Source organism: Balaenoptera borealis (genome assembly GCF_965194805.1).
Source record: "Balaenoptera borealis genome assembly, chromosome: 7".
Taxonomy (NCBI): domain Eukaryota; kingdom Metazoa; phylum Chordata; class Mammalia; order Artiodactyla; family Balaenopteridae; genus Balaenoptera; species Balaenoptera borealis.
Window position 1 is genome coordinate 84,177,231 of NC_138864.1, and position 69,669 is coordinate 84,246,899.

The following is a 69,669-nucleotide window of genomic DNA, read 5'->3' on the forward strand; positions in this document are numbered from 1 at the left end:
ACTAGTTAGCCTTATAACTTTGAGCCAACCATTCCTGTTCTCTGAGCCTCCTTTGCTTCCTCTGTGAAATGGGGTGCTTAACGAGTCAAGTCTGCACTTAGAATTTAGGATTCCAGATCCCTGTCCCCCTGGTCCCTTCCCGCTGTTCTGACAGTCCTCCCCTTTCTCAGCCTTATCCACTGCCGTGCCCTGTGGGGGACGGAACAGAGAGGACTTGGGACTCCTCAGCTCTGAGGAGCTCCCAGGAAGCTCTGAAGACAGGTCCCCCTTCCTTCTGTACTCCAGGTTTCTGGTGAGGCAGCTTCAAGTATTCTAGAGCTTCTGGAATACAGTTTGAAAACCATGGATCTAAATAGCCTGATGTTCATTGCCTTGGTTTCTTAGAAAATTCCAAGGGTCCGTGGGGTAGCTGAAAAGGCTCTGGAGGGTATTGGTTTATCTGATGAGGATGCTGCCTCCGGGTGAGTGGGCACGGGGCCTACTTCTGGAATGGTGCTCGCCCAGGGGAGGCCAGGCCCTGCTACCTGGAATGCCCCTGCAGCCTGCGTATGTGCGGGAGAGGGGACCTTTATGAGGCAATGGGCCTGGCCTCGTACCTTCATGGGGCTGAGCCTTCCAAAGCCTCCCTGCTGCTCACCCTGCTGTGTTTCTGGGCCTTCCAGTGGGCACTCCCTGATGCACCTGGGCCTTCTCAGAGCCTGCCTGGCTGTCTGACTCCAGCACAGATGCAGGAGGTGACCAGAGGGCCTTCAGAATCAAACTTTCCCCAGAGCTGCACAGTCTAGAACTCTGGCTCCCACTGGCTTGGGTGAGAAGTGACCCAGGGTCAGCATTTTGCTCCTCCATAGAAAGAAACCCATACTCCATAGACTGCCATTCAATGAATGCCCAGGACATTCCCCAAATATGAATTAAATGGGCAAATGCCCGTAAGGCAGCTATTTCGCATCCTTTTCATGTCCTGGAGCACATAGAAAACAAAAACGTTTGTGTACAGCTCCCAGAGGAAGTAGAAGAGGCTGCTTATGGTTACCAAGGGCTCTGAGGGACAGCACCTTGGCACGCCTCTCATGGCTTCTGGACATATGAGCATGCCACCTTGGGACGTACACAGGTAAAGCATTTAGCAGAGGGCCTACGGCAGCGGTTCTGAGCCTTGGCTACACACTACAATCCACTGGGGGGCTTTTAAAAAAATATTTTTGGCCAGGCCTCACCACAGACCAACTGTCTACTGATCTTGGTGGTGAGGCCCAGGCATGGGTACATTTTTTTTTTTCAATGAATTTATTTATTTATTTTTGGCTGCGTTGGGTCTTCGTTGCTGCGCGCGGGCTTTCTCTAGTTGTGGCGAGCGGGGGCTACTCTTTGCTGCGGTGTGCAGGCTTCTCATTGCGGTGGCTTCTCTTGTTGCAGAGAACGGGCTCTAGGGCGCACGGGCTTAGTTGCTCCGCGGCACGTGGGATCTTCCCGGACCGGGGCTCAAACCCGTGTCTCCTGAATTGGCAGGCGGATTCTTAACCACTGCGCCACCAGGGAAGCCCCCACGGGTACATTTTTACAGCTCCCCAGGGATTCTGTAGCGCAGGAGGGTTGAGAAGCCCTGGCTCAAGACACGGTGAACATTCAGCAAATGTCAGCTATTTACAATAAAAACTCCTTGGCGTCCTCGAATGTGCTGTTCTCCCTGCCTGCGCAGCTGGGCTGGTGTGGCTGGAGCGGGGTGGGGGCCAGGAGTCACGGAGGGAAGTGCTGTTCAGGAGAGAGGAATGCTGGGTAGGGCAGCCTGGCATCCATCTCCCTCAGCCACATCTCAGAAAATTGAATTAAAATCCATCTTTTTCGGCGGCTGCCTGCTTGGCTGGCTGGCTTGTGGAAGCGAGCTGAGGCAGTGAGCACCTCAGGGCAGGAAAAAGCTGTTGAGGAGATGCCCCAGCCTCCCACCCTAGGGGAAAGAAGGCAACTCAAGGGGTCCTCTGGAAGGAGACCATTCCCAGGGGTGGTCCCTCGGCCTCCCGTCTCCCTCAAGCCAGGCAGGCAGGGTGAGGAGGGGCTGGCTGTCTTGGAAGAAGAAGGAAACTCTGCTCCTGTCCTTGGGGAGGCTCAGTCTGGGGGACCAGACCTGGCATAGCTCCTGCTCAAGGAGAAGCAAGATTGTTTGGAGAGACCAAAGCCATATGCCTGGATGGGCAGAGAACGGTCTGGGGCATGAAAGCCCAGCCTGTTTCAGCATGATAGGGGTAACCCACTAGGTAGAACTACACTAAATTGGGCACATGGACACAAGCTTTAGTCCCTAGTCTGAAAAGTGTGTCCTTGGGCTAGTCCTGTGGCCCCTCCGGGCTTGGGCACTTCATTCATAGAGAAGGGGACTAGCCAGCCTTCCTGGATCCCAGCTCTGATGATGTTCATTCCTGTGCCTCATCCAGGCTGATGCTACTAGGTACGGCTGGGATTAGAAGCCGTCTACAAGGACTGCAACACCTTGGAGAAAATTAGAGAGGTGCCCTGTCCAGGACCAGCTAGAAAAAGCACCCCTTTTGGTGAACTCTGCATTCCTGGCTTGGTGGGAAGTGGGCAGAGCAGGAGCTGGATTTCCACCCCTACCTGCCCCGTGCAGGGAATGGACTGCACAGTGGGACCTGGAGCCCTGACTGACCCCTAGCTATGGTCAGCTAAGAGCCCACCCTCTGGCTAGGGACCTTGCAGCAAAGGGAGAACAGGTGAAGGGAAGGGGTGTGAGCAGAGGACGGCGGGTTCATTCCTGTCCACTGGCTGCCCAGGCAGAGAGGAAGGGGTGCCCAACCTGCTCACTGCCCACACCAAGACATACATCCGGGACACAGAACAGAGGGCAGGGGATCCAGAGCCCAGAGAGGGACCTGGAGTATGGAAAAGGGAATAAACCTGGAAATGAAGGCTGACTCAGAGCCAAGGGTCCTCATCCGGCCGCCCGACCATTGACATTCCCAGGGACAGGTGGCCTGTTGCAGGTGACTCTGATTTCCACCCTTCCTCACACTTCATGCCTCCAACGACCCGTGCCCCATGCTCCTCTCCTGACTCAGAGATTGCCGCAGCCCCTCCTTCCCCCTCACGACGTTTCACAGTTTACAGAGCACTTTCACACACAGCATCTCATTTGATCTTCAGATACCCGGGCTGGAGACAGATGAGAGTAGGCTCCCAGGGGTCATGGCAACAATCTAGAAAGGGGTGTACCCAGGACCAGAGGGAAGTCCTGTCCATCTTGTCTGTCTGACTCCAGCAAGGCACCAGGCCCTCTTCTTTCCAGAGGGGTCTCACCCTATACTGATACAGAGAAGAACTAACATTCTCCTCCTCCAGGAAGCTTTTCTGGACTGAAAGAAATGTGATCCGTGAAGACCAACAGTGTGGTATACAGAGGGGGGCAGGGTTCACTGTGTAGTAAAGAAAAATCATCAACTCACTGAGCGGACCCAGGGAACTCCTCGCATCTTTCCAGATACTTCCTTCGTTTTCGTTATGGAGTCCTGCTCCACGCTCCAGTTCTCTCCTCCTCAGCTGGACTAGAATTCCCAAGGAAAGGCTTAAGTCTCTTTCTCTTCCCTCCTCTTCCTTGAAGCTTCCTCAACAAGATGGCCACACCCAAAACTCAGGCCCACAGGGAAGCTGAACAATGACTTGAATAAGGAAAGACAGAGCCTGGTTGCAGAACTGTGGATGGGGGTATGGAGGGAGCCTTGGGATGCTGACACCTGGGGTAGTGACCAGAAGCTGTGAGCAGGGGCAGGTGGGAGCAATGAGTTGGCTGGTGGGAGAGGGTAACTGTCCTCTGTTGGGCTTTGGCTCCACCACCAACTGGCTACATTGCTTTGACCTGTTTAGTTCCCCACATTAAGCCTCAACTTATCCATCTGTACTAGGAGGAGGCTGAGTGGTACTACAATAACAGTAGCAATAGGTATTAATTCATTAGTGAGGAAATAAAATCAGTGAAAACCTACTTTGGGATGTGTGTACCATTCTTGTTTAATGCTGTTGTTACGAGGTGGGGGGTAGGTACTATGATTCCCATGTACAGGGAAGAAGTTGAGGTTCAGAGATGCCCAGTCCCCTGCCCCAGCTCACAGAGCTAGCCCTGGCACAGCAGGGACTGAAGCCAGGCAGTCTGACTCCAGAGCACTGTCATCTTAAGTTGCTGTAGGCCGCCCCGGTAAGGCCCCCACCTCCCTTTTCTGGCCATAGAGGCGTTTTCTAGGGGATCACATTTGAAGACATCCAGGCAGGTATCCTGGAGCTAGCTGACTTTCCCAGGCCAGGGCTGTGTGGGCAAAGAAAATCCCAAGGGGAGTCTGGGACTTGCCCTGTGAGGAAGGCTTCCTGGAGGAGGAGGAGCTGGCTCACACAGGGAATCAGGAGGACGTGGGAGGGAGAAGGCAGAGGGTTTCTCGCTCTGGGTACCTTGGGAGGGTTGAAAGGAGGGCGGTAAGCGAAGGCCCGACGCTGAGCCCCGGAAGCCGAACTACAGAGGGGAATTGTTGCCTCCTCATCCTCCCCGCCAGGTCTCTGCGCCGAAGCTCCTGCTCCCATGTGCGGCGGGCAGGGTCCCGCTCCCCTTCATCCCCGGCCTAACCCCTCCCCCGGGCGCCCATTGGCCTGTACCCCACCCCCAGCCTGAGAAGTGCGCGGGGGAAGGCGGTGGTCGGCCGCCTCCCTCCTGCCCCCGGCCTGCCTTCGCGGCGGAGGCGGCGCCTCTCCCGCAGCGCAGACCCAGCTGGGCGGGCGCGCCGCGCAGGGCGGGCGAGGGCAGGCGGGGGGCGCAGCGCTTGGGCCCCGGGCGGCGACTGACGGCGGCAGCGGCGGCTCCAGGCGAGCGCGGTCCCCGCGTGCGCACAAGCTCACTCTGCCGCGCAGGGACCCACGGATACCGGCAGCCGGCGGACACACGGACGCGGAGACCCGGGCTCGGCGCGCGCTGCTGAGCGCACACGCTCTCCGTCCTCGGGCGGCTCGGGGCGCGGACTCGCCGCTGCGCGCCCTCCGCGCGGAGTCTGCCCCGGGCCGACCCGCAGCCCGCGGCCCCGCGGCGAGGCCCCGCTGTGAGCAGGTAAGGGCCGCCCCGCAGCCCCTGCCCCTCTAAGCCCTGTCCGCCCTCCCCCGACTCCAGAACCTTCGCCCCTTGGGGACCACGGAGCCCCTCCTCCAGCTCGGCTGTCTCCGCAAGCAGCGTCCTTCACCGACGGAGAGCGGGCCAGGGCCAGAGCGGGGCCAACCTCCCGAAACCTAAATGTAGCTGTCTCCCGCCGCTGCTCCCATCCTGCGCGACTGTCTGATACCCTCCCTTTCGCCGCCCCCCCCCCCACGCCCTCCCAATATCTGGGATCATGCTCAGGGGCGACCGATCTTTGCAGCTCGCAGGGGGTGGGGTCAGCTAGCTACCTCGTGCCCCTCTCCGTGCCAGAGGGAGGACCAGGGGCAGGGAAGGCACTGCGGCCGGAGGGACCCACAGGGACCTGTCTCCCTACTCCCAGGGCAGACGGACGCGGCTAGGCGAAGCTGGAGGGTCCCCAGGGGGCTGGGTACCGCAGTCCTCACGGGATTTGAGGGGTGGGCAAGCGATGTGCTGTGTAGAGGGTGGAGTATGGGCCGGCGGAGAATGTCCCCCTGTAGTGACACCTTCGGGATTGTTCAAAAGCGTCGTCTCTCGGTTTCCCGCGGCGCAGAGAGGTGGGGGTCCGGATGCCTGGGCTTCTGCGGTCCCGCGAGGAAACGCCCCACGGGGGCGTGTGGGAGAAACGCGTTGGCCTCCCCTGGCTGAAGCGGGCTCGCCTGAGATGAGACCTCTGCCCGCTGCCTTAAAGGTACAGGCTCGTGCTCGTGGGAGGCTAGGGCCCACATCCTGGGCAGGCAGGACCTTTGCAGTTTGGGTGGGGGGTGGTCCGAAGGGGCCAGGGTGCCAATGGATGGAGCTAGACGCTCAGGGGAGAGCCCAGCCAGGAGCTGATTGTATTTCACGTGGAGCTGGGAGTGGAAGCTCACCCTGGCCCGTGCTCAGAGCCCCTTTGAAAGCTGCTGGGGGAAGGATGGAGGACCCCTGCTAAATTCTCCAGATGATTTCTATGCTTTTAGTGCAGGTGCTTGTCTCCTTTATCCGCTCCCCCCGCCTTCCCACACACACCAAAAGAAAATACACAGCATTTGGCTTTTCTAGTGAGCAGCACTGCTTGGGGGGCGGCTGGGGGATGGGAGGGGGCTACACAGTCTGTGGAGGGCACCCTGCCTTGGGACCCTCTTGGGCAGAGGCAGACAAGCATTGTGAAGGTCAGGCTAGAGGCTTTGAGAGGCTGTGGGCTTCTGAAGGGGATACAAAACTATGTGTGGGCCTTGGTTGGGGGGCAGCAGCACTCAGATTTTCTCAGGGGCCCAGTCTGAGTTGGTGCTGGGTGCAGGTTGGGTTGGCAGAACCCCCAGTCCCCAGATGAATCTGGGGCTCCTGCTCTCCACTGACTTTGGGGAGGGCAAGCAGAGGTGCCAGTCTGGACACAAGTCAAAATTTGAGTATATGAATTAGAGATAGAACACACTGGGGCAGGCCCTGTCCAGATCTTTCAAACAATTCATCAACAAGTGTGTGTGGGGTGACCAGGGAGGCGAACCCGGTGCCTTCCCTCCCCTGTGGTGGGTAGTTCATCCATGATTCTGTGTCTGGGACAAGACCGTATGATTCTGTTTGCCCCTATGTGCAGTGAGAAGGGCTATCTCTGGGGAGCTTCTTGAAGGACTCTTTCCTACATTCTAAGAACTAATCAGGCTAAAAGATTCATTAAGGTCCTGTTTTGTGTAAGGTTCAGGCTGGCAGGGCGTTGATTGGAGAAACACTTTGGAATACATCCTTTTTCGTGCGGCCACCCCTCTTTGCCATGCTCCTACTTTGGGACACTTCCTCAATTTGTGTTGAATGAACAAAACAAAACAAAATGGGTGTTTAGAGATCAGTATCTACACCTAAGAGGGTAGGAAAGACAAGAGCTAAGGCCATGAGGTGGCTTTCTTCCTGGGGATGTGGCCTCAGGTTCAGTGTCCCAGGTCTCTGGCCTCTTAGGGGTGAAGATTTCATTGACCCAGGGCTGGCAGTGTTAAGCAGAGGACACCTTGTGCTGTCTGCCAGAGGGCAGAACCAAGGTGTGCCAAGCACAGAGCACGAGCTCAGCTCAGTGCCAGGAAGGCCTTGCTTCCCCAAGAGCTACCCAGTGTGGAGCCGACGCTTGGGGTGACAGTGGGTTTCCTGTCTGGGGAGGTATGTGAGCAGAGGTCCCACGCCCCAGGCAGGTGGGACTAGAGGCCCTGGAAGCCTCGGCCACCTCTGAATGGAGGAATCTACAAGTCCAGGGTCTGACTGGTCTGGGCCTAGTGGTCCAGCTGCCTGGCAACATGCAGGCTGGAAACTCTTCAGCTGCGGCGTGTTTGTACTGAGCCCTGGATGCCGTCAGAGGCACATGGTGACAGCCACCTCCACAGTGACACACAGAGAGGGAGTGACACACTGCCGGGGTGGCATAAAGGTTTCCCATGACACCTGCCAGAGAGCTGGGGCAAACATACAACAGCAGAGCACGACATACATACGGACAATGGGACACACCCTCTCACACAGATCTCGACACACCTGGGGACTCAGACGTCTGCCCAACGAAGATCGCAAAGTCTTCCTTAATGAGCGTCCAGATGCACGTTGCATTGAGTGGAGAAAGCGTGTGTGTGTTGTTGCGTGAGGGTGGAACGAGGGTGGGTAGGCTTTTTCTGTAAAGGGCCAGATAGTAAATATTTTAGGCTTTGCTGACCATACACTAGGTTGCAACTGCTTCATCCTGCTGTCGTAACGTAAAAGCAGCCATAGATGATACTTATGCAAATGAGCAGGGCTATGTTCTGATCAACTTTATTTATGGACACAAATTTGAATTTCATACAATTTTCCTGTGTCATGAAGTATGAGCCTTTTAATTTTTTCCTGACCATTTGAAAATTAAAAAACATTTTTGGCTCACTGGCTGTACAAAAATAGGTGACAGGCCAGATCTGACCTGCTGGAAGGGTTTGTGAACCCCTGGGCTGTAGGTTAGCGAAGAGAAGTGGTTTAAGAGGTGGAAGAAGGGAGGGGCTTAGTCCTGGGGGCCCAAGCCGCCCTAAGGGGGGCCTTGGATGCTTCCCTTCACCCTGCCTGGAGCTCAGGGTGCCCATCTATTTAATGCCTGGCCTCAGCATCCTACCTTAGACAGGACTCTGCTGTGTTCATGTGATAAATCTCCTGCACTAAGGACACCCGGAGACAACATTCATGCCTGAAAATGAAAGGACATCGTGTCACTGAGCTCACCAAACAGGTCCTGAGCCCCCATTCCCATTCACTCTCTTTGGCCAGGGGCATGCCCATCTCCACCAGTAGGAAAACCTCAGGGAAACCTGGACATGCCCCTTGTTCCCAGACAGGCTTCAAACTCACGAAGAGAAGGACGAGACCTGAAACAGACCAGGCAGGAGTAAGGGGCTCCTCATCTAGGGCTGGTAGTTCTTAGAGGAGGGTGAGGCCAGTGGAGGTGGGTGCAGCTGGGGTGGGCTTCCTGGAGGTGGTGGTAGGAGGTTGGATTGGCCTTGTGGAATATCTTGACGTTCTCATCCCAGCTCCAGGCATTGCCTTAGCTGTCACCTTTCCCTCGTGAAAAATGGGCATCAGAGAAGGGTGGTTGAGACAAAAAAATAAACATACAGTTCCTTTGCGGGCACTTCCGATGTCCCAGTTTCTGATTTAAGGTCGTGTGGTGAGTCGGGTCCTGCCTTTGGTTTCTTCCTATCCCTCCTGTCTGTACTCTTCTGACACTTCTTTCCTGCCATTTCCCCGGAGGGGTGGGCCAGGGAGACTTTCTTTTCCCACTTGCCCAAGCCTCTGGATTCTGTCCCCCACTTTCCATTCCAGCTGCCCTTCCCTGCCCAGGCCCCCATCACCTCTACCCTGAATCCAGGATAGGTTTTCTGCCTGCGCTTTTCTCGTTCCACTCAGCTCACCAGCCTTCTGAGGAATACTCCCTAAATGGGAAGCTTAGCACTTCACTGCCCTGCTTAACACTCCTCAGTGCCCCCAGCCCTCTCCCATGGAACTAGGCTGCAGTGTCCCTGGCATCCGCAGACTAGCACCAGCCTTCCACCCTCTCGTCCACCCCCAACTCCTGGTATCTTGCTGGGTCCCTCGACACCCCGCATTCACCTTCCTAAACCCGTCCACCTGGCACTCCTCAGGGTTTGAGGGTCCCCACCGCATGCTCTACCTGTGCCAGGTGCCAGGGCACCTGCCAGTCAGAGCTGGCCCACCCTTCCAGGGACTCACAGCTACTCTGGAGGGACTGCTGGCTAGCAGGGGTCAGCGCAGGTGGCAGTGCTCTCCATCCCACCTTGCTCCAGCCTCACCCCCGGCCTGGGAGGTGCTCAGTAAACTATCCACAAGCCAGAGCCTGCTTCCTGTGCCCTCCCTCCCGCCCTCTCCCCACACACCTCCCACCGCCTTCCATCACTTCCCGTCCCTCCTTTCCCCTTTCTGGTATCTTCTGTTTCCTCCTTCCCATTCTTCTCCCCTCATCCTCTTTCAGGCCCTGGGGGGCAGTCCCAGGCAGAGGACTCCCAGGACCCTTCCAGCACAGGAGATGTGCCTGAACTAGCCAGTGTGGAAGGGCTTTGCACCGTGACCTTGGGAAGGGCTCTGGGTCTCTTTGGGCCTCAAACCCTCACCTGTGAAATGGGATATTACTACCTGTGTGCATGTGTGCCCAGCCTTTTCCTACCCTGAGCCCAGGTTCCCTATGTGTAAAATGCAGGGCCTGGGTGGAATCATCGTAGGCCTTCCAGGGACCTGGCTTCTGTCACCTGCTGTGCACAGGACTCCGGGGACCAGGCTTTGAAAGGGGAACATTTGAACATCAAAGAGGAATGTCAGCGTTAATGATTAATCTGTTGATTGCCAGAACACCCCTCACTCCGGCATTGGACACTGACCTTTATCAGCTCTGACCTTATTGAGGAGGAAAGAGGTTCTTGTTTCCCAGAAAGAAGTCAGGTTCCCTCCCTTTGAGGGGTGAGTTGGAGGGGCAGTGTTTCATCTTTCAGGCTTCCCTCTCTGGTCCTCTGTACTAGGCGGGCGAGGAGGAAGTGGGAGGTGGGTGCTGCTCAGGTTTCGTTAATAAAGGGAGCGTGTGTAGAGCAAGGGAGGTGAACGATCCACCTTGCCTGGGTCATCTTCGGTATGGTGTCCAGGCTTGGCACTGCCCCACGGTGGAGAGGGATGCTGAGCGGCCAGAGGAGTCCAATAGGAGAAGCCTCAGCTCCATGAGGGCAGAAGAGGGACCCAGGGCTGTGTGGCCCCATGGAGAGGAGGAGTGAGATGCTGCGCTCCCACTGTGGGGGGCTCCCAGGAGGCAAAGGAGCCTGTGCTGCTCACGGCTGGCCTGGGAGGGTGCAGCAGAGAGACATCAAAGCTTCCCCTGAGGGCCCTGCACTAGCTGCTGGAGAGGGGTGAGCGCCCCAGCCCAGGAGCTGGACCACCCTCAGCTGGGGGGCTGCAGAAAGGGTCCTGCAGGGTGTGGGGCAGTGTGGGAGGTGGCTGCAGGGTCTCCGAGTCCCCTCCCACTCCACGCGGAAAGTCAGAGCCCGGTGAGTCACCGCCGGCTCCGGTGTGCTGACTGATGACGCCGTCTTCCTGCGTGCCTGGCGCAGTGGCTCGCCGGAGGACACAGCTGCTCTTTCTGTTCCCGCCCCAGGCCAGTCGCTGGGCTTATGGGGCCTGAGGAGGGCAGGTCCTCCCAAGTCTGTAAGGGGGACACGTGCGTTCCCGCCAGGCAGGGCTCCAGGACTGTCTCCTGTGTGACCTTGGGAAGTGTCTCCCCCACCCCCCCAGCCTCAGTTTCCCCACAGGAAACTCAGTACTGTGGGGGAGGTGACCTTTAAAGTCCATTTCAGGTCTGAAATGCTGTGTCTATAATTCACTGTTCTTAAGGAGGGTGCTTCAGATGTAGGAGTGTGGGCGGAGGGGTAGCAGAGGGCCTGGCCAGTCCCCAGGGATGTGAGGGGGTACTAATAGGGTACCAATGGACTCTGAGCTGGTCTTCCTTTTACCAGTAACAGAGAGTGGCAGGGGCATAGGGGTGGAGTGCGCAAGTTTTGGAGCCAGGCTGCTTCGGTTCACTTCCCAGCCCTACCGCATGCTTGCTGTGTGTCCTTGGGGAAGTTGCTTAGCCTTTCTGTGCCTCAGTCGCCTCAGCTCTAGAATGAGGATAATGCTAGGAACGACTGCCTGGGTTTGGGGCAGGTGAAATGAGTTAATGCATACTGATTGTTTGGAAGACTGCCTGGCATGTACCAAGTGGTTAATAAATGTTAGCCATTAGCAAATAAAAGTGCAGCAGGCCTGATGTTCCTATTTTGAATATGACGGAGGGCTTATGGTGGTGGAGGTGTCAGCAGGAAGGTGGAAAAACCTGAACACAAAGTGGTAAGATAATAATAATAGTTAACACATGTATAGCCCTTATTGGGAGCCAGGCTATGCTCCTCTCTCCATAGTTTACTTATATCAATTGGTTGATGCCTCCCAGGAACATCTATGAAGTAGGTATTACTGTTATTCCATTTTCACATATAATTGAATTGAGGCACAGAAAAGTTAAGTGGCTTCCCTGAGGTCTTTAAGCTTAAAACCCTAGCAAAATGGTTCACGAGTCCACCACACTAAATGCCAGGAGGTAGTTTAATTGTCCTCAGATTAGTTGCACAAGCCAGTTTATCCCAGCAGAGCCTGGACCCAAGAGAGAGCACCTGGGAATATCAGTGACCAGGTCATCCAGAGCCACACGCGTGGCTGGGCTGAAAGAGCCCAGCATCCATCCTCAGGGAGGGGAGAGCCCAACCCCAGGCTGCAGTGGCCAGGCCTGGCCCTTAGGAGGGTCACTGGCAGCTTGGGGGAGTCCAGAGGAGAGAGGCAGCTGGGACAGGGCGCAGGGGACAGGGCTGGGAGTGGCTGACCCAGGGGACACATCTCCTGGGACAGAGGAGCCAGGCATGTGGTCCAGAGGAGCATGAGGTTTGGGACAGGTGGCCTCAGACCGTAAGCTCTGAGCATTGTCCCGCAGGGGCTGTGCCCAGTGGCCTCGGGGCGGGGGTCAGGGGAGAAGAGCTGGGGGCTGAGATCACCATCCTGGAGAGGCTGCAGGAGGTCGTCCCTGAGGTTTCCAGCTGAGGTCGGGAGTGGGAAGGTCAAGACCTGGGAGCTCCCAGCTTCCCTCTTTCCACCTCTTGGCTAGTGAGTGTCTGTGTCCTGTCGGGGAGAGGGTGGACTGTAGTTGGGGAAGGTGAACAAGAGGGGGCAAAAGTGGGAATCAGGAACCCGGGTCTAGTGCCAGAGGAGGCCTCGTGTTGAGAGTACCCCAACCCCTCCACCCTGGGGCACTGGGCTGGGGGCACACTGCTCTCCTGGTTCACCGCGTTGTCTGAGCAGCCTGGTGACAAAGCAGAGAGCGAGGGGATGGTTAGGCGGGGACCTCTGCTTGCTCCAGCTTGTTTTTAATCCACTTCAGGGATAAGCATCCTGCAAGTCTGGGCTGTGTGTGTGTGTGTGTGTGTGTGTGTGTGTGTGTGTGTGTGTGTGTGTGTGTGTGAGAAAGAGAGAGAGCGCGCCAGTCCTCAAAACACAAACTCCTTCTCTGCTTGCCCGCTGCCACCCGCTTGTCCTCCAGAGCACCCCCAGCTGGGCAAGCCACTAGCTCTTCCAGGCCAGCCCTCTTGGTCCTAATAAGTTAAGGTTAAAATGGAGGCTTTATAATCCTATCTATACATGAGAATCACCTGAAGAGCTTAAACAACACTGATACCCGGGCCCCAGCCCAAGGCATTCCGACTTAGTTGGGCAGGGGTATTTTTTATTATTATTAATTAATTAATTAATTTATTTATTTATGGCTGTGTTGGGTCTTCGTTTCTGTGCGCAGGCTTTCTCTAGTTGCGGCGAGCGGGGGCCCCTCTTCATCGCGGTGCGCGGGCCTCTCTCTTGTTGCGGAGCACAGGCTCCAGACGCGCAGGCTCAGTAGTTGTGGCTCACGGGCCTAGTTGCTCCGCAGCATGTGGGATCTTCCCAGACCAGGGCTCGAACCCGTGTCCCCTGCATTGGCAGGCAGACTCTCAACCACTGCGCCACCAGGGAAGCCCTGGCAGGGGTATTTTTAAACAGTCCTCGGTGGTTTTGCTGAGCAGCCCATGTTGAGGACTGTGTTATTAAGAGGTCAGAGCTCACCTTGCGTCCCGGGTCAGGGCTCGGGGGAGGAGGCCGTGAGTCTCCACTTGTGGGGACCCAGTCCTGAAGGAAGGGGGTAGTGCTCTTGCCATCTCAGGGGGCCCTGAGCACTCTTCCCTCTTCCCAGGCCTCTTCCTCCAGGAAGCTTGCTTTGTGTCCCAGGGTAGAGTTCTCTCCCAAGAGATGTGTTTCTGGTGGCACGTTGCTGGGAGTACAAGGGCGACGGCCTCCAGGAAGGAGCGCCGTGTGTCCACCTGGAGACACAGGCCATGCACCCATCTCCCTCCTCTGGCTTTGTCTGGGCCCGGCTGGCTGTGAGGCAGGCCGAGGAGGGAGCTGACATGGTGAGCCCCCTTCCTCTCGGCTAAGAAGGCTGAGACCCGCAGAAGCAAAGGTGTTGACTGTGGCCAAGTGCTGAGGCCAGAACCCAGGCCCAGGCCACAGGCTGTGGCTGCTTTCGCCCCTGCCAGGAGGGTTGAGGGAGGTGCTGGGGGCACCCAGGATTGTCCTGGGTGGAAGCCTCCCTGGCCCCAGACCCCACCAGGCCTTGGCTTGACATTGTCCTATGTGCGGGAGAGTCAATCCAGGTCTCGGAGGCCTTCTGCCTTAGTAGCTTCTCTAGGCCCTCAGTCTGTAGCATCTGCTGAGAAGCTGTGGGCCCGGCCTTCCTCTCTTCCAACCGGGTGGGTAGGGAGCACCAGCTCTCTGCAGACAGGGCCTTGGCCTCCCCAGGGATAGTGGGGATGGGCAACCCCCCTGCGGACCACTGGTGTCACATCATGCCAGAGGCAGCCTGTGGCCACCAGGTGTATGGAAGGTCCTGGGAGTGGGTACAGAGGCTGAAGCCTGTGCTTGGGGTGCCCGGGGGTGCTGAGGCCACTGCTTCCCCAGCCTGCCCAGCCCTTCCTGACCCCTGGGGGAGAGGCTGGGCCAGCATCCCCATGGCCCCCCTGGGCTTCTCAGAGCATCTCTTGGGGATACCAAAGCGTCCCTCAGTATTTCCAAGTGGGCGCCAAAAAGGCAGAACAGTGGGTAGATAAAATGGACCCCCTTTTCCTTGAACCTTCCTGCAGCTGGTTTTCTTTCTCCTTTTCGGGTGCTCGTTTGTCACCAGATTGAGCTTGGAGAGGCCAAGGAGAGAGGGAGGGAGGCGTGGGAGGCAGCCACTGGGGGCACAAAGGGCCCCAGGGTACTGGCTGCTCTGCCCATTGATGGGGGGTGTGTAAGGACTCATGGTTGGGATGCAGCCCCCATGGGCCTCTTAAACCAGGCACCTGTGGGTTAGTGGTGGCCCTGACATGGGCCTAACTCAATCTTTTTAATAATAATTTAATAGTAACAAAAAATTTTAATTACTGTATAGTATTTCATTGTATGGCTACGCAGGGGCCTATTAACAGTGCCTGCATGATGGATGGTTGGCTGCCGCATTTTTTGCTGTTGATGCTATTTTAAATGATGTTGCAGTGAATATCCTTGCATATGCTTCTTTCTGTGTAAGCACAAATATCTCTCTAGGATAGATACCCAGATGCAGAATTGCTGGCTTGCAAGGAATATGTGTTAACGATCAGTTTTAGAAGCAGACCGGACTCTTCCTCTGGGCATGTGCTGGGGCTCCCTCAGGCTCCTCACTCGACTGCCCGTGCCCTTTCTGGTCCTTAGTAGCGACTCGGGCCTCAGAGCCACAGGAGCTCTGGGGGGAAGGTCCTCGAGGTCCGGGCACATCCTCCTCAGTAGTCTTTTTGTCTGTTGCATTGGTGAAGGCTTTATCCTGGAGGCCAAGTGGGCTGAGGCAGGGTGAAAGTAGGCTATGTTTGTTGGGGACCAGGCTCGGCTGCTGGAACAAAGCGGCCCTGTATGAGTGAGTGAGTTAGAGAGAAGGGCACGTAGCAGCCTGAAGCTAGGTAGGCTGTCAGGCTGGCGGGCTGGCTCAGCGCCGCGGGTGCACTCAGTCATCCTGGCTCCTTTTGGTGTGTCGCTCCCCACCTCTCGGTGTTGTCCTGGCTGCTCTGTCCAACCTGGGTCCGGCATCGGGGAGGGGGAAAGAGCAGCAGGGGTGAAAACGTGATGCCTTAGGGACAGGTGGTGCATAGGTGGCACGTGTCACTATCACCCACGTTCCATAGGTGGGAAATTCATCATATGCCCACACCTGAGAGCAAGAGGGACCTGGAAATGTCCTCTCCAGGTAGGCACACATGTGCCAGCTAAAACTCTCTTCCTGTGGAGGGAGATTTGGGGACACAGTCACCTGCTGCAGAGGAGAAAGCCATTCAGACCATTCTTGTAGTCCGACGGCACCCGACCCAGCGTGTTCCCTGCTGTATCACCAGTGTCTGGTAGTGAGTAGGCACTCGGCAGATGCTTGTGGGATAGAAGAATAAAGAACAGCACAAAGGCATGGAGGGGGGTTACCCTTGGAGGCTTTGCTGCAGGTAGGGGTGGGGGGCTGTCGCCGCCCCTCTTATGCCGCTGGACCCGCAGGATTCATGCCTTTCCTTTCTTTCTAGCCTGTAGATACCTGGGGCTGAGCAGCAGCTGCTGTGAGTGAGAGGCGGGCAGCACTGGCCTGAGCCTCCTTCTGGGCTGAGAAACATCATGGCCAGCGTCGTACAGGCCTCCCTGGCTGCCCTCCTGCTGCTGCCTATGGTAAGGGCCCAGGACCCTCCCCTCCATGACCGGCTGGAGCCCCAGGCTCACCTGAGCTCCCACCCCAGATAACCTGTGTCTTTTGTGTGCTATCAGCCAAGCTCAATTCCCATGGCTGGTATCTCTGCCAGCACCCTCCTGGACCATCTGGCGCTTTTGTGTGAACTAAAAAGGGTGTCCCTTCCTCAAGACCCTGTACCGATTTGACCAGAAATTGTTACATAATTTACAAATCTATTATGATAGTAACATATGCAGCAGCCTTTAGAGTTGTGCAGTACACAACCTGCTCAACTGTATGCAGGGGCCCTCGTCAAGGCCGCGGAAGGCTCTTGTGATCCTGGTCCCCAGCTCACTAGTCTCTGGCAGGTTACAGCTCAGAAGGCTGCTCTCTGCTCATGTCTCTGAGCAAGAGGGATGGGGTGCAGGGTGCCCAGGCATTGGCCCCTGCCCCTCAACCTGGGAATTCTGGCCAGCATGGATGCAGCTGTCTTCAGAGCCCTGGGTGCCGGTCCTGCCTCTGCCCTGCCTTACTGTGTGACCACAGACAAGCTCATCCCTTTCCGTGCACATCTGTGAACAGTCAGAGCTAGACTGGATCCCTGAGCACTGCTCTCGGCAGCTCGCGATGCCTTGTGCCTGCCTCCACACTCGCCAGCATCCCCTTATGGAACCATCCCTGCCCTGGAGTTTTGAGTTGAAGTGACAACATTAGGATGCAGCTGTCCTGATAGCATCCGTGGGCTTTGAAGTTACTTGGTCCTACACTTAAATCCAGTATCTGCCACTAACCAGCCGTGTGACCTTGGGCAGGAGTTTCTAAACTTCTCTGAGCCTCAGTTTCCTCCTTTGTCACATGGGGCAGGAGTAGATGAGAGTGGCTACTAAGCCCCACGGAATGCTACCACTGTCCTTCACCTGCAGCTCCCGGGCCCCCAGAGGAGAGAGAGGATGAGCTCTCTCAGCCCCTCCTCTCTCTCACCCCCTGCTTGCTCCCCTAAAGTGCACTTGTAGCCTCGTGGTCTCTGGAGCTGGACTGCATGGGTTTGAATCCTGGCTGTACAGACTACTAAACTGTGTGACCCTGAGCAAGTTTCGTAACATCTCTGTGCTTAAGTGTCACATCTATAGAATGGGAAATGGTAAAAATAGTGCCTGCTTTGTAGTACTCTTGATATATATATGCGTGCATATGACAGAGTAATGCACTCAGTTAGTACAGTGCTCTGTGTGTGCTTGCTAATGTTATTATAAGACATGGAAACTGAGACCCAGGAAGCGGGTGGGATCTGCCCAGGTCCCACACTGAGTTGGTGAAGGGGAAGAGTCCCCATGGCATCTGTGACGAAGTGGAGGCAGGGTCCCCGCTGGCTCTGAAATCTCTCTGTCACTATCGTCTTCCTGCTTCTGTCGCTCCCCTTCCCCCGCTGCCCCTGAGGCTTAGGTAGCAGGGCTTGTAGGTGAACCTCCCTGCTCCTTCTCACCGTCTATCCCCTGTGCCTCCTGCAGGCTACCGCCATGCACTCTGACTGCATGTTCAAGAAGGAGCAAGCCATGTGCCTGGAGAAGATCCAGAGGGCCAACGAGCTGCTGGGCTTGAATGACTCCTCCCCAGGTGAGGAGGGTGGCGGGGAGGGCCACCACCCCTGGCACATCCAGGCCAGCCTTAGAAGTCATGTCCCAGCCTCTGGCCAACTTATAGAAAGTAGTGGAGGGTACAGGTCCCTGGGTCCTTCAGAAGGCCCTTTGGGGTGATGGAGCCCTGGCTGTGCTCTAGGCAGTGACAGTGGGGTTGCCCTCCTTGGGGATGGCCTGCCCTGGATGCCTCCCTCTGGAAGGGGCTATTCCGGGTGACTGGACGTGGCCGCCTTCACTCCCATGGGAGCTGGGATAGAGCTGGTGTCTGGGCTGAGCAGTGGCTGTCAGAGAGCTCGTTAGCAGGCCGCCTGGGCCTGGTGGTGGAAGGGACACAGCTGTTGCTGGTGGCCGAGCTAGAGAGCACCTGGTCCCCCCAGAGCATGAGGTGTGGGATCATTCCCGTCTCTTTGGCTCACTCCATCAGAAGGCAGAGAACAAGGCAGCAGGAACCCCAGTCCTGTGCGTGTCTGGTGCTGCTATTCTCCTGGGGCTGCTACCAGCATGGGGGGCCGGATGCTGCTTCCTTGTGCTGGATGGTATCACGCACTGCAGGACATTTAGTGGCCTTAGCTCTCCCATTAGATACCCCTAACACCCCCTGATCGCAATGACAGTCCCAAAAGCCTCACTTTTCTAGATGTCCCAAGGGAGTGGCATGGCCCCGGCTGAGAACCAGTTGTTCTGTGTAACCCCTTTCCTCCTAACTCCCCTGCTGTGCAGATGGGACGCTGAGGCCCATAGAGCAAGGGTACCCTCAGCTTCCTGACTCCAGCAGGGCCAGGGAGAGGGTCTGTGCGGGAAGTTGGGGATTTGGGGGTAGGGGGCGTCACTGGAGGACTCGCCAGATTCTCTCATGCCTCAGTCACTGGAGCTGGGGTTCTCCACCCACCCTAGAGGGGTCCACTTTTCCCCCCGATCCTCCCCATTTACAGGGAGCTCTTCTGAGCACCATCTGTTTAAATGCTTGATTAGTCTGCAGCCCAGTTAAATGCAGTCGTCCGGGGCTCCCTAGCCAGTCAGCTCAGCAGGCATTAACTGGTAATGGAGTCACTCCCAGCCATGCTGGCCTTTCCCTCCAGGTGAGCTCTTGCTCAGCTCTAACTGAGGCCAAAAGTGGATTTGAGGCCTCACCAGCCAGGGAAACCGAGGCAGGGGGCCTAGATGGGTGCACAATTGCAGGAGACTCAAAGAATATCTTGTCCAGGCCTCTTGTGTAGGGGATGGGAATGTGGAGCCTGGAGGGCAGTGACTCTTTAGAAGCATGGGAAGGGGGAGTATCAGGCTCAGGTGGGCCTGGAACCCAGGTGCCCTCCCTCCCAACCCGGGGCCATTGTTCCTGCTTCGCAGGTCTCAGATATACTTGGGATCGAGTAGTAGGAAGCGTCTGTAGGGATGGGTTGAGGTGGGATGTGGGGCCGGGACTGGGCCAGCAGGCATGCAGGCGAATTGCACCTGTGGAGCCCTGGGCAGGGAGAGGACAAGACCCCCCCGCCTTCCCCCACAGGGGCATCCAGGCGGAGGTGTGAGCATGAGTGAGGCAGATGGAAAGATGGATACCACCCCAGGAGGGGCAGACCAGTGCTGCCGGGAGGGGCTCTCACCCCCAGGCATGCTCAGGAGAGGACGATGAAAGGAATTCTCTGTGGGGAAGGATTCATGGAGAAGGTGGCATTTACATCAGGTCCTTGGTCCTCAGACCTGGCCGTACGTCAGAGTCACCAGGGAGCTTTGAGGAAAATGTACCCAGGACACAGTCCAAACCACTTAAACCAGAACCTCACTCCACTGTAGTCACCGTGATTTTTAGAGGCTCCCCAGGCGATTCTGACGAGAAACTAGGCTAAGAACCCCTGAGTTAGGCCCTAGGGAGGAGGAGGCACTTGATGGCAGGTGAGACCTGAGGGATGGATGACTGGGGAGAATGTTCTGGGCTGAGGGAACCACAGCAGCAAGAGGCGGGTGGGGGAGGGGAGTGAGTCCGCCCCTAGGTCTGGAACCCTGCATTGGAGTCGGTGGGGATGGGCTAGAGGGACGCGTGGTTGAGGGCCCGGGAGCAGGGATCTGTGTGTTGCACGTCTGCCGCCACTGGAGTCGGAGGTCGGAGGGGACGGCAGTGGTAGCTTCCCCTGAGCTGCCATCCCTCCAGCTTTCCCCAGGACCCGGCCTGGACCTCCCTCTTCTAGCCCTGCCTCGGGGGCCCTGTGAGTCCGGTCACCCCCAAACCTGAACCTGGTCAAAGGACCCTAAGCCCGTGGAAGAATTTCAGTGACCCATCCACCTGCTCATTCATTGGCTCACTTATCCCCTCACGCTCTCCTGCACTCATTCAACTCACATGATGAGCTGGGATCTTAGGTGTCCAGCCCGAGCGGAGTGAGGGCAAAGCCAGGGGCGGGGCCTGCAGAGCTTCTGGGAGAACTTAAAGAGGCTGATGGCCAGGCCCTCCCCACACCAGCGTGATTGGCATTTGGACAGGGGGACTTGTTGAGAGCACGTGTTAAAAGCCTCCCGACGATTCTAAAGTGTATCCAAGTTTGAGAGCCACTGGGTTGGCCAGAGAATAGCCTCCACCAGGGTGCTTATGTCAACTTGGGCCAGAGAGCAGCCCCCAGCGTCCAGGCAAACCCGGCTGGGAGCCAAGAGTCCAATCTGACTATAAGCAAGGATCAGCATTATGGTATTAATATCTGTGCTTGGGGTGAAATGAGAGAGGCCAGCCCTCCTGCTGTACCCCTTCTCTGCGCCTCCCCTGCCCGTTCTGTCCCAAGCACATGCACCATGCACAGAACGCTGGCCAGGGGTCAGCCGATGTCCCGGAAACACACTTGAAAAAGAAAATCTGTCAGCTTGTTCCAGTGACTGTGAGTGTGTATTCACAACAATGCTTGGATATATATTTTTATGTATTTATATATATATATATATATATATATATATATATATATTACTTGTATGTCCCCATGATCTTTTAAATCCCATAAAGTGAGTGCATTGGAATGAAGACACTGATCTGTTAGAGGGGAGGCGTGTCTGTGGCATGTACGTGTGGTTGGGGGGGATGGTGAGAGGTTCCCAGGAGGGCACGTGCATCCCCTCAAATCCATATCCCTCACTGATCCTGGGACCTCCACCGCAAAGAGAACGTGGGACCGTAATGCGTATAGGGGCCTTCAGAATGGAAGCCGAGGGACAGAGGTGTGCTCAGCAGGCAGCAGAAGGGGGTAGAAAATATAGGTAAGATAGTGGAGGGTGAAAGCAAGCTTTCTGACTGGGTGGTTTTGTCCACAGCGTCCCTGGCGGGTTTTAAAGATGTTTATTGGGACCGTTGTTGAGGTGATATATTTAGTGGTTTTTGTCCCTCATTCCAAACTCCTGAATGCTAAACAGAACTTGAGACAGCACCAAGTCCGGCTGTATCATGTGACACACGGAGAGGCTGAGGCCAGAGTTGGGTGTCGCTGGCCAAGTCACACCGAGGGCCAGAGCCAGTTCTGGGACAGGACCCAGGTCTGCTGTCCCAGCCAGGGAGGGCCCTCTGTGCTGCAGTGCTCTTGTGCCCAGAGAGAAGCAGAAAGGACTCCTGTGCGTGGGAACCAGCGCGTCCTCTCTGGAGCGTCCCCAGACCCACACAGGGCACAGGCACTGCCTGCTGGGCTGGCCGCTTTGTTCTCTCGGCTCAGCCCGGCCAGCCTGCCTGCCCAGGGTGAGTCCTGCCAGCACGTCCTCTTTGTGGGACTGCGGGCTTGCATCAGTCTGGAGGCCTTCCCTGCATCTAAGTGGGCTGGTCAGGTGTGGTCCTCCTTGGGGGTCCCACGCCCCATACTCTGGAGAAGATGGAAGAGGGAGGCCTGAAGGAGCCTTGGCAGGGGCAGGAGGGAAGTGGCTTGGAGGAGGGACAAGAAAGCCTGCTCATTGCTATTCTGACCCAGCCTCTGAGGCCTGTCCAGGCTGCAGAGTGTGTATCCTAGCCCCCAGCTCCACCCTCACCAGAAGAGAGGCCTGGAGGAGGGCGGGGGAACCACTGCAAGGCTGGGCCCAGGCTCCCCATCCTCAGAGCACGATCAGCTTCTTGTCTGTGCCTCCCAGCTGCTCTGAGAACGAACAGACCCCCAGTGTGGGGAGGGGGCGGGGTCTGTAGGGACCCTCCCTCTGTGGAACTCGCTCCCCAAATCTGACAAAGGGTTCTGTTTCTGTCCAAACCTGTTTTCCTTTGGTCCGTAGTTCTCAGGCTTAAGCCTGTATCAGAACCTCCTGGAAGGCTTGTTAAAACCCAGATTACTGGGCCCAGCCCCAGTTTCTGACTCAGTGGGTTTGATGGGGCCCGAGTGTCTGTATCTCTGGCAAGCTCCCGGTGGCGCCCCTGCTCTGCGGTCCGCACTTTGAGAACCACTGACTTGCAGAGGGGAGGGCTGCATCTCTAGTCCTTCCTCCCCTCCCCCAGCACGGAATTCACAGCTGGTCCTCATTTTATGGACCAGAAACATTGGCTGTAAAGTAGATTTCAGTAAATCGTATCATTTTTTACCCGTGAATCGCATGCCGAAATGAGGGGCTTGTTCTAACAATACCCAGGCATCTTCAGGCAGCTTCTCAAAGAGAGGACTGCGCCTTTGTTTGAGTCCCCTTGGCGCCCCTGGTCTCATGAGTTTTGAACACTGTGTGGAACTGGACAGAATCATCACCATGACAACCCGAGATTAGCTCCTTATTTTGTTCCAGTCGGGGCTAATGGCTCTTGCGTTCTCTCTCCATTCAACCTGCGCAAGTGGTCTTTTCCCCTCCTGCTGTCACAAGGCACTGCCTCTCCTTGGCTGCTTTGTGTGTCAGCATCTTAGTGGGAGCAGCCCCCGGAGAGTGTGCCCAGCATTTTCCCCCCGAGCGGGAATCCCCCGGTGCCTGAATTCCTCCCGTCAAGTCCCATAGAGGCTTTCGGCGGGACAGACTGAGCCAGGAGGGCACAGGCAGGCTTCGTGTAGAATTGGGGCACAAGGGGGGTAGATCGGAAGGGTGCTTGGGGTGTCAGAGTGGAGAGTTCTCCCAGGGAAGAGGGCCGGTTCTTATCTCCTCTGCACGGGGAAGAAGAGGACAGGAACTTTCTCGACCCCGCAGCCGTGTCTGATGCACTTGACCACCTCCTCCTTGAAGCAGGCTTTCCTGCTGCTGTGTCACCAACGTCTTCTGGTTTTCCTTGTATTTCTGGCCACCCCTCCTGAGTCTTCTTCTTTGCCGGCTCCTCTTCTGAGTGGTGGCATCTCTTCTGTTGGGGCCAGGGCCTAGTCTCTTTTCTTTTTTTCTTCTCAAATCTACGCCCTCTCACTGGACATATCATCCGGGTCCACGGCCCTACAGAGCCTCCCTGTGCCGACCACTTCCCGTTCTCTTCTTCCAGTTCCAACTTCCCCGCTGAACGCCAGAAATTTGTCTAACTGCCTATTTGAAATCTAGCTTCACTTGGCGCTTCGCATCATCTCAAGCTAAACATACCCCAGATGACACTCTTGAGTTCCAGCTTGCCGATTCCCTCCGCCACTTGCTTCTCATCCAGCCCTCCCCACTGTGGCGAGTGGCTCAGCTAGCCAGCCATCTAGACACTCAAACCCAGGTGCCATCCTTGGCCCCTCTCTCCCGTTCCGTCCATCAGTCACGGTAGCCTAGACCATGCTGCGGTAACAAATGAACCTTAACACCTCAGAGACTTAGCACCGTAACATTTCTTGCTTGCACACGTCACCAGCCAGCGTGGTCAGCAGAGGTGGGAGGTGGAGTTCGACTCTGCCCGGTCCTTCAGAGATCCAGGCTCCTTTCATCTCGCAACACTGCCACCCTGGATATGCGGCCTCCAGGGATGCTGCAGAGAGGGGAGAGAGAGAGAGAAAGGGTATGGAGTCTGTGAGGGATGTTCTTGAGACCTGTTCGTCACTTCCCCCCACTTCCCATGGGTGAGCACTCACTCACAACGCTCCCTGGCACACTCACCGGCTGGGTCCAGCCAGTGTGTCACCAAGTCCTGTCAGTCCTGCCTACAGACTCTCCTATGCAGAACTCCTTTCTACCTTGGCTGCCATGGCTCCTAATCGAGCCCCACCACCCTCCTCTGGACTGCTGCCATATCCTGACAGACATGTCTCCATGTTTGCTTTCCTGCTCTTGAAATACATTACCTTCCCACACAGCTGAATCAGATCACGTGACTGCGTCTTCAAACCCATCTGTGGGAGGCAGAATAATGCCCCCACCAAAGATGCCCACGTCCTAATCCCCAAAGCCTGTGAATGTGTTGCCTTAACATGACAAAAGGGACTTGGCAGGTATAATTAAGTTAAGATGGAGTAAGTAGCCTGGATTATTCAGGTGGATCCAGTGTAGTTACAAGCGTCCTTATGGGTGACAGGAGGCAGCAGGAGGGTAAGAGGAGAGAGCTTTGAGGATGCTATGTTACTGGCTTGGAAGATGGGGAGAGTGGCCGCAGGTCAAGGGATGTGGGTGGCCTCCTGAACCTGGAAAAGACAAGGAAACAGATTCTCCTCTAGAGCCTCCAGAAGGAAAGCTGACAACTTGACTTTGGCCCAGTGAGACTTCTGACCTCCAGAACTGTAAGATAAGAAATTGTGTCATTTTAAGCCACCAAGTTTGCTTTGTTATAGCAGCAACAGGAAAGTAATACAACATCCAAGGTCTTCTCAGCATTTGGCATTAAATCCAAACTCATTCCCATGACCACAGGCTATAAGCCCTGTGCGGGCACAGACCAGGGGGGTTTATTCACCCCAGTTTTGCTCTTCGGTGTCTGACTTGTAACAGGCACTTAATATTTCTTGAATAAATGAGTGAAGAAGAGGGAAGGGAAGGGGAAAGAGAAGACACAAAAAAGGTAAAAGGAGAAGGGGGGCGGGGGAGAAAAGGCATCTTGAAATCTTCTGGCCTCAACAGAACTAAGCTTTGTTGGGACTGGAGTCTGGAGCAGATGGGGAAAGAGAAACTGGATGTGTTTTGTGGGCGTGGAAGGAAAATGAGTTGCTGTCCTTAGTTAGAAAAACCCAAGGCGCTCTCAGGAGCCCAAATCCCATCCTCATCTCCCTGGAAAACGTTCCTGGGAGGATTCAGCTCCAAGGCTCCTGAGGCCAGAGCAGACCCCATCAAGAACAGGAGAGGAGACAGACCCCACCTCTCTTCCTGTGTGGGTCAGGCCAGGAGGTGATAACTACAGGAGAAGTGTGCACAGGGCATCCTGGGAAGCCCCGAGATGGTGACCTGCGTCTCCTCTGACCCCAGTGATGCAGGCCAGAGAGGTGTGTGGATGGCTGAAAGCTCCCGATGGGGTCGGGGACATTGTCCCATAAAGCAAAACTGTTTCACAGCATTTCTGACACCAAATGTGTGGCTTTTCCATACCAAGCAATTCTCCAGTTTTCTCCGGATACCCACTGGATGTCCCTACAAGTCAATTCAAATCTGACACTAACTACCTGGAGTTAGCACAGACCCAGCAGGTTAAGGGTCAGCTTCAGGAGACTGCTCCCCCATTTCAGATGCCAATTGCAAGTCGTGGGTCCGCAGGTTACCCACACTTCAGTGTGTCTTAGCTACAAATCAGGAGTTCCCATGGCCTCCTCCTCAGGCTCCTTAATTTGCCATAATGGCTCACAGAACTCGGGAACACATTCACCAGTTTACTATAAAAGATGTTATAAAGGATATAAATGACCAGCCAGATGAAGAGGTACATAGGGTGAGGTCCAGAAGGATCCCAAGTGCGGGAGCTTCTGTCTTTGTGGAGTTTGGAGTGTGCCACCTTCCTGGCACATGGATGTGTTCACCAACACAGAGGCTCTCCAGATCCCATTGTTTAGGGGTATATGGATGTTCCATTATGTAGGCATGATTGATTAAATCATTGGCCATTGGTGATTAACTCGATTTCCCGCCCCTCTCCCCTCCCCTAAGGTTGAGAGGTGGGGCTGAAAATTCCAATTCACTAATCACATAGTTGGTTCCTCTAGGGATCAGCCCCAATCCTCCAAGAGTCATTTCATTAGTATACTCTCAGATATGGCTGAAAGGGGCTTATGAGTAACAAAAGATACTCCTCTGACACCATCACCCAGGATGTTACCAGGGTTTTAGGAGCTCTGTGCCAGGAATCCGGGATGAAGGCCAAATGCATAATTCTTATTATATCACAATATCATAGTCTCCTAAACCCAGACACTGGGATTGGGCCCTGGAGTTATGGGTTCTAGTTTCAGGCTTCATACCTGCCCTGGTGCTACAGGAATTTGCCCCTAGGATCCTTAGTCTATGGAGGGGACTCAGGCTAGGAACCAGGAGGGCTTCCAGAGTGTGGCAGGCCACAGGGCAGGGTGAGGGGACCTTGGCAGATGCCCCTTTGAGGATGTCTGCCCTGGCAGTGGGGCCAGGGAAGGCAGCCCCAGTCTCCCAGCCATCCTTCTGGGCCCCAGCATATCCTGAGTCAATCTCTTCCCGATTTGAGTTCTAATCACTGAGAGTTGGGAGTCCCCTCAGAGACACCCAGCGCTTGCTGTGCACAGAGGGAAACTGAATCAGGACAGGGGGGGATGGAGACTTACCAGAATCATGCAGTGAGCCCTTGGCAGAAGGTCTGGGACTTCCCTGGTGGTCCAGTAGTTGGGACTCTGCGCTTCCAACGCAGAGGGCACGGGTTTGATCCCCATGCGTGCCACGTGGTACGGCCAAAAATAAATAAATAAATAAACTTAAAAAGAAAGAAAACAACTCAAGTCTGTGGCTGCCCTGCAGGTGTGAAGGGGACACCCTGTCCTTTCCCTCCCCCTGCCCTCAAATGCAAACTTCTCAAATTGTTTTTTCAACCTCTGTAGCCCTGGGCCTGATGGGCCCTGGCACACTGTAGGTGCTCAGTGAATAGTTGTTAAGAGGATGGATCCCTGCCTGGCCTCCACACCTCTGACCTCCAACCTGGGAGCCCCTCCCCATTGTGCCATCCCCACCTGAGCCCTGTGTCCCTCCCTGCCCCTCGGCCCTTGTGACTCTGTTCGCTCGCTCTATAACGAGTCCTAGGCCTTAGGAACGTCAGCTGGCAGAAGCAGCTGGCCGTGCCAGGGCCTAATGTTCCACATTAAGGGAACATCTGTTGACTGGGGCTCCCAGGGCATGGGCCAGACACGGCCAAGCTCCATGACCATTCCACGGTCAACACAGGCCATGGCGGCCAAAGATGTACCGTTAGGTCTTTTTTCAAGGATACGTTGTCGTAACCAGCCACGTGCAGGTTGGAGTCCTGCTGTGATGGGTGGACAGGAGCCATCAGTGACAGACCTGGGACCCATCTCCCTTCATGTGGCCCCAGCATCCTCATCTTCTTGGTTTGTTGTCCTCAGAGCTTTCTATGATGCTTCTGTCTCCCAAACTCAGGCATTCTGGGAGCAGGATACTATAGGCTAATGTGACTGGGTGTGAATTCTAAAGTAGCCAGGTCTGAGTTCTGAGAGATAGGGTTTTCTGCACCTGGAAGCTTTGGGCGCCTTCTGGTCCAAACAGGACCGGAAAGTCAGTCATGGACCCCAACAGAGAGGTTGTGAGCTCACAAGGCCCGCCCCGGGCCCCCATCCCTGCCCAGTGCCTGCCCAGCACTTGCCCGGGCTTCCTCTGTGTCCGTCAGTGGCCCTCCACTGGCCTTTCTTCTCACCTGGTAGGGCTGTGTTTCATCTCTCTTTCTTGGGGGAATGATCCCCAGGGACACCTAATTGAAATAATGAAATTAATGGTAATAACAATGGCAAACATGCACTGAGTGAGCCCGCCACGAGCTTTACATGTATGAACTCGTTAGTCCTCCTAGCAGTCCTGTGGGGTGGGACAAGCGCTGGCTGCCCCATACATGGCAGAGAAGCCCTCCAAAGCCCTTGTTATAGACTGCTCAGCAGCATGTGGTCCCTTTTCTGAAACTCTGTACTCTGCCGTTAGACACGCCACACTGCTGCCTCCCTTCTCTGCCTTTGCCCCCCCTGTCACGATTACATCTCTGCCCGCCTGGAAAATGTGGGGTTCCATGCTCCTCTCACATCACGTCCTTTCCCTGGGTGAGCTCTCATCCCAGGGCCTCACCCATGCCTCACATGCCAGAGTGAGAAGCAAGGGCCAGGCCTTAGGAACCACGTTAAGGAGCTGAGGTGATAGGACCACTGGATGGCGCTCACTGGGGGTGGCGGCTGTGTGACCCAGCCAGATCTTCCTTTGGAAGAGCTCACGGTCACAGCTCTGTGCGGTTGAGTGAGGAGACCACTGGGGAGGCTGTAACCATGGTCCCAGTGAAAGGTGGTCAGCGCTTAGCTAGGTGGGAGTGCAAGGATGGAGAGTAGGGCGTGGATTCCACAAATATTCGGAGGTCAAACCAGCAGGACTTGGTGACCAATCGGCTATGGAGCATGAAGGAGAAGGAGACAAAGCAAGAGTGACGCCAGGGTTCTAGCTGGGGCTGAGACAGGAAATCGGGTTTTGTAGGAGATGCTGAGTTGAGTCTTGGACACGCTGTGTGTGGATTGTCTTGGGCCTTTCAAGGTGGGGATATCCAGCAGGCCCCTGGCCATGGAAGGCAGCCCCCATGTTGTGCAGGAGTCAGGGTTGGGAGTTGTCTGTGTAATTCTCTCCTGAAGTCCTTGGGCCTGGTGGTCTCCTTTAAGGGCAGTGGGGCAAGGGGCCGAGGGCAGGGCAGACACAAGCCCCTGCATGCAGTCGGGGTGGGCAGGGTGGGGCCCACTCAGTAAGGGCAGAGAGGTCAGTAAGGGCAAGAGGCCTCTCGGTGGAGAGGAGGGCCGGAGTCAGACGAGGGGGAAAGCATGAAGGGGAGGTGAGGAGGTGGTGATGGGAGTACAGAGAACTCCACAGAGAGACTGGCAAGGGCTGGAAGGAGAGCAGGCACAGGGGTCGGAGGGTCCACTGAGCCCCCCAGGTCTGAAAATCTGGTCGCCAAGCTCAACGTCTTCCTCCTTCTCACAGGCTCATGTCCAGCGAGTCACCCGTCTTGGCGATTCCTAAATAGCTCTGTTTGTCCTCGCTCTTCTCCAGCCCTCGGTGCCCGCCTGATCCGGGTGTGCCTCGCCACCACAGTGGCCTCTGAGGGGGTCCCTGCCTCCTGGCTCTCTGTGCTCCGAGCCCTTTCACAGTTCGGGGCCTTGGCTTTGCAGGCCTCTCCCCTCCTCCCCATCCCCCATCTGGCCAATTTGTGCTCCTCTTCAGGTCCCAGCTCCGTGTCATCTTCCTGCTCCAGGCCTGCCCTGAAAGGCGGTGGGCGACTTGGGGGGGAGGGCGTGGAGCGGCATCCTCGGGCCAGACGGTTCCTGCCCCTCCCCTGAGGGAGAGGGAGGGCCCACCGAGGAGGTCGATGTGAAGTGGGACCCCACCGTGATGTGGAGCCTGGGGACGTGGAAGAGCTCACGCAGGGTGATGTGTGCGTGTTACGTGTGTGTGTGTATGTGGGCGTCTGGATGCCCTCTCACCATGGTTCCCTTCCTCACAGGCTGCCCTGGGATGTGGGACAACATCACATGTTGGAAGCCTGCCCACGTGGGTGAGATGGTCCTCGTCAGTTGCCCCGAGCTCTTCCGAATCTTCAACCCAGACCAAGGTGGGTTCCCCCCGGGGGCCTCTTCAGGCCACTCTGGGTCCAGCCTGCTCCCCATATTCGGACCTCAGGCTTTTCTGAGAGACAAGCACCAGAGACATAGGGCGCCCTGCAGGCAGATACTTCCCATTCCAGAGCTCATCCGCTGGTGGGGAGATGAAATCACGGACCCTCGTGCACACAGGGACACAGAAGCACCCCTCAGACGTGGCAAGTCCACGTGGAGGTGCATCGTTGTGGCTGGGCTCTCGAACTTGGACTCCATCACTTAACCCAGCCGGGGACCTTGAGCAGGGCATTCACCCCTCTGTCCCCCATTTCCTAGTCTGTAGTCTGTCAAATGGGAATGTGGCATGGTGACCGGGGAACCAGGTGGAAGCTGCAGATGGAAGTCCCTTAGCGAGACTGGGCATGTCTTAATGGTCAGTGGTAAGTGTTAGCTGATGTTATCACCATTATCACTCACTCAGAGAGGCCTGGGTGACCGCCTCTCCGTGGGGAGGGGTCTGAGGGGAAGGGGTTCTGGGGAGTCTCCCCTTTGAATGTGAGTCTGGTGGTCTCTCCAGGCCTGTTCCTGTCTTTGGTGGAGGCCTCGTGGACTCCTAAAGAAGGTTGGAAGCTGATGAGTCCACATTGACACTGGGAGGGGCCTGGAGCCAGACTGGCCCTCTACCCCAACCCTGGGGGTGTCACCGGAAGCAGGGTGGCAAGCTGAGGGGCGCTGAGTTGGGCTGGGTGGGGAGAGATGGCGGGGCTGGGCTCCAGGCCGGTGATGTACTGAGAACCACCCGTGGACCGCTGAGCCCTGGGTTGGGGCCTTGGTTTGAGGAGGACACAGGGTGGGGCTCCTGAGGAGATAAGAGAGTCTGAGACACGTGTGTGCGGCCATGCTCGGGCCCCTTGAGACCTAGGTCTCAGCTTCGTCCTTCACCTGCGTAAGTCTTCAGCCAGTGTCCTTCCAGAAGTGGAGAGTCTCCAAGCTCCACTTCACTACAGAATCCTGCCTGCCGCTGTCCCTAATGTGTGTGTGAGAGGCAGCGGCAAAGTCTTTCACACTTGTAAGTCCAGCAACCTAGACTGTGCCTGGAGGGGAAGGAGCTTTTGCAAGAGGTGGTGGAGGGAGGTAGTGGCATTGTATCGGGGTGCCAGGGCCCCATCTCTGCCTCCCTGCCCAGGACCAGAGGAGGCAGGGTCTAGCTGCACCGCACCCCTGCCTCGCCTCCCCACAACTTCCCCTCCAGGGCGGGGCCTGTTAGCCACACCTCCCACCTCCAGAATCTCCAGCCAGCCCAGCAGGAGGGTGGCAGTTGAACTCTTCCATCCTGACAGCGTGGGGACTGGGTGTGACCCAGGGCAGGATGGGAAGTGCTGAAGCGAGAGGCACAGTATGAATGGTGGGACGTCAGGCGAGGTGGCAGCCTGCTGATTCAGCCCAGGTTCTAATTCATTCCTATAGAAACCGACTTAATCACTTCCTCCACTCACGTACTCCTTTCGTTCAGTCGTTTATTTAAAGTTGACGGAACAGCTACTCTGGGTCAGGTACCATGGCAGGACTACTTCTTTTCAACCACAAAAAAACGTAAAATGAATCAGCAGTAAAATAAAATTTTCTGAAGATAAACTTTCCTTCAGACTCTATGCCTCCCTCTGGCAATTGCACAATGAATGTGTTATTTACCCCTGCTTCTCAATGGTTCATTAAGGCAGGGCTTTTTAGCATCTCCATTCACAAAGCTGGATTAGTGAGACTTGCCTTAAATACTTAGAAAGCTGAAGGTGGTGTTTTTTCATTTTATTTCTTGGTTCCCAGGGCTGAATCTCATGCTCATTGTAATAGTTGTTGCTCTGCAGGCTATTGGAGAGACAGGAGCGTTGATCGCTCTCCTCCTTACACATGCCTCTGATATTTCTCTTTAACTGTGTCCTGTTCTCGAGGGAATCGTAGAAGTCTCCAGTGTCTGGTCCAGCCCCAGCTTGTAGTTCTTATGCCTCTGGCCACCCCCAGCAGAGCCTCTCTCCAGAGTCTGGGAGTGGGAAAGAGGAGGAAATCATCAGCAGGGCCCAGAGAGAGCAGACCTGACTTTAGCCCCCTTGCTCACCTCTGTGTTCTCTCTCTCTCTGTCTTTCTGTCTGTCTGTCTCTCTCTCTCTGTTTCAGTCTGGGAGACGGAAACCATCGGTAAGAGGAACCTTGGAGAGGACAGACTGCTGATCATCTGTCCATCTGTCCATCCGGCAGGAGCCTGGCTCTGACTGCTGGGAGTGGGTGGTGGGGGGAATGAGAGGCTCATCAGGGGCTGGGTTCATCCCACCTCCCCCCCACCCCCTCCCTCCTTGGCCATCTGGAGGTGGGGGAGACACAGGAGGATGGAAGATGGAGCTCTTGGTCTCAGGGTGCTCATGAGCTTGTTTGGGAAGTTGAGACTTGCCTGTGGAGGGGTTAGCAAACAAGCCCACCCGTGTGCATAGGCACGTGCATATGTACACATACAGGCATGATTGTGTGAGTGAGCCCACATGTGGAGTTGGAATGTATGGCAAGCTCCAGAGTAGAAGAGACCTAACCAGGTGGCATTCAGGCAGAATAACGATGATGTCGGGGAGGCTTCCTGGAGGAGGTGGCATGTCAGCTGAACCTTGAAAACAGAATTTTGAGAAGTAGAGGGGAAATTGGGGTTCACTGCTAACAGGAGATACAGGCTAAAGAAAGGGTGGAGGTGGGAATAAAGAGTCAGGAGAGAAAGAGAAAGAATGTCTGAGGAGGAAGTCTTTGGAGTTCTGGGTTCCCTTTGATGGGAGTGGTTTGTGGGCTGAGATCGAGGGTTGAGCACCAAAGAAAAAATGCAAGCCCAGGACACATATTGCTATTCTTTGCCCTTTTCTTGAAAAGACCCAGTTAATTTATTTACAAAACAGAAATAGACTCACAGACATAGAAAACAAACTTATGGTTACCAAAAGGGATAGCGGAGGCGGGGGCGGAGATAAATTAGGAGTTTGGCATTAACATATACACACTACTTTATATAAAATAGATAAACAACAAGGGCCTACAAACAAAGAGGAAAGGCCCAGTTACCCTCTTCCAGTCCTCTCCCACTCCAGAGGCCCTCCCATCCTCCCGACAGTGTCCCATTTCCACTCCCTGTGGTCCAGTGCGGAGAACTGAGTCATGGGCCACCATTAGCATCGTAGAAATACAGAGCAAATGAGATGGCATTGGAAGGTGCAGTGTGTCAGACAGGTGTGTGTGGGTGCTCTGTGTGATGCAGCCTCTTGGCCGAGATGCCACCTCCCCCCAGCCCCCATCCTTCAGGCCAGGGGCAGCCTTGGCCTTCCACGGTGCAGAGTAAGCAGTGGATAGCCCTGGCAAGCTGATGGCCAGGTGTCCCGACTCATGCTCACGCCTGTTTTGCAGGAGAGTTTGGTTTTGCTGACAGTAACTCCTTGGATCTCTCAGGTAAGGGATGAGCTGGGGTTTACCATGGGCTGGCTGGAGGGAGGGCATCTGCTAACCTGTGAACTTGGGGAACCCCTCCTTCCAGGCCGGTCTATGCCTCTCTGTGGCTGTGTGATCTTTGGCAGCTCGTTTTCCTTCTCTGATAAAGCTGTGGATTTTCTCCATGGAAATTTGCATGCAAGTGCTCAGACAGGACACTGTGCATACAATTTCAGGGAAGCACAGATCTCGGGAAAGAGCTCCTTGGTTAAGTGGTCTCTGATAGCGTTGAACTCCCATATGTAGAACAGTGGTTCTCATACTTTAAAAGTCACCTAGTGGGCTTGTTAAAGCAGATTCCTGGACCTCACTCCCAGAGTCTGATTTAGCAGGCCTGGGTGGGACCTGAGAACGTGCATTTCTAGCCAGTCTCCCAGATGATGCTGATGGGCTGGTCTGGGGAGGGCACCCACTTTGAGAACCCCTGCCCTAAGATTCTGTGCTCCTACAAAGTTGCTGGGGCAAAACAGCCTAGTGAAGTAGGTGCAGCCACTGCAGGGTGTTGACAATCTGGAGAGTACTACATCTTCCGGAGATTTCTATCAGAACAGTAGAGTGGCAGATTCATGGAATAGTTCTGAACAAAAAGGCTTATACTTTTCTGAGCCCACGCTGTATTATAAAAAGAGAAAGAAGGAAAATAAAAGAAAGGAAATGGCTTGTATCTCCAGGATACTTTTTTAAAAAAATGTTTTTCAAAGCGACTTCCCTTTCATCTTCCCACCACCCCGATGTGGGCAAAGCAGAGAGGAGACCCAGGGAAGGGAAGGGCTTGGCCAAGGCCGTGGTCCCCTAGGACGTGCAGACTTTCTGAAAGAAGCGTTCAGAGGGACTTGGAAAGAGGTTGCCAGTAGCAGCCTGAAACAGATTTGCTGGAAGAAGGAACCATTTGGCATCAAACTGTGGGACAGAAGTGAGCCCTTTTCTCCCTGGGCCTGCCAGATGTCCTTTTTGTCCTGGGTCATAAGACTCAGAATCTGAGCAGCGATGGAGACCAGTCTCCCCGCTCTGGGCAGAGCTCTCTTTATGGCAGGATAGCTCACCCTCCGCTGCTTCCCAGAGTCCCAGGAAGTGCGTTTCTGACTCCTGCCTAAAAAGAACTGGCCTTAGATCTTCCAACTCAACCAGCAGGACACGAGGTTGGAAAAGTGTAGGGGTCTCCTTTCTTGGCCTCTGCCCTTGCCCCCTTCCTGAGTGCCCCAGAGGTGGCCTTGGCCACAGAGAGGGGGGATTCTTCCAACAACATGGGTGTTGGAGCCTCTTTTATGCAGATGTCTCTTGTATACGATTTTCTGGCCCCTGAATCCTGAAAGGAAGAGCCAACCCCAGGTGTCCTAACACACCAGGTAAACTCCCAGGAAGCCAGTCTGGGAAGAGGGGTCAGTCTGGGGCCACACTCAGGGGCTGGGCTGGAGGCAGAGGTGGCTGCTGCCTTCTGCCTTCCCCCAGACATCCGTGGTTCACCTTTAGACAATCAGGAGCGGGGAAGATGAAACGAGCAATCATTAAAGGCCAAAAGGCACCCAGGCGGTGTGAAAGCCAGACTGGACTGCACTCTGCAGCCAGCAAATGACTCCTGCCCCCTCTGGTGTCCTGCAAAATGGCCTTTAAAGTCGAGCAAAAGAAAATTAAAGTGTATTAGTGACAGGAAACAGACCTCTAAACCTGAAAAGGCAGTCTTTTTTTTTTAAGCCTAAATATGTATCTTAATAAGATCTGATGCTAGGTTAATGGAGGTCTGGTCCTTGTTAATTAAGCAAGCCACGTGTCCCCTTGACATGGGATATTGCAGCTGCTGGAAGGCCCAGAGCTCCCGGTAAAGGCATCACCTAGAGCTCCAGGTATGACGAGGACTCCTGCTGCACCACCACCTGAGGTGATTCCTGGGCCAGAATCTTTGGGCCTGGAATCTGCATTTGTGATCCCAGGTCATTCTTCTGCTCACTGAAGTTTGGCAAGTGCTGACCCAGGGCAGGGGCTCAGGCCTTTCCTTAGGGAGAAGGAGGCTGGATTCGTTCTGGCTCAGTCCCCTCACCCCTTGTTTAGAGATCAGCTTGCACCTTGTCCTCCTACCCTCCTCGTCCTTTGTATAAAGGGTAAGCAATTACTACTTTCCCTTGGACAGTGGAGGATCTCATGAACCTTCAGCTGCCATGCTTCTCAGATGGGCATGTGGATTTCCAGGAATTCCCACTTAAGAAGTATTTTCGATTAAGAATTTTGGAGCCCTTTTAAATCATTTCAGTGGCTCGCTGAGTTTTTGTTCTGCTGCAGGCATGAGGGTGGTGAGCCGGAACTGCACAGAGGATGGATGGTCGGAGCCGTTCCCTCATTATTTCGATGCTTGTGGGTTTGATGAGTACGAGTCTGAGACCGGGGACCAGGTGAGTGTCTGCTCCTCACCTGGAGGTGGAGGGATGAGGCTGAGGAGGTGGGTGGAAGGGTGTGTCTACCAGAGGCCTTGACTCCTCCTGATGGACGTGCAGAAGCTCTGGTCCCCAGGCAGCATTCATGAGCACCTGCTGTGTAGCCTGCTGTATGAGAGGGCAGGACTTTCATTCGCTCATTCTGGGCTGAGAAACAACTGGTTTGCTGCTTGAGCTCCTTTGGCCCCCAGCCCGGGTCCTCCACCTCCCTAGCTACTCTTTCAGGATACACAGCCTTTCTGTGGCCCAGCCATTGAAGGGTTAATGTGGGGCCCAGCAGGGGGCCTCCTGGCTCCTCCTCCAGGATGAGGCTGGGCCCCATTCTGGCTGGTCAGTGCTCCTGCACTCTGCCAGCACTCAGCTTTTGCACAGTGCGGACCCTGCAGAGGGATGAGGTGGCTCGGGGCGGTGGGGGCTGGGGGTGTCGGGGTGGTGGAGGAACTGATGGGGGAGTGGAGGAGAGGCCATCAACAGGACAAGAGAGGAAGGAGGAGCTGGGCAGCAGGCCCTGGCCTGGGAGATCAGATGCAGTTCCGTGGGGGCCGGGGGCCGGGGGCCGGGGGCAGGCCCCATGTGGAGCCCTACGTGTCCTGTGCTCTGCTCCAGGATTATTACTACCTGTCGGTGAAGGCCCTGTACACAGTTGGCTACAGCACGTCCCTCGTCACCCTCACCACTGCCATGGTCATCCTGTGTCGTTTCCGGTGAGACCCTGGGCAGCATTCGAGCGAGCGCGGCCCACCCCAGCTCAGAGCCCTTGCTCCATCCCTCCCACCTCCCACTCCTTCCCTGGATGTCAGCTCTGGAAGTCCCTTGGAAGACATTTCCCCCACCCGTAGGATAAGAGATGGGAAACTTGATCCCAGAGAGGGCAACTGACTTGTCCAGGGCCACACAGCAAGGAAGACCCTGGGCAGGAGACCTACGTTCCTCATTTTATCTTCCTGGTCTCGATAAAGGGAGGTCACAGGAGGGAGTAGGTCACGGAGTAGTGGGGCCAGGTGGCAGGGGCCTGGGAGTGAGCGAGGGTTTAGAGTCTAGGTGGGAAGAAGGGGGTGGTCTAGGTGGAGGACCCCCTTGAGACAAAGCCGTGGAGTTGGCCCAAAGCAGACCCCGAGATGGAGGGTGGAAGGCTGTGGAGTTCCTTACTTCAAAGCCTTTTGCTTCCCTGGCCCGCTGGTGTAGGAAGCTGCACTGCACCCGAAACTTCATCCATATGAACCTCTTTGTGTCGTTCATGCTGAGGGCCATCTCCGTCTTCATCAAAGACTGGATCCTCTACGCTGAGCAGGACAGCAACCACTGCTTCATCTCCACTGTGAGTGCGCGGAGCCCTGCCAGGACTGGCCCTGCCTGCGACGCCCTGCCGTCCAGGTGTTTTCCTGCAGGTTAAGGCATCGACCCCAGTGAACACGGAAACCCAGGAATGATCATGCGGTTACTAGCAGCCAGTGAGACCCCAGCGTGGCTTTATTTCCTGTCCCTTGGCCTCTGTGTGTCCTTGGCAGAGCAGTTGAGGAGGGTTGGGTGGAAATGTCAAGTCCCACTTGACTAGGCTCAGAGAGGGGGCTGGCTTGGCCGCGGGTCGTTTAACCCAAGATGGAGCCAAGGGGCTGATCGGCTGGGGTTCCCTCCAGACCACCTCCCCAGTTCTGATACATTTGGAGGTAAGCAGAAAAGATAGGTTTTGATGCGGCAGGAGGGAAAGAACAGCCCAGAGCACAAGACCTTGACCTGAAAGGGCTCACTTGGAGGGGGATCTATGAGATTTCCGGGGGGCCAGGGGTATTCCCCTAACCTATGTGATGCCTGAAACCTTTATTTTACCAAGGAGGCTCCTGCAGGGTCCTCCTTATTCGCCTCTCCTGTGGGGACTGGGGACGGGATGGGAAAGTCGGGGAGAATGAGCCTGGGAAGAAAAGGGGGTTCCATGTTTTCTGACCTGTGCAGAGCTGCCTCCATGGCAACTTCGACTCAGACTCATAGGATGCTGCAGTTTTAAACTCTGAACCCAGGAATGCTGAGTCTTTCAGACCCACGGGGTGTTTAAGCCCGAGCATGCTTCAGCTGAAGGGCCCTCAGGATCCTGTCTGGTCCTGCTGGGCTGGATTTTCAGGGTTCGGTGGGGACTCGTGCCACCCTCCCCCTCCTCACTCTCCCTGTAGGTGGAATGCAAGGCTGTGATGGTTTTCTTCCACTACTGTGTTGTATCCAACTACTTCTGGCTCTTCATTGAGGGCCTGTACCTCTTCACCCTGCTGGTGGAGACCTTCTTCCCCGAGAGGAGATACTTCTACTGGTACATCATCATTGGCTGGGGTAGGTCACTGGCTGTCGCCCAGACAGGTTCAGGCCTCACGGCCAGGGATGTCCTTGGTCCTGCCGTCCGGGAACGTCAGGTCAGAGGAGGGAGGCACTGCCCTGCCTCGCAGCTGATGACACACTCCCGGTTCTTGGATCCTTTCTTGCTCTTCTCGTAGAAAGCCCACTGTCTGATGGAGGGGATATGCTCAAGAGTCCTCCTGAGAGGCGAGGTAGCCCAGGGTTTGGGAGAGACATGGACCCCCAGGAGACCTGGGTGTGAGGGACAGTTAGGGTCCCCAGGACTCCAGGCTTGAGAGGGAGACATGCCCCATGGGTCGGGACCCCACCTCTGAGGCATTCATTGGCCCCCAGAAGCACTAAGTCTGAGGGTGACACCGGGCCTATTGGTTTTCCAGTTATCACAGGACTCCTTTTCTTGCTCTCCAGGGACCCCAACTGTGTGTGTGTCCGTGTGGGCTGTGCTGAGGCTCTACTTCGATGACACAGGGTGAGTACATGCCTGAGAGCCAGGGCCGGAGCCCCACGTAGGCTCTTACGGATGGTTGTCAGCGGCTGTCCTGATTTCCCATTAACTGTCTCAGACAAACCATCCAATGCCGGGCATGGCTGCACCCCCAGCCCTGGGCAGTGACTGTGCCCTGACCCCACTGCGGGTGGACCCACCCAGCCACATCTCAGCCGGGACTCAGTGAGGGAATGTGCAAGGTTTCAGAGTCCTGCTCTGCTTCTGGGCCCAACTCTGAGTGGCTCTTCTCCTTTTAGGGAGGGGAGGAGGAATATCAAGGGTGAGGTCGCATCCCCCAGAGCCCTAGGTCTGAGGGGGGAACATGGCCCTTGCCCAGGAGCCCATTGGTGCCCTCACTCCTGGGCTCCAATCCCTGCCTTGACAGGGGAGCAGAGGGAAGGACCAAGGCAACTTGAACCAGGGCTGGGCTTGGGTGTGCAGCCCGCCTGAGAGCTCTCCTTCCTTCCAGAGCTGCAGGAGGGGCTGGCTGGAAGGAGACGATGGTGCCCTTCCATCCCTTCCAGCCAGCCAGGAGGAATGATGCCCCCAAGCATCGTCTCTCTTCTTTCTGTCTGTCTTGCAGCTGCTGGGATATGAATGACAACACGGCTCTGTGGTGGGTGATCAAAGCCCCTGTAGTTGGCTCCATAATGGTGAGTGTCCTTGGGACAAGAAGCAGGGAAGAAACAGAGGCCTGGGCTGAAAGGCAGGGGGGGAGGAGAAGTAAAGAGGTCGCCACACAAAGCAACCTCCCGTGGCTGTGTTATATTCTTCAAAAAGGACGCACAGGTTATTCAGCTCTTCCTCTAGTGTTGGACATTTATCTTTATCCCGTTTTCCCTCATTATGCAAGATGCTACTAGGAACGGTTCTGTGCGTAGTTTTGAAAACGTGTGAATATTTCTTTAGAATTAATCCCTAGAAGTAGAATTGCTGGGTCACAAAGGGTATTCCCATATCGTTGTCTGCACTTGTAATTTCAATCATTTAAATTTTTGCACAGCCTTGTGGGAGATAATGGTAGCTTATTGTTTTAATGTGCATTTCTCCACATTGCTAGTGCAGCAGAGCATTTGTTTCAAATATTTATTGACAATTTGTTTTTATTCTGGTTATTATCTATTCTTTGCTCATTTTTCTAGTCCAGTTGTTATCTTACTGTTCGATAGATAGTAATGCTTCATCTGTTATACATGTTGTAAGTATACTTCCAAGATTGCATAATTTTATATAGTGAAGCCGTCAGGCTTTCTCATCATGAATTCTGAGCCTTACTTCTCGTTTATGGAAGTCTTTCCCAACCTTAAGATATAAAAGTATTCTTAATTGTTTTATAACAATTTTGTAGATTGCATTATTACATGTATGCCTTTAATCCATCTGAAATTTTATTTCTCTGTCTGATCTGAAATGATATCTAACCTAATTTTTTTTCAATGGGTGGACATCCACCCTCTCAGTTCTTTTTATTGAATAGGTCCTTCTTTCTCTATTATGTAGAAATGCCAGTTTATCGTAAACACTCAATGTACTCTGCTTGTATTTAGTTCCAGACTTCCTACTCCATGTTACTAATCTATTTGGCTGTTCCTGTGGCAAGTTACTGTAAACTGGCAGCATGTTTTGATATCTGGTGTGCTCATATCCCCTTCCTTATTTTTTTCCCCTTCCAAACTTTCTCGCACATTTACTTTTTCAGATGGACTTTCAAAATTGTCGAGTTGCAAATTTGTCAAGTTGCAAAAAAAGCTGGTTGAGATTTTTATAGGAACTCCATTGAATTTATAAACAAATTTGGAGAAGTGGTTTTCTTAAAATATTGAGTCTTCCTTTCCAAGAATATGGCATGATTCTCCATTTATTCAGTCTTTCTCATAGAGTCATTTTTGACAGTTTTTTTTTAGTTGTCTTTTTAGCTTTCCCTTTATGGTGTCTTTCAGTTTGTGCTCGTCTTGTGTCTAGGAATCATTCTTTCGTTTCATTTTCTAGTGCGTGTATTTGTGCTGGGACTTAGGGAAGCTACTAGTTTTTGTGTATTTTTTTCTTTTCTTGGTTACCTTTTGAAGCTCTTTTATTGGTTCTTATCCATTTTCAGTTGGTTCTCATGGAAAATTACATGATCTATAAATGGAAATACTCTTTACTTTACATTTCCAATATTTATACTGTTTATTCCTTGGTTTCTTTGAGGATGGTGTTTGCTATAGTTTTGGGCAGTTGCCTTTACTGAATTAGGAAAGTTTCTATTCCTGGCTTGTTTTAGTGTTTATTTTTTAAAAATCAGGAATAGGTGTTGAATTTTATCAAATGTGTTTTGGAGACATTAATTGATCATTCCCTTAGTGATGGACATTTATAATATTCCAGTTTATCTTCATGATGAACAGTGTTGTGGTGGATATATTTGTGCATACCCTTGAGTTACGTGTGAATATGCTTTAGAGTAAATCCCAGGAGTGGAATTTTTGGGACAAAGGATGTATACATTTAACATTTTCATGGATATCAAATTGCCCTCCACAGGCAGAGTACGAAAGTGCTCATTTCTTATGTTTTTGTTGATGTTTCCATTACTGAACTGTTCACCAATCTTATGTGGGATAAAGGTAGTTCGTTGTTTTAATCTGTTAATGTAACAAATATTAGTAGATTTTTTTTGCATTCCTGACATAAAACCTTTATGGCTGTGATGTGTTTGTTCTTTTAATGCACTGCTAAATTCTATTTGTTAATATTTTGTTTATAGTTTTTACATTGTTCTTTGTAAGTTCTCTGGTTTTAGGTGTGTGTGTGTGCGTGCGTGTGTGTGCGCACACACACTTTCTGTCCTTGTCTAGGTTTTGTACTAGAGTTTTGTTAGCCTCATAGGTAATTTGGGAGGTTTTCTTTTTATAAGCTTTTAAATAATGAAGTAGTATGTAAATTACATTCTCCCTAAAGGTATTATGAAACTGGCCAGTAAAATTATCTGGGCTGGTGCCTTTTAATGCATACATCTTTGAGTACTTTTAAAATTTCTCCTGAGGTCATTGCTCTATTCTGATTTTCTACATCTTGATTTAATTTTATTAATTTATATTTTCCCATTTTGTTTGATTTTTTTCCTCGTGATGATTTAAAATATTCTATACATCTGTTGTCCTCTTTCTCATCCCTAAATGTGTTTAATTGCATTTTCTCCTTTTGGACTAACATATGCAGTTAACAGTATTTACTGTGCTAAATTCCGGGTACTGATTAGACACTGAGCATGCAGTAGACAGCAGGACTGACATCCTGCCCTCTGGAGGATGCTTTATCATTCTACTTGATCTGTGAAAACAAGCAGAGCAAAACCAAAAAATTTTATTTTTATCTATCAAGTCTACTTTTTTTTTTTTTCCAAAGAGATTGGAGTTTATTTATTTATTTATTTTTGGCTGTGTTGGGTCTTTGTTTCTGTACGAGCGCTTTCTCTAGTTGCGGCAAGCAGGGGCCACTCTTCATCGCGGTGCGCGGGCCTCACTATCGCGAGCGGCCTCTCTTGTTGCGGAGCACAGGCTCCAGACGCGCAGGCTCAGTAGTTGTGGCTCACGGGCCTAGTTGCTCCGCGGCATGTGGGATCTTCCCAGACCAGGGCTCGAACCTGTGTCCCCTGCATTGGCAGGCAGATTCTCAACCACTGCGCCACCAGGGAAGCCCTGTATTTCTTTAATGAATTTTTATCTTTAACTTCTTTCTTGTATAACTTAAATTTGTGGTACTCTTTCCCTAGATTTTGATTTGAATGGTTAAGTATTTTATTTTCAATATTTATTATTTTTTCTTAAGTTAGTGTTAGGCTCTACATTTTCTCCTTGAGTGCTGCTTTGCTACAGCCAGATGTTGCTGTGTAGTCACCTTGTTTCTTTTTATTTGCTCCCCTCCCTCCTCCTTTCTCACCATACACACAGCTTCCCACTTTGTTTAGAGAGCTTTTGTCTGAAGGTAAACGCTATTGCTATTCCCAGGCAGTCCTTTAATTAATAATGCTTATGGTTGTCCATTCTGGTTTTCCATATTCAATGACTCTGGACTTGGAGTTTCTCCAGAGGACGGCTCTCACCTCTGCGATAGCCTCTTCTCTGGTTGGCATTGTAGTTTTTCCATCACCCTGACACTGTTTGCTCTTTCTTTTCCAGAAATCGCTCCCTTTTCCGGCTCACTCATGATAATCTTTGCTATTTCTCAGTACTCTTATGGAATTCTTCATCTCTCTCTTCTGTCATTTCAGTGATATGGAGGGAGGCTGGGGGGTGAATGAGTGTTCTCATGCTGCCATCTTAGATTATAAGCCTAGATGGGATCTTGACTGGATGGGAGGAGGGCCCTGTTGGGGGAATAACAGACAGTGCAGAGGCAGGGACGTGGAAAGTCTTTGCTCACAATCATTTTCATCTGTTTTTTCTTTGCTTTTCAGGTTAACTTTGTGCTCTTCATCGGCATCATTGTCATCCTCGTGCAGAAACTTCAGTCTCCAGACATGGGAGGCAATGAGTCCAGCATCTACTTGTAAGTACCATTAGGTGAATGCCATGGTCAAGTCCAACAGCTGTATGGGCCCTGCACACAGGACACAGGAGGAGAAGGCCTGGGTGTCGCTGATGGGGTACCCTAGCATGGGCATTGGCAAGAATTCTTTTGGGTTAAAGTACCTTTAAAATATAGTTGCCCAGCTCTCCTTCAGCCATCTTCCATCTCACCCTTCTTGCTTCGTGGTCAGGAGCATGACCAGCTGGGTGTGTGTGCTGTGGAGGCACTTTCGGCCCCGGGGAGGCAGGTTGGTCCCCTGTGATTGGCTGGAGGGGCCAGATAGGCACAGGGAATCTGAGGACAGTCTCTGCCGTGGAAGCCGTATGTGTTGCGTCCTCAGTTTAAGAAGAGAGCAGGTTAGAAGGAGCTGAAGTGCTCTCATGGCACCAGAAGGGGCTGGTCCAGCCTCCATCAGAGGCTGCAACCTGGGGCTCAGAACCTTGATGGCTGCCCAGTGGACAAGTGGGACAGCAGAGAGACTCCAGCAGAGGGCTCCGCCACCCTGCCATTCTCCCAGAGAGAGAGAGAGGCAGGAACTGCTCAGGGACCAGCGCCAGATCCTTCCCTCAGGCTCCTTGAGGCTTCCCCAGGTCAGTGGAGATTGCCTTGGTCTCTGTTCAGCCTGAGTACCTCTCCTGTGGCAGCCCTTCCGCTGGGGGCAGGGATTAGCCTAGGGCCTGGCTCCGTCAGGCTTGTTTCTCCCCGCGTGTAGGATGATTACATTGACCGCCCCTCCCCTCCTTCTTTTGGCTCTCCATTTATTGTCCTTTATTTTTTCATGTTTTGGCAAATGTTTACCAACCTTTCCTTATATGTGTATGTTATGTAGCTGAAAATTGTTCATCCACGTAAGTCATAAACTCTTGGAGGTCCTGCCCTGAGGGGCTGGTAGGGCCAGCTCTCTGCAAGTAACTGCCCTGGAGAGATCATTCCTGCCTTCGTCTCCAGGAGCCACAAAACAGGGCCCCGCCGCTCTCCTCACCTTTTCTGGTCCAGTGTCAGAAACCACGTCCTTAAGTCTGGCCTGCTTATCCTGCTTGAGGGTGGCTTGGTTCCCCCGCCAGCAGTCATCTCGGACCTCTGAAGCTGGTGGGTAGCAAAGTCGGCCTTGTCTCTCCTTTGAGCTCTAAGCAACCATGGTTCCCCCAGCTCCTACCCCACCTTGCTTCCTGGTAGGATCTGTTTCTTCTTCTGAGGTCCCTGGGACCTCTCCTCTGGGGCCTCTCCTAGCTTCCCCTCACTCTGCCTGTGCAGGGACACACATGGTGGCTCAGCTGCAGCTTCAGTAAGGACACTCTACCGACCCCCGGACATACTTTACCAGCTTGGACATCCCGCCCCAGGCAGCAAGAACCCCAGGGTCTGGAGGGAGGGAAGTGTGGAGCCAGGGTTTTCAAGGTAAATTGTAGACTGGAAGCTGTAGAGTCTTGTCAGGCCTTCCTAATGCATAGATAAGAACCATCTGTAATTAGCACAGGGTTTATACATTTAAGTACAAACGTTTAAAGAACCAGCTGCAGGCATGCCTCGTTTTATCACGCTTCTCTTTACTGTGCTTCGCAGATATTGCTTTTATTAAAGATTAAAGGTTTGTGACAACCCTGTGTTGAACAAGTCTGTCAGCCCCATTTTTCCAATAACATTTGCTCACTTTGTGTCTCTGCATCACATTTTGGTAATTCTCGCAATATTTCAAACTTTTTCATTATTACAGTTGTTGTGGTTATCTGTGATCAGTGATCTTTGTTACTACTATGACGCACTGAAGGCTCAGATGATTAGCATTTTTTAGCAATGAAGTGTTTTCAAATTAAGGTATGTACATTGTTTTTTTAGACATTATGCTATTGCACACTTAACAGACTACAGGATAGTGTAAACATAACCCTTATACTCACTGGGAAACCACAAAATTGATGTGAGTTGCTTTATTGCGATATTCGCTTTATTGTGATATTCGCTTTATTGCTGTGGTCTGGAACTGAACCCACAGTATCTCAGGGGTATGGCTGTAGTTGGTTTACTTTTATCATGTAAAAAATCCCCTCAAATCTCAGCAAATTTTTTTTTAAGAGAAATCTAAACTTGTGCTCGTCTCAAGCCCCAAAGATTAAACCTCAGGTGGATGTGGTCTGCAAGCCAGGTGGGAGGGCTGACACAGGACAAGGGATCAGCTTGATCCCATTAAATGCAGCAACATGTTTGAGTGTTTCCAGGGTCAAGGAGACCCTACTGCCGAAAGTGAGGGACATTCAAAGTGGCCATGCCGCTAAGAACTGCAGAGCATTTAAAAACACTTGCCATTCAGTACATGCACGTTTAATGCCCACACAGCAAATCTGGATTAAATATAATCCCCATTTTACAGCCAAGGGAACTAGTTATCAGTGAAGGTAGATGAATCCAGCAGGAAAGAGTGAAGCCATAGCCACAATGCAGGCAGACCCTTGACTTCAAACTTGACTGCACCATCATTTCTACCCTCAAAGACTTTACAGGCAAGAAGATAGTGTTAAACAAGGCTTCCTGGAAGAAGAGGCCCCAGTGGGTTCCAGCCTTGTAAAAAACTGCCCCACCTGGAGTGCTTTGAGCTGGGAGGTGTCTGCTGCAGGTGGGGAGGTGGGTAGACAATGGGGGGGATTAAAAAAGGGGCATGACATGGTAGGAGAGGGAGATTTCGGGGCTGTGTCTGAGTCCCCTTGTGTCAACAGAGTTATGTGTTGGGCTGATATCCCTTCACATCTGCCCACAACAGCTTTCCGGTTTTTTCCTCTGTTTCCAGAACAAATTTAAGCCTGGGCATCCCCAAGAAAGCCCGAGAGGACCCCCTGCCTGTGCCCTCAGACCAGCATTCACTCCCCTTCCTGTAGGTTGGTTCCAGCTGCTCAGATGATAAGGGTTTGTCCTTCTTCATAGACCAAGACGGCGCTCCCGACCCAGCCGCAGAGGGACCTGTTGGGGGCTGGGGCTCCTGCAGGGGGCAGTGGCCCTGAGCCACCTCCATTCTCTCACTGGCTGGCAGAAGGAGTGGCTGGGCTCAGGACTTGGGCAGTGGCCAGGCATGGAGTGTGGGCCTGGGTCGGGGCTAAGCCTGCGCTTAGGCTCGACTTGGTTTGGGGCAGAGGGTTTGGGCTCAGCCCCATTCTGGGGTCAGGGTTAGCCTGCCTTGTCTTGGGGACCAGAGTTTACCTCTGTGAGAAGCCAACTGGTTGAGAAAAAGGAGGGTGAGGTTTCAGGGCAGACACTGATTGTGCTGAGAGCATCTCAGGCCTGGCCCTGTAGGGAGCTGGCTCTATTCCCAGTGCTCTCCCTGCTGCACGATGGGCATTGGGAGCTGCCTCTTGGGTCTGGGGTCGGGGAGGGAAACCCCATCTGTATTTCCCTCAGGCACCCCACAGAGCAGGTCCCCACGGCACCTTGGGGTAAAGGAAGGAGAACAGACACCGTGATGTATTGGGTTGGCCAAAAAGTTTGTTCAGGTTTTTCCGTAAGATGTTACCCGAACGAAATTTTTGGCCAACCCAATAGCATATAGCTCAGCAGGGCTGTGACCTACCCAGTGTCGAGGGATGACATTCGCCTGTGAAGACAGACTCTTCCATGTCTAGGCAGAAGTGCAGCTGGGAAGCTCTCAGTCCAGGAACTCAGCCCACAGCCTAAGGCTCCCAGTTCACATGGGGCTCTATCTTCTCCTTCCAAAGCACTCTCTCCCTTGTCTGGGAGCACCCTATCCTGACAGCTCCTGTTAGGGATTGGCAGTAGGGAATGTTTGCCCCCATTTTGCAGATGGAGAAACTGAAGTCCAGAGAAGGAAAGTGGCAACACCTAAAATCAGCAAGTCATTGGCCAAACAAAGCTTTGAGCTCAGGTGCCCCGACCCCCCAGGTTAGGCAAGGGGCACTGAGGGCTGGCTGGTCTTCAGTGGTGGGGGAGAAGGAGGGTGGGCAGGGAAACTCCAAGATCTGCTGAACTGGGCTGCTGGCTGGAGTACCAGTGTGGTGGGGAGTGCCTCCCTGGGGACTGGGCCGGGGCTCTGGGGGTACACAGCATCTTAGCACCAGGAGGGACCCTACGGAGAATGTTTAGCTCAGGTCACAACGTTCTGTGGGCCTGCCGAGTGTCCAGTGCTATGCTGACCACTAGGATCAGGGTGAAATAGACGGGTGCTGCCCACAAAGGGTTCCCCTGCAGGGGTCTCTGTCTAGCATCCTGGGGCTACAGCCCAGGCAGCCTTGAACGCAGAAGGCACCGCAGCATTCGTGGAGTTTAGCTTGAGACCAAAGCAGGGTCAGAAGAAACCAGGTGCTGCATCCCTGGGTTATAGATGGCAGTGTCGAGACCTGGAAATGGCTTTGACCTTCCTGCAGACACACAGCAAAGCTTTGGCGGAGTCAGGCCTGGGAGCCAGGGCTCCCTGACTTCCAGATGTGGGTGTGAGCCGTGCCCCTACTGTGGGGTTCTCCTGCCTTCCCATTCAGGCTGACGCTGCTCTCCAAGCAGCCCCCATCTGCTACCCTTGTCTGAGTTTCTTATCCTCCCTTGGATCCAAATAAGAACTGAGCTGATCAACCAGCCTAGGTTTATCTCTTCCTCTTGATTGAATTTCTTTTCTATTTTTCACTAACAAGGGACTTTTCAGAGATTCTGACGTCTTTCTTTCTCATGCCTGTCTCTGGCTTTTCTGCCACCCATTTTCCTTTTTGTTTCTTTTCACTGGATCCTTTTGAACAGTCACATTGGAGGTTTGGGGAAAGGGGGTCTCAGAGGAGAACAGCTGAAGCTTTAGAGTTTGGGTGTGTAGGAAGTGACATCTGAGGTTTGGGCTCTCGGGCTCCTGGACCCTGATTTCTGTGGCTCACCCAGGCCAAGGTTGAGGGGTCAGGCCACTGGCTGTAGGAGAGAGTAGTCAACCTTTCAATCTGGGCAAGGTAGAGAATAAATTTGAAGACTAGAATGGCTTCCATTCCTAAATACCCAATTAAGCTCTTTTAATTATTGAGGAAAACATACTTATATGTGTCCATCTGTCTGTTTGTATGTGTACAAAACAGACCTTTGACATTCATTGAGGCACATGAAAAACTTCTCAAATACATGACTTCCTCACAACAGTGTTCCTGGAATTTTGATTTGCAGGTGGAGCACCTAGGGATTTTGTTAAAATGCAGATTCTGAGGCAGCAGGTCTGAGCCAGCCACTGAAATTCTCACTTCTAAGAAGCTCTCAGGTGGTACTGATACTGCTGGTCTGGGTAGCAGAGCATCATAACATCCCCCATCTGTATAATGGTTCACTAGTGCCCATCTCACAGTCTGGTGTGAATTGAAGCATGTTGTTAATGAAATGAGAGAACCACAGACATAACTGAGGCAAGGATGCTGGGTGGACCTCGGCCTGCCCCATCTTTGAAGTGTGTGATTCACATGTTCGCCTCAGCAAAATGACGTGTCACTACATGTCAAGGACCTTCAGACTTACTCTTAAAGAGTGGGAATCAAAAATTACGAATCCATGGATGCCAAAGGTCTGGCCTCTTTGTGCGTATCTGTTCTCATTTGCATCCGACCCCCTCAGGTTGATCAGTTCACCGGCAGCTACTAGGAGCTCGGCCACACGGTGCCTGAGGAGGGTGTGTGAAATGGGCACCTCTCCTGCAGTCTGACGAGATGACACAGCTCTCACTCCATTTCTTCCATGTTTGTCAGAGATGGAAACAAATGAGTTGGGCCAACCGAAGCATAAGCAGGACCGTGAGGGGCTAGAAGAGGTGGAGATTGAGGCTGATAGCTCTCTGAGGAGGCAGAGCTCTGTGCCTCGCCCAGTGCCAGGTAGAGCTGCACGAGCATCCTGGGCCCACCTGTGGGTGGCTCCTTAAGGTGACTCGTTTCTGCAGGTGGTGGGGCAGAGCCCGAAAGGTGCTCTCTCAGCCTTCAGCCCCTGCCCTCTGAACTTTTATCGAGAAGTCTAGCCAGCACTGTGCAGTAGAACTCTCGGCAGTGTTGGAAATGCCCCAGATCTGTGCTGTCCAGCACAGGAACCAGTAGCTACCTGTGGCTGTTGAGCCCTTGTAGTGTGGCTCAGGCAACCCAGGAAGTGGATTTTTCACTTAATTTTAACTTACATGGTGGATGTGTAGTGTTTCATGGGTCTGCTCCATCCATCCTACCTCTGCTCCCCTTAGGCCCACACTGAGGTACCCGGGGGCTCAGTCAGAGGAAGGTGCAGGAGGGGAGGGAGGGGGGGAAGACCAGTGGACGCTCCAGTTGGTTTTCACAAGCAAGTGCAGAAATGGCCTGATTCTAGGGCTGGGCCAGCGTGAGGTCCATGGCGTGAGTCTCCAGCTGCCCATCTTGCTGAGGGATCTCCGTCAAGGCCATGCTCTGTGCCTGGAGCTGACTCTGGAGACAGTTCCTGGTCCCCTGCGTGAGCCCCAGTCAGGCCCCACCTTCCAAACACACGTGTTCCCCCCCTCCCGAACCCCACCACCTGTCGGTTTCCCAGTGTGAGGGCTCACATGTGCCTGTGTGTCCGTGCACACACGTATATGTGTAGAGGTGTGTATTTCTATGTCCAGAGCTGACCACGTCTCGGCCCTTGGCTTCCCCCTTCTCCTTCACGTGATGCCCCGGCCCTGTCTCTACACCCTGGGCCTCTCCGCCCGCCCTGTGAGCCGTGTCACCCTAAGTCCCACCTCAGTTTCTCGTTGCCCAGTGCCCGCAGCTGACAGAAATGCCCATCTTGTCACACCCAGCAGCTGCGTGCAGAAATGCTACTGCAGGCCACAGCGGGCTCAGCAGCACTCTTGCAAGATGTCAGAACTGTCCACCATTACTCTGTAAGTGTGCGTGGCGTGGCTGTGGCGTGGCTGTTCTGGACGGGAGGGGGACGCATGCTGCTGCTGCCACCGCCCGGAGCTTGCGTCCGCCCAGGCTGGAGGAGAGCAGGGAGCGAGCCTGTGCCTCCAGCCTCAAGCCCTTTCCCAGCTGTTGCATGCTGACATCTGTGTGTCTTGTGAGTTCTCTGCAACCTCGTGGCCTGGGGCAGGAGGGGAGGTTGCGGGCATGGGGCTGTGGCCACTGTGGGGCAGCTGGGGCGCGGCCGGTGCTGAGCGGGAAGCAGCTTTGAAGCCTCCGCCGCTGCTGCTGTCGTGATGTGTGGTCCTCCGCAAATCCCCACTTCTCTGGGTTTCAATCTTTGCAACTGCCAAATTATTTCTAAGGGCCTTGAGCTTGAGTTCATTTAGACCGTCCTCCTGCAGGGGGCGGGACCCTCACCTCATGCACCTCACTCCCACCGAACGTGCTGAGTGACTGACTCCCCACACGAGCCTATTAGGTGGGTACTTGTATTATCCTCATTTTACGGGTGAGGAGACTGAAGCACAGAGAGGTGAAATGACTCGCTCAAGGCCACACAGTTGGCAGGGTGAGGATTTGGACCCAGGGAGTCCTAAGCAGTAGTCCCTGGGGCATCTATCTCTTGCTGGAGCCTCAGCTCCAACTTGGACATCCCTTTAAGTGGGGGAGCCCACTGGAATTTGGGGGGCTCTGACCGTTGGAGCTCTTCTTTGTATTCTTTAGGCCTCTTCTGCCCAGTGATGCCTGCTTGGGGCAGGAAGACAGAGGCTAAGGCCCTGTGCCGCGGTCTCTCTGGGTTAATCAGATTGTAGCGTGAGTCTGTGACTCCTCAACGCGGGGTTCCAAGGTTCACACCATATGTTCCCATTCCAAGGCCTCCGAAGGACAGAGGTCCTCGGACTCTGAGACCTAGTGACTTCCTCACCTGCCTCCACTGTCCCATCTACCAAAAGGAGTCATGGGGATGCCCTGGGTCCCTGGCAGAAGTCCCTGATTATTCCTGGGCTGCATTGGGGCCACAGGGGAGGGAAGGCGGTTGCCCTTGGACTATACTGTGGGATGCCCTGCTGCATTTGCCACATCTGCCTGGGGCTGGGAAGGACCTGAAAGGTTGTGTTTCTCATGTACCAAACCCGTCCCATCCACCACCACCACGAAAGCTGGAAAAGTTTGGCCTTTTAGTTTCCAGGGCACTTTTCAAACTTCAGGGGCAGATCCCTGGAAACAGATCCATTCTGGGTGAGGAAGCAAGAAGGCAGGGACCACAGGCACATCCCAGGGCTGCCTTCCCTCCTCAGCTTCTTCAGTTAAGCTGCTCTTTTAAAGTAACCCCTTTAGGCAGGGTCACAGAGGCACCCCCAAGATGTCCACATGCCTGCGTTTCCAGGCCACTTTCCTCTTCTTTTTGGACTTTCATTTTCCAGCCAACACTTCCTGCTGCCCTCTGGGTGCCTGGAGATGAGCATGAGCAGGACCTGGGCTCCCAGGCCATGCTCAGTGTCAAGGGCTCCAAGGTGTTCATCCCGGGCCTGTGTGGTTATCCCTTCATGGACGCGCACTTTCCGAGTGTGAGCCCTGTGCATGGCATGTGCTGGCCAGGGCAGATGACAGTTAAGTGAGGTACCATGCCTGCCTTCACAGAGCCACATCCGAGAGAGGACAGACAGATGAGAGGCTAGACCACTCCAAAACTCAGCTGGGCTCTGAGTGGGACCCGATCAGATCCTGCTGGCGCCCGCTCTGGTCCAGGCACCCCCAGGTCCTGTAGAATGGGCAGTCTGTGAGCACGGGGAGGATTGGTGGGCACTGGGCACTCGAGGGGCTTTTTCCTTCCAGGACTGAGCCTTGGTCCACCTGAAGGTCTCCCCAGGCTATTCCTTCCCCTTCTGCTGTGTCCCCTTTTCTTTCTTCCCCTTCCCCATCCTTTCCTTTTCAGTAGATGCCGGTAAGCCAAGGGCATCACTCAGACTCCATGGATTCTACTTCTCCTGAAATCCAGAGGCCCCACATTCAGTAGAACATTCTCTCCCAGAAAGACTGGGATGGGGAGGAGGGAGGGAGGGGCACACGGTGTGACTGCCCCAAGTCAAACGGCCACCTCCATACCCCGCTGCCCACCCTGGTGGGCCGAGCTCTGCTAGGAGGGCCCAGGGGGCGGACTGCACCTGTAGGGTGGGGCTGGCTCTTCCAGGAGATCCAAAGGGAGCCAGTCTGCTGGGGTGGGCAGAGACGGGGTCCCCCTCTTGGAGACCCTCTGGGAGCCGCCCTCCCCCCAGAGCAGGACCCACAAGAGCACATGTCGCCATGCCTACTCCTGATGTTTTCCCGTGGCTTCTGTGCCCCACCCTCTCAGACCAGAGCCCCACCCCACTGGGCCTAGGAGCCAGTTGCAGTCAGAGGAACCTCAGAAGAGGTGGCCTCAGGGAGTACTGAGGTCCTTTGGGCCGCTTCTCCCTTGCCCGTTCTACTCCCACCTGAGCAGACAGCCTTCCCTCCCCCGACTTAGTTTCCCAGGTGGCAGGTTCCTCCTGCTAGATGGTGATTGTTTATGCTCGGAGTCAGTAAATCCTTCCTAGGACCCCTCCCAAGTCTCTCCTTCTGTGGTCTACCCAGTGTTCCCCACCCGCCTCCCTGTCATCAGCGCCTCTCCCTCACTCTCCACGAGCGTGCCTGGCTAGCCCCAGACTCAGGAAAGCCGACTGTCTCTGTGGTCCCCTAGGGGCTGCTCTTTCCAGGCACAGGGAGCTTCTTTTCAGAGCAGGAGAATGCTTGTTTTGCTTGAGGACACATCATGTTGTCCTTCCAAATCCCATCCCAGGGTTTTGCCCTGACTTCACTTTTCCCAAAGGTTTCGCACCTCCCAAAAAGGGTCTGTGTAAATCACATACTCACATGTGCATGTTTAGTGGTTCTACAGGATACCGGCATGGCCTAGAGGGATGGGTGCCCTGCGGACAGGGGGATGTCTCCCCAGCACTTCCCAGGGAGTTCTGGAAGCCTGGGCTCTGTTGGCTACCATCTCCCCCTGGCCCCACGCACCGGGAGAGAATCCTGAGGGAGCCCATGGATAGGGGCCCCAGCTCTGGGGGAGAGTAGGGGCTGGGACTGGGCTTCTCTGCCCTCCATGGCTCTGGCCTCAAGCCCTGGCGGCCCCCGGAGCAGATGTCTTGCTCTTTCCCCACAGACGGCTCGCCCGGTCCACCCTGCTGCTCATCCCACTATTTGGAATCCACTACACGGTCTTTGCTTTCTCCCCAGAGGACGTCAGCAAGAGGGAGAGACTTGTGTTTGAGCTGGGGCTGGGCTCCTTCCAGGTAGGCGTGGTGTGTGTGGAGGGCAGAACTCACGGGGAGCCAGGGCCCTGGCCTCTACCTTGTTGGTGGTTCTACGTCTTTAACCTATTCTAGGTTCCACCTCTGGAATAATGGTACTAGATTAGAAGGGAGCTGGGAGAGCCCTTTCTACTGTCCACCCTCTAGGCTCCCACGAGAAGACATGCTGATATTTTCATGTTGCTGCTGCGTCTGGGTGTCCTGAGCCAGGCCTCCCTTGGGCAATCAAAGGCGGCAGCTCCCCGCCCCTCACCATCGTCCCCGGGGGTGGGCGGAGTGGCCTCAAGAGACCTCTCTGTCCACTTCTGACTTCAGCCTGTAGAACATGCACCCCATGAGTGCTGGAGCTTTGTCTTACCCAAATAAGACAGATCCCCAGCACAGGATCTGATCACAGGGAGCTGAATGAGCTGAACAGAGGGGATGAGCGAACAGATATGTAAATAAGTGATCCAGGGAATGAGAGAGCCAGAGACTAGTAAGTCCGTGCCTGAAGGAATCAGTAAACGGGGCTGTAAATGAGTGAGTGAAGGGGTGAGTGAGTCAGTGCGAGGATGCATAGTGAGTAAATGAACAGGTGGGCGCATGAGTGGGGCATTGAAGGCGGTGGGTGGCTCTCTTGAAAGTCCCCAGGATAGAGCGCCTCTCCCTAGCCCAGCTGTTTAGAGGAGTATTTGACCTTGATGGTCACAAAGTTATTCTGTGTATCTGACTGGACTCTCTCCCTTCCCCCATTTTAATTCAAAGCCATTTTACCTGTTCGGGTTCTTAGCCTGGGAAGGCTGGGAGGTTTGTTGACAAAGCCCCAGCCTGGGAGTCAGAGCCTGGGGTTCCTGTCTCAGCACAAGAATTCTAAATGCACAGAATATAAGTCAAGAATATGTGTAGAAGAGCCGAACACCTACTCTGCCCCAGGCACTTCCGTGGTGTTCTGTGTGTTCTGCGTACAAGGGTGTGTGGCGGAGGGAGGGTGGAGTGGGGAGGTGGTGGTGGATACAGACAGGTCTGCTCTGTCCTGTAGGAGTGCTGCCCTCAGGGGGCCTGCGGGCTGGCTGGGGAGCCCAGAGGACACTCTTGGGCATGCAGGGAAGGCCTCCTCTAGGAAGTGGGTTAGAGCTGGCCCTTGGGAATGGGAAGGATTTGACCAAGGGAACATGAGATCCAAAGCCAGGGTTGTCGGTGGGAGGGAATGCCCCCACCAGCCACTTGGCTTCATGGGTGTGGCCATCTTGGTGGAACAGAACTTTTCCCATCTTACCGCAGATTCCCAGGCAGGTGCCTGCATTCAGATCATCTTATTTTTCTGCTTCCTGGTGTCACTCCCTGCTGCTGCGGCCTCCCACACACCCCGGGTGGAGGGCTCCTTGCTGGCATTCTCAGGTTTTGTTTGTCTTCTCTCCCTAGGGCTTTGTGGTGGCTGTTCTCTACTGTTTTCTGAATGGGGAGGTAAGATCCTGGCCTTCTTAGCAGTGGAGCTACAGCTTGCTGGGGAGCAGACAGGGCTGTGGCCTGCTGGGCGCACAGGGCTGATCCTCCCGACCTGGACTCTGCCAGACTCCCAGCACCTACAGGAGGGGGGCGGCAGCTGTGCTGGCGTCTCCTGACGGCCTCCACCCTGTGCCAGATTCTCTCCCGCTTTGCCTGCTGTGCAGCTGAGGCCCAGCCTCCGGAGCCGAGCTCCCTCCATAAAGGCACCAACTGTTGAGTGCAGACCCACCTGGGGGGGCTCTCACCATAAGACACACCTTAGTCAGGGCGAACTGAAAGTGAGGAAGGACAAGGCACAGGAAATGGTACATACAGTTTCTGAGGCTGTTGATGGGCAGGGGTGCTGAGTGGGGAACTATCCAAAGTTCAGCACTGCCCCCAGCAGGCCAGCCTGCCTGTCCAAACCCATCCCCTGTAAGAGTGGGACTTGAGGGACCCTGGGGAGCGGCTTGGAACCTTCTAGTAATGCTCCATTTCCAGGCCTGTTAGGGTGAGGCTTTTGAGCAGAGTGCAGAACAGATGCTGAGATGGGGATGGGGGCTGAATGGGTGGGTGGCTTTGGAGAGCGGGCAGAAGTCATTGCACCAAGTGCTTGGGCCTTGGCTGGGTCACCATGGCAGGCTTCCTCCTCTTTTTGCGTCTGAGAAATAAGAAGATTAGCTCAGACCACCTACAAAAGGGTCAGATAAGGGTAGATATGGAGAGGCAGACAGGGCCCTGCAGGGAGTGGCTGGGAGTACAAGTAGCTTGTCAGGACCGACGGTGGAAGTGGGAGCTGGAACTGGAGGTGGAGGGTGCCTGCACCGCACGAAGGTGCTGGCGAAGGGGGTGGGTAGGTGGACGCTGAAACGGGGCATGCCCTGCGCGCACCATGCTGAGAGCAACACGGGGCGGTCTTCGCCCAGAAGGGTGCTTTATTTAGTGATCCTCAACCCTAACGGCGTATTGGAATCCCCTGGGAAGCTTTAAAACATATGGGTGCCCTACCCCAGAGATTTTTGGATGTCATTGTTCTGGGGTATGGCCTGGGCATCTGGGTTGTTAAAGCTCTCCAGGCGATCCTCATCTGCAGCCACTGTTAATGGGAGCGCCCGCCTGGGAGGGGCCCCAGGGCAGGCAGGCGGGCAGGTGAGGTGTGAGAGGGTGTCCGCCCAGAAGTGACCGCCCGAGTTGCCCCCCGCAGGTGCAGGCGGAGATCAAGCGGAAGTGGCGGAGCTGGAAGGTGAACCGCTACTTCACCATGGACTTCAAGCACCGGCACCCGTCCCTGGCCAGCAGCGGGGTGAACGGGGGCACCCAGCTCTCCATCCTGAGCAAGAGCAGCTCCCAGATCCGCATGTCTGGCCTCCCAGCCGACAACCTGGCCACCTGAGCCCACCCTGCCCCCTCCTCTCCTCGGAACAGCGGCTGGGGCTGCGGGTGGGTGGGCGCCGGCCCACGCGTGTTGTGCCTCTTCTCTCCCTTCGGGCCGGCCCTGGGCTGGGAGCCCAGCTCCCCGAGGTGGGAGGAGGATGCAGGGTGCAGATGGGTATTTCCCCTCCCCGTTTTGGCATTGGCCCCGCCCACCGTGGGCCCCTGGGCGTTGACCCCAGACATGTAAATACTCCTTAATTTCGGGAAAGTCATCCCATCCCTACCCCTATACCTTGTGTCCCTGCTCACCTCAGGCAGGTCCCCAGCTCCACCCCACCCCGTCCCCACCAACCTCAGTGATCGCCTGACCCTGTGTGGGAGGCCTTCTGAGCTGAGGCTGGTGACCTTGCTTTGGCGGATGTGGGGCGGGCCCTGCCCGACAGCCCCCCTGCAGTGTCTGACTCTCGGTGTGGACTCTTTGAGTCTACCCGCCACCCCGCGGCCCTTTTTAGGCCCGGCCCAGTCCGTGAGGCTGCCAGAGGTCCAGCTTGGAGTGCTTTTTGGTGCAGGCGAGACCCGTGCTCACCCACCATCTTGGTGTCCAGGTGCCCAGTTCCTGGGTATCAGACAGTGGGAAAGCTCCAGGGCGCTTCCAGTCAGAGACTTCAGTTTGGATGTGGGGCTAAGGCCAGAGAAAGTTCTGGTGCTTTTCATTTGGCCCAAGAAATATTGCCAGGAGCCAGAAAAGTGGATGTGATTGGAATGGAGATGGAAAGAGTTTGGAGGGACCCATGGAAGAAGACCTTCACCACCTCCATTATTTTACCCCTGACTCAAGGTAGGCGGGGGTTCATCTGGTGGCCTCCCTTCTGTCCCTCCTGTCCCCAGGCATCAGTTGCAGAATGTTGAGAGGTGGATGCCTCATAGAAACTCTTCCCCAACTACACTCACCATATAGAGCCCCTAAGCCCTCCCCCTTCCCAGTTCCCCTTGAAGTCAAAGACATGACTGGGGTGAACCAGCCACCTTTCTGTGATACCAGTGAATCGCGAAGCACCTTACACCTCCATGTGCCCAGGGCCCAGGGCTCCCCTTCATCCCCCGCCCCCATGGACCACGAGGAACCCCAGTCACCAGCTTTCTCTGGCTTGGGCTCAGCTACTGAAATCAGAGACCTCTGCAAAGACTTCCCTCTGTGTGCTTTAGACATTGAGTCAGCATGGATGCCAGGTGTCCTAGGGTTTGGGAGGGGAAGCCACACCTGCCGTGCTTATTAGCAGGGGCTGCTGATGGGAGGAGCGGCTGCACCCCAACTCCTGTCCTGGCTGCCCAGCCACAAGTTACCAGACCACACCCTAAGAATTTAAAACGGGGCAGAACCAGGTTCAGGGCAGGTGGAGGAAAGTGCTAGAATGCCGTGGCCCATGTGCGGGGCCTACCTCATCTGTGTCAGCTTGTGGTGTTTCCAAGTGTATTTGTGGGCTTGTTTCACAGGCACGTTCTGGAACACTTGGAGAGTTTGGGAGGATGGGGAATGTTGCTTTGCTTGGTTTTATAAAGAGGAAGAGGCCCAGGGGACTTAGGGACGTGTTCCCGGAGAGGCCTTCGAAGTGGCTGGAGAAGGGCCTAGTGCTTGGTTTAGAGATAAGCCCCATGTCCAGTGAAGCACTGTGGACCCTGGGTCTTGGCTAAGCCAGAGAAGGACAGGGCCTGCTTTCCCTGCTCCAGGCACACACGGTGACTCAGGCTGGCCATGGAGTGTGTGGCGGCCTTCCCACCCTACACCTACCTGCCTCATGATCTCCTTCCCTCTGTCTGGGAGCCACGTGTGTTGCATTTGAGGTCACACTACCTTGCACACGTGGCTTGCATTTGAGGTCCTTGCATTTGAGGTCCTTGCATCTGAGGTCCTGTTGGGAGACCTGAGTTGCTTGGAAGGACTCACAGGCTTGGATTGAGAGACACACAATCTGCCCCAGTTGGGCTCAGACTGCTGAGATAGTGGACACAGTGCTCCCAGTTCTGGGCCTCAGTTTCCCCATTTGTGACATGAGGCGACTTCTAGTGCTTCTCCAGGCTCTGTGCTTCAGTAATTCTCCAGTTCAAAGCCAAGGCGGGTAAAAGGGCGTGCATCATTGTTAGGTGTATCATCTACAGTTCTGAAACATCTGTGTTTGTGTGTGAGTGGAGGGAGGTTGGATGCTGTGTATTTTCCCTTTCTTAGAAATGGGACATCTGTCTCTTCCATTTGGACACCACAGTGAGAGGGAAGGCTCAGGCCAGGGACAGTTGGACAGGGCATGATGTGCAGACCCAGCTGTGTCCTGGCTGGAGCAGGGTGCCACTTCTGGGTGGGCAATGGCTACCCCCAGATCCTAGGAGCGGTACCCTGAGTTTGGACCCTGTTTCTTCATCCTCGCCCCCACCAGCAGGTGTGCTTCACTGTGGAAGAAGAGGGTTTGATTTTTATATATATATCATCACAAAATAGCAAAAGCAAAATCTACCCCGAATCTCCATGCCATGCTGCCCCCTGAGCTGTGGGCCCGCATCCTCGTAGAGGTTCCAGGTTCCTGTTGGTTGCTCTTTGTCTCTGAACAAATTATTGCCAGCCTTGTGAGCAGATGCACCCGATATATTTTGAATGCTCCAGGAGGTTAGGCAGCTGTCCTTCAGGGTCACAGGCAGTGGGGGGACAGTATAAGGTCTGGGTACCACCCTTCCCTCTCTGACCTGTTTTTTCAAATCTGTAAAATGGGCAATAAGACTAGCTAGCTTTTAGAGCCCACTGTATCTCTGAGATTCTCGTCTAAACATCAGCCATCTACTGGGAATGGGCCCCAGGCAAGGATTGCAGTATTCACCTGGACCAGGAACAGGTAGGAAATCATGCTGAGTAAGGAGGGGCCGAAGGGCCTTGGGAATGGTTGGGCTGGAGAGGAGCAGAGTTATCTGACTCCGTATCTCTAGAAAGGGGTTGTTTTTGTTCTGTGCAATCCTAAGGGACAGAACCCACCCAGGGGAGGCCGAGTGTTCCTTGGGATGAAGAAATCTCTCATCCTCTGTCATGACTGTCCTGTCACGCAGTGTCAAGAGAGAGACTCTAGCCCTGGGGGAAATGGGACTCCAAGTCAAAGATGCTGAACCTGTCAGGGAAACTGTGAGGGGGTCAGAGTGTGGGAATCGGGGTTCAGGGGCTCTCTGGCGGTCCCCAGCACGACAGACTTCATGACTTCCCACCGTGCCTGAGGCCAGGCCACGTTCTCTGTCTCAGTGAGCAGCTCCATGACCCTCCTTGACATATCCAGGAGCCTGCAGTGATTCCTTCTCTAACCCACACCCCTCCCTGAACCGGCTTCTCTAGGGCATAGGGCCAGAGAGCTGGAGCCGGGGCCCAAGCCTTGAAGTACCCTCAAGTCCATTATCACCCACCTCCTTCATCTGACCCTCTCCCTTCCCAGAAGGAAAGCTACAGGAGGCTTCTTTGTAATTCTGTGAGTACCCTTGATCCGCTCAAGGCCACTTCAGAGTCAAAGCAAGGAGTGCTTCGTCATCGTAAGTTCCTACTTGGGCCCAGTGACCATGGATGCCTCTGGAAGAGCCCTGAGCTGGGAGCAGGGGACCTGGGCGTCTTCCAGCTTTGCCACTGATCTGTTGTTTGGCCTGGACTCCTTCGTGTATCTTTAGGGAAACTCACAAAGTACTAGAGCTGGGAGGAAACTTGGAGACCTGCAGGTCAAACCTCCCCATCCGGCTGATGAGAAAACACAGACAGGTGGCCTTAGCCCAGTGCCTGCACCATCTGGGGACCCAGTATGCTTTACAAACCTGAATGGGGAAATGGGCCTGCCAATATGTGCCACCCTGCACGTGAGCCAGAACAAGACACCCAATAAAGCTTCCGACCAGAAAACATTCAGCCTTGCGCAGGAGAAGGGCTCTGGTTACAGAGGTTGTCAGGACTCCAGACTGCAGGAGGAACAGTGGAGTCGGTGTGGTGAGGGGAGACCTGCGTTCTAGCCTGACTTTACCACCTGCTCTGTGCTCCAAGGCACAGAACCTCTCTGGGCCTCTGCTTCCTAATCTGAGAAATGGGTGGACGTGATTTTCAGTCTGCCTCACAGGTCAGGGGTAAGGTTGAGGTGAGATGCCCTTGTATGTGAAAGGGCTTTGGAAACTACACAGGTGTGAGCTGGTTACTGGGGTGAAGACCTCTGAAAGGGGGACCCTATGCTGTTTGTCAATTGCTTTGAGCCCTCCTGGGTTAACCTTTGCCCCATATGTAAAACCACCAGCACTGGGGGGTGGAGGGGGAGGCCTGTGGGCTCTGATGGACACAGAATTCCAGGTTTATTCCCATTAGTTGGGCGTTTGTTCTTGGGATAGAATGAGGAGACTTCCATGTGGGTAATGTTAGTGTTTCCATGCCACCCCCATGGGAATCCTTCAAGAATCTGGGACACCCCTCAAGTGGGCTGTGTGCCCATCTTTCTCCTTTTCCTGAACTCAATGTCCTGGGATGTGTCTGTGCTTGGCCATGTGTGTCTTGTCTTATGTCTGTCTTCTGTAGCTTTGCGCCCGTGAGGGCTGGAGTGGGGACGCCCCTGGCATCCCAGACGTGGTCCAGGCTCGCTGTGGGAGCCGGGCCCACCTGGGTCTCATCTCCCACAATAAAGATAAGCCCCACAGACCTCACTGCTACCGCTGTGCTCACAACCTTGTCCGGGATTTTAAGAATGTCAAACTGCTATAGATGATTCAATAAATGTCTTATCATTTTTTCCTGGTGGCTGTAACTTGGCAGAAGTGGAGGGCAGGGAGGAGAGGAGGTGGAAGGGGAGGAAATCTGATCCCCCAGTGTAATCCAGTCTACAAGGTCCTGTGGCCTTTTCGAGTCCAAGGGAAGGGTATGAGAATGGGCCTGAGTGACCTTAGAATGGACTTGGAAGAGTAAAGTCCTGACCTCAAAAGGACCTGCAAGGATCATGCAACCTGAGTGGAATCGAGGTCACTTGGATGTTTTGGGTTCCTAGAAATAGAAGCAGCTCACCTCATAGTCTTTGTTGCTTCATGGCCTTTATACTGTTTTCTGAGAGTGGCCACCGGCTATCCCCAAAGCTTGCCTGCAGTGAGCATTTCATTCCACAGGTAACCACAGGCTGCCAGAGTCCCATCCCCTAATTCTTCTGGACATTCCGAGTCATCAGCCCCTGCCAGACCAGATAACCAATTCCAGGTAACCCCCATTTCCTTGAGGTTCTATTGATTTTTTTCACAACTTCCAATACCCATATTTATATTAGAATTTTTAGTTGCTAGCTACAGAAGATCATTTTGGCTGATGAATCAGAAAATAAGTTTAGAAAAGAAGAGATTGGGCAGCTCATAGAATTCTTTTGAGGCTGGAGGAACCAGAAAAGGGGTCTCAGGCCTTATGATGTCATGGAACTGATGCAAAGCTGCTGCCTGCTGCTGCTGCCAGCCCAGGGATATCTCCTCTGTGCCAGGGACCCAACCTCACAATTACCATTTTTGAAAGCAAATAGCTTTGCTGTCTTTGTCACCAGCAAGCCCAAATCCACATGCAGCCCCTTTCTTCCACTTGCTCACTTCTGAATCAAAGTCTCACATGAGTCCATCAGATTGACCGTGTTCTAGCTGCAATGAGGCTGGAAATTTGACTTTTCTGGATTCTACCTTGGGGAGGTCAGGCTCATACATGTGGAGAATTTCTAGATTTAACATTGGTGTTGTTAAACAGTCCTGAAATAAATGCCTACCGCCGCAGGCCTGAGGTCCACAGCAGTTGCAGAGCCAGCTCCCTTCAGTGTTCAGGTGGGCCACTCTGAGGAAGTCAAGTCAATGGAAAGATGAATCCCAGCCCAACTGCACGTGATCCCTACAAGCAGCTAGACCACTCGCCGAAAGCTCCTAGGTATCCGGTGCGGGTGTTCCCCAGCTGGGAGGCTGCCTGAGGTCACCCCTGCTCTCTCCTCTCCAGGTCCACCTCTTCTTCCACTCCTAAGGGAAATTATCAGGCTATGTCATATGACTTAACCTGGCAGATATCTTGAGCTGCTTCCAAAATGGAACCTACCCTCGAAGGGTGAAAATTAGGCTCCTTGTGTGTCAGACTATGCTGACTGCTCACAAAGATGGCTTCCCTAGTGCTTAGAAAAATATTCTTAACTGGTGTGACCATGATAAATTGAGGTTCTATATGTTTCATTCGCAGAGAGAGGTCACACTCAACAAGCAAAGATAAAGAACCAAAGGTAAATGGAAAGCCTTGAATTCCATCCCAGTCTTGAATTTCTTGGCAACTGTGAAGATCAACCAAAGACTTAGTCCAGATGAGCACTTATTAAATCCTGTTTCCTCTATCCATTCCTCCCAATTCATCAACTATTCCAGCTCTCTTTTGTCCCAAACCCCATAAAAGAATGCCTTCAACCCTGGTTATTTCTGATGATGCTTTTTCCTCCGGGTAGTGTGAGTAGTTCCTCTTGGGTACCCAGTGGTCCTCAGGCTTTAGCATGCATCAGAATCATCTGAGGGCTTGGTAAAATACAGATTGCTGGGCCCGCCCCCAGAATTTCTGATCCAGGTCTGAGGTAGGGCATGATAATTTGCAGTTCTAAGAAGTTTCTAGGTGCTGCTGCTCCTGACCTGCAGACAATGCTTTAGGAACAATTGTTCTAGATGTTCTACCCAAGGGCACTGGCTGGGTATCACAGTCCCTTTTTGGGAACCTTGGGGCTTGACAGTGATTAACTTCCCAGCATAGGGAGGACAAGCAGGGACATCAACAACATGAACTTTCATTGACTTTTCTTCCCAGGCCACTGTGTAGGGGCAGGAAGCAGAAAGTTCCAAGAGAAAAATCAGCCCATGGATGTCATTTATTTTCAATCAAAGTAAGTATTAGACCATCTCTGAATCAACTAGGATCAAGTTCAGTGGGCTATAAAAGAACAACCCCAGTGAAAAGTGACTTAAAGAAGATAGAAGTTAATTTTTCTCACATTAAAGAAGTCCAGAGGTAGGCACTCCAGAATTGGTAGGGTGGCTGTATGGTCTCTCTAAGGACTCAAGCTTCTCCGTTTCTGCTCCTCCATCCTTAGCGTGTGACTTCCCCTCTCAGGGTCACCTCATGGTCCAAGAATGGCTCCCAGAGGTCTGGATGTCACCAGACTCAGGGGAAAGTGAGAGAAAGCAAAAGGTCCCTCCTCCTAGTTTTTTAATTTTCTTTTTAGAAGAAGCCTCAGATCTGCTTACATCTCATTGGCCAACAGTTAATCACAAGGCTACACTTCAAGGCAGGTGATGTTATGCACCCCTAGTAAAAATAGAAGAGAGAATGGATACTGGCTGGCAAACAGTAGTTTGTGCCATAGTCTCAAAACCTCAAATCTTTCAGGGTTTAGGTGATGGTCACTGAGCTCATCCACACCTGTGAAAACCCAGAGCCTAACTGATCCTACTGATGTCCCACTCTACACCTGGAAACAAACTGGGGGATGCAGTCTCCAACCTGGACCAAAGAATAACTTGAGATGGTCCCCAGTCAGAATTGAGGGAGCTGCTTATGTCCACCCACAGGAACCTACTCTGGTGTGAGGTGTGAGGTGTGAGGGCGTGTTTGCCTCACTTCTGGTTTCCTACATCTTTCTTGCTCTCTCATGACTGCATTTCCTGAGTGGATTCTGCTCCCTCGCAGCTGCTACATTATTTAATCTCTTTTTAATTTGGGGGATCATCAGAGCGGTGACGTATTTCACTTTTTTTTTTTTTTGGTCTTTTAATTTTTGTCAGTTGTCCTCAAGTGAACCCAACTTAGGTGCTTCTGAGCCTCCCAACTATCTTAGACTGCCCCCTGGTGGATGCCTGTCACAGCCATTCTTCTGATCTGATCATAGAGATGGCTTTTTTCCCTGTTCGGGATGCAAGATTAAGGATTCCACGTGTGAAACTCAGCCACCAAGAGCTCTTCTAACTTTTAAGATGTGGTATTGTATATGTTCACATGGAGATAGTTTTTCTTGGCCTCTTGAAATTGTCATTTCCTCGATTTCTATAAAGGACAGGCTTGGGGTGTAAAGCCTTTTAGAAGGAGGATGGTGGCAATAGGGTTTGTACCTTTCATTTATTTATTCAACAGATACTTGTTGAGCATCTGACTCTTCATTTAACAATTATCTCTTGAGTGCCTACTATGTGCCAGAAACTGTTCTGTCACTGGTGAGCACTGGTGATAAGGGCCCTGCTCTCGGGAGCTTACATTTCAAGTACAGAAGAAAAGAGATGAGCTGGTTTCAGATAGAGGAAAATGTTATGAAGAAAATAAAGCAGTTAGGACCCACCCGAATCCAGTATGACCTCATGTTAGCTTATTACATCTTCAAAACCCCTATTTCCAAATAAGGTCACATTGATAGGTACCTAGAGTTAGGACTTCAGTGTGTCTTTTTGGGGGTGGGGACACAATTCAATGCACAACAAAGGGAGAGAAAGTCTGAAGCTTCACTGGCTGAGCTGGCACACTGCTTTGACTTGGATAATTTGGAAGAGGTGGGGGTCAGTGATGGATATGTGGGGCAAGGGAGGGTGACAGCTTCCTCTCACCCACAGTCACCTCCTGGCACCACCAATGTGTTTTGGTAAAAAAGCAAACAAAAACTCACCCTGGCCCTGGTTTGGTCCTTTTTTGAGCATTTCTCACAGAAATTAACTGGCTCCTAATATTCCATTGCCTGCTAGATCATAAGCTGCACAGCAGAATCCAAATCCTTAGCGGGCTCAGTCTTAGCCAGTGAAGCCGGATGAAATTCATTCAAGCAGGCTGAACACTGACCTCCTTTCACTCTGCAAACAACCCCAGCTTTCAAAGAAACTGAGTGCCCATTTCAAAGCAGAAACAAAAGCGAACCAAAACCATCTTCCGATAGCCATCTACACTCGTGAATGCCAGAAGACATTGTATAAAACCATCACTTACATCTATTCCAATTCACATAGACTCTCATAGGGGTCTGGGAGCGAAGCCTCAGCTTTAGTTGGCTTATCCTCAGCCAGCTCAACGGGAAGCATCTTTGTTCTGGTGCTCAGGGCTTTCTCCCAGGCCACCCCGCTCAGTCACTCTCCTCTCTCTTTGCCTTCCAGATAGCCCCTACCCCAGTCAATTATATTTTCACTGCCTTTCCTCCCTCACCCCAAGTCCCTCCTCTCTGCCCTTGATCTAGAGTTGGGCATGGCTTGGCAGTCAGTGTTCTCCTTGAGTTGATATTCTTTTGGAGCTCACATCTTTTGAATTTCCCTGATACTTGGGAACTGTCTGCGGTTTTCTCCTCAACCCCCTTTTCTTTAGACACTCCTTCCATGCGCAGAAGCATCTATTCCTATGCATTAAACATGATCTCAGTTGGTAATCCTGACTCTTCATCTCCAGGGACAATCTACTGGCACAGGCAGGGGCCGGTGCAGTAAGTACCATGAAGAGAGCTGAGTGAACTTGGCTCCAGCACCACAGACAGTTCCAAGGCACTGTACCTATTTGAGAGCAGATTGTGGCCAATTTATCTGATGTGAACAAAGGCAGATCTAGGTTTTATGGGGCCTGAAACATAATTTTGGGGGAGGTCCTCTTTAATAAAAAATGAAAAATTTAAAATTCAAAATTAGGTGTAAAAATGAATTTTTTTAGAATGAACAAAGTTGATAACTATCAAATATTACAAAATCCAGAAAAATAACATTTGTATTAATTATGATAGTTTTAACCTACTTTTTGGTGGAATATTTTTTGATTCTGTCTTTATTGGGCAACAATTTTTATATCATTTTCTAGACAGATAATGGAAATGGAATTCAGTCACATGATCAAAATATGTGTTTTATTATTGATAGTTTGGACTCAGCACCAATGAGAACAGAATCCTCCACTTAAAGTTTTACATATTTGATGACTGGAAGGTTTCTTTCACAGCTTACTGCCTGGTTCCACACATGCCAAGCTTTGTTTCTCCACCATTACTCACAGTGCCGGACATTGTAGGACATTTCATGTTATGATATGATCTCTGGCCCTCTGCCTTTGTATGTCATGCTGAGTAGAATATAGGGTAGTGATAATCTAACTATATACTGAAGCAATAGTACACTACTTAATCATAACCCAAACTAAATGTATCTCCAACATAACTTCCTCTTAACTGGATCTCCAAAATGCTCATGGTCTGTTCAACAGTACCACGCATGTGAGATGGTGTTCAGTTTTCAGTCTCTTGTAGCATATTGTATCTTGACTGTTAGAGCTGTCTGCTCTAGCTGGGGGAGAGGTTTGGCAAGTAAACTTTTCCATGAGAATTTGCTCTTAAGCTTGAGTATGAATGAGGGGGAAAAAACAAGAAGAGAGACAAGAAAAAAAAAACAACATTAGAAGCAGAGAAATTATAGTGAAGACTTTTTCACTTTCTTCTGAAAAGCTTTCCAAGAGCCCAAATCTGATTAAATGCCTCTTAGATGTTTTCTTATAAAATTCTGTACTGAAGGCACACTGAGTTTTAAGCATTCATACAAGAAATATTAATGGCACCTCTGTTAGGTTTTACGTTCTTCAGATACCTGGCAGTAAAACTATGAGTTAAGGATAAGAATTTTTTTTTTTCTTACAGGGAATACATTCTAATCAAGAAAGCAGAAAGTACATAGGCAAACACATATGTCCCTAAACTGTTCCTGACTTACGCAGTTTAGGGCAGAAACCAGCGGCCGGCTGGGAGGAGTGGTTCCTGTTAAGGAGCACCCCTCACCCCAGGCTCCGCAGGGCAGGCAGCAGTGCTTGAAGAGACCACAGTGGCCTCCGCACAGGAGAGCCCAGGGCTCATCCAGACCGCCCAGGGGTTTGAGACCTAAAAGTCACCTGGTGGTGTCAGGATGGGCAGCTGGCGCGAAAGGGAGTTTGTCACTTTGCAGTCCTTACTAACCCTGGTTATTAGGGGCGGGTCCTAGCACCTTTAGGAACCATGAGCCTCTCTCAGCAAAATCCAGGCCTCGTCCCAGCCTGTCCCAGGGTTCCAGAGCTGAGTCCAGGCCGCAAAATGGGCTGGGCGGGAAGAACTGGCAGCTGGCACAGGGAAGGGGCTCAGTTGGGAGTCTCTTCTCCCTCCAGGATGGGTTGGGTCAGGCCCAGTGTTGGTAGAAACCATGGAGAGTTCTCTCATGAGAGTCCAGTCTGCATCCCTGCCTCTTGAAGGAAGGAGAGGGCACTGCCAGGTGTGCGAACCAGGCGTGGAAACAGTGGGGATGGTGGTGGAAAGGCCCTGCTGGAAAAGGAACCCATCCTTTTTCAGTCCTTATTTGCCCCCAGGAAGGAACTTTGCCGGAAAGCAGGCCTTTCGCTGGAGTGAAAGGGATGCAGAGGAAGGGATGAGTTGAAGATGGAATGGGTTTTATCTTTAGGCACATTTAAGGGAGTGCTGCCTTATTTGGCCCACTCAAGCAATCAAAATGTCAGACCCAGCCCTGGCCCCAGAACGTCTGCATCCATTGCTTTGACTGGAACCCCAGGACTGGCCAAAGCCGCATCCCTGAATGGAACCACACACTGAGGTTTGAGGAAAGGTCTAACTGGTCTGTGGACCTGCATGATGTCCAGGCTGCACCAAGCCTCCCAGTGACCTGAGGCCTGAGGCTGGGCCCTGGCCTGCAGGCAGACAACAGGGAAGCACACAGAGAGCAGAAGACAGGCCTCGTGGGCTCTGCAGACGACCTGCTGAGGGGTCCTGCCTCGTCATTCATTTGCATCACCAGCAGAGAAAAATTGAAGACAGGTCCTGACACAACCAGTCACTTAACCTGAAGCAGGTGAGGCAGCAGCAAATATAAAAAGCCTGGGAACCAAGAGCCAATTCTTCCCTCCAACCAAAATGTCTATGGGCAAGGTCTCCCATCTTGATTCATCTTGGCAAAAAATCGGTGCATGCGTCTGCACTGCCCTCTGTCGGTCACTTGGTTATCAACACCGGCAGCCCGGCACTAACCTGGAAATCGCAGGAGCTCTCCCCAGAATGGAGTGTTCTGCTAACCGGGCTTGCTTCCATACGGTGACTCATAAATGAGATAATGAGGGATAAGAGCAAGTTAACATATTTAATATAATTAACATCGGGTGGAAAAACTTATATCTTAAATCGCCTGTGGAAAGAATGTGGCCTAGAGAAGATTTTGCCGTGGGTTTAATCCTCCGCATTTCCTGTTGACGAAGCATGCGCTTACATTGTTTTCCTGATCATACAGAAAATTTATTTCTGAAGGTCACATAAATATAAGAAACGTGTTTGGTGTCATTTAGGAAGTGAATATGTGTCTAAGAATATTCACACTTAATTGTAAACATGAGTGTTCGCATTTATCCGTTCATTCCTTCCTCAGTTTTTCAATGAGATGTTTGCCATGTCGTCTCTCCCATGCTTTGGGGGACACGAAGGTGAAAGAGATAAGGATGCTGGTCTCAAGGAGCTTGTTTGTAGGGAAGTTGGTAAATACGCTGAAAGAAGGCAAACAGAGGGATGTGCCCAGATGCTGTTGGTGGCCGCCCAGGGCTCCCTCGCCGGTCCAGTTGCTGCAGGTGTGGGCTGCTAACGGCATCCACCTGCCCCTTCTCCAGACGCTTGCTGAGGGATGCCTGAGGGGTAACACTACCGCCCTCTCCACACTTCCCATCCGGGGTTGCCTGTGGCCGGAGACTGACTGATGTGGGCCCCGCCTCCTGCCCTCCGGGTGGGACCGCCTCTGTGGTGCCCTGTACACTCCAGAGCCCCCTGCAGGGTCGGGAAGAGGCTGATTCTCCTGAAACGACATTTTTGCCTACTCCTTCCCCTGCCCCTCCCTGCTTTCCTCACGCCTCTACAGTTTCTCCCAAGGGCAGCCCCTCCATAAGTTCCTTGCTCAAGAATCTCCATTTCAGGCTCTACTTCTTGGGAATCCAGACAAAAACATGTGCTATCAAAGAGGCCCAGGGAAGATGATGTCTAGTTTCAGGATCAGGGAAAATGTGCCTTGAAGGTTAGTTTAGATTTGAGCACATTAGAAAATATTCATTCATTCTACAGACACCTATTGACAAGTCCCTTCTATGATCCTGGCACTCTTCCAGGCCTCAGGGACACAGCGGCAAATATGACAGTCTTGTTTTCATGGGCACTTACATTCTGGTGGAGAAGGAAAGAAATAAGAAAACAAATAATGGACGATTAGATGAATTCAGATAAGTTCTATAGTGAAAATAAAGTATGGTAACTGGTTAATGTCACCAGTTCTCTTGCCTACCATTCTACAAACACTTACCCATGGGAACAGGTAGTTCAGTCCAACCTTTCTCCCAATGGTTATAATTCTTTACATCCAATGGTTCAGATTTCAGTCAGTGTCAATTCCCACTGAGTTCCTGTTGTGGATGGTTATTTTAAACCAGAGCATTGCCCCCAAACATGTTTCAAACACTTCCGAAGCCTGAATTTGGGATCTTGGAACATTCTTTAGGCTTTCCACAGTTCAAGCATTGAAGAGCTTCATTTAGTCTGGATTCAGAGCAGAGTCCCTCTAGAGGACTGGGAATGCTGTAAACTGGTAGAAGGCAAGTCGCTGCCATTGCTGGCAGTGAGTACTTGTGGCTGCCTGACAGATGGTTCTGGGGACAAGGAGAAGTTGGCTCCCCTGGGAGTTCAGGCTTGACTTGTCCTGCACCGCTATCAGTCCCGTTCTCCATGCCAGTATCCCAGAACCACACTGTCCTTTGATCCAATGTGCCTTCCCAAGGTATCCCCTCTTCTTTCTGGTCTCTGAGGTCTCCCAGGCAGAGAGTGTTTTATTCATCTTCCTGTGCCCCAAGGGCACAAACAAATCGTGTTGCATGAGAATTAACCAGTGACATTTGTGTTAATAAGTGAATTCCAGGTCCTTTTTTAATCCCTACTTACCTGCCTTACTCATGGTCCCCAGTGACCAGGCCATAGTCCTCTCTCCATTCGACAAGCCTGATGCCGTTTCCAGCCACTGTGCCTTTGCTCAGCCTGCTCTCCTGCTCGGTGGCTGCCTGGGTAATTG

General features: G+C 53.3%; 1 protein-coding gene across 5 annotated transcripts; it reads left to right on the plus strand.

Moving 5' to 3' along the window:
* The first annotated feature begins 4,773 nt into the window (after positions 1–4,773).
* Positions 4,774–55,682, plus strand: ADCYAP1R1 (ADCYAP receptor type I). 5 transcript variants are annotated; one of them, XM_082399470.1, is made up of 17 exons: positions 4,776–5,092; positions 15,829–15,967; positions 17,477–17,582; positions 29,121–29,228; positions 31,386–31,406; positions 32,646–32,687; positions 35,001–35,110; positions 35,759–35,856; positions 36,338–36,470; positions 37,318–37,471; positions 37,904–37,964; positions 38,566–38,635; positions 42,421–42,512; positions 49,285–49,368; positions 52,575–52,704; positions 54,127–54,168; positions 55,394–55,682. In XM_082399470.1, exons 2-17 carry the CDS (start codon positions 15,917–15,919, stop codon positions 55,580–55,582), a joined length of 1,491 nt encoding a protein of 496 aa, XP_082255596.1. In that variant the 5' UTR covers positions 4,776–5,092; positions 15,829–15,916; the 3' UTR covers positions 55,583–55,682. The 5 variants fall into 5 exon arrangements, with proteins under 5 accessions (XP_082255600.1, XP_082255596.1, XP_082255598.1 ...); XM_082399472.1 differs by having other exon boundaries at positions 49,288–49,368; XM_082399473.1 differs by lacking the exon at positions 49,285–49,368 and having other exon boundaries at positions 4,777–5,092.
* Positions 55,683–69,669: the final 13,987 nt, after the last annotated feature.

Coding starts and splice junctions, on each gene's coding strand:
- ADCYAP1R1 (XM_082399470.1), top strand. CDS start 15,917: ATGGCCAGCGTCGTACAGGCCTCCCTGGCTGCCCTCCTGCTGCTGCCT. Junction 15,968..17,476: donor CCCTCCTGCTGCTGCCTATG/GTAAGGGCCCAG, acceptor TGCCTCCTGCAG/GCTACCGCCATGCACTCTGA. Junction 37,472..37,903: donor GTACATCATCATTGGCTGGG/GTAGGTCACTGG, acceptor CTTGCTCTCCAG/GGACCCCAACTGTGTGTGTG.